The sequence below is a fragment of the Felis catus genome, chromosome C1, assembly GCF_018350175.1.
Source record: "Felis catus isolate Fca126 chromosome C1, F.catus_Fca126_mat1.0, whole genome shotgun sequence".
Lineage (NCBI taxonomy): Eukaryota > Metazoa > Chordata > Mammalia > Carnivora > Felidae > Felis > Felis catus.
In genome coordinates this window covers 100,581,998-100,653,401 of record NC_058375.1, presented here as the reverse complement: position 1 = coordinate 100,653,401, position 71,404 = coordinate 100,581,998, and the positions used below count along the sequence as shown (strand labels likewise).

At 49.2% G+C, this 71,404-nt stretch overlaps 1 protein-coding gene across 8 annotated transcripts; it reads right to left on the bottom strand.

Moving 5' to 3' along the window:
- Positions 1-41,097: 41,097 nt before the first annotated feature.
- TENT5C (terminal nucleotidyltransferase 5C) lies at positions 41,098-62,855 on the bottom strand. 8 transcript variants are annotated; one of them, XM_023259042.2, is made up of 4 exons: positions 62,595-62,802; positions 60,838-60,961; positions 51,817-51,880; positions 41,098-46,715 (listed from the first exon to the last, which is right to left on the bottom strand). In XM_023259042.2, the coding sequence occupies exon 4, from the start codon at positions 46,688-46,690 to the stop codon at positions 45,515-45,517; it is 1,176 nt and encodes a 391-aa protein (XP_023114810.1). In that variant the 5' UTR covers positions 46,691-46,715; positions 51,817-51,880; positions 60,838-60,961; positions 62,595-62,802; the 3' UTR covers positions 41,098-45,514. The 8 variants fall into 8 exon arrangements, 6 of the variants coding, with proteins under 6 accessions (XP_023114810.1, XP_044889282.1, XP_011283390.1 ...); XM_045033347.1 differs by lacking the exon at positions 62,595-62,802 and adding an exon at positions 61,911-62,373; XM_011285088.4 differs by lacking the exon at positions 51,817-51,880 and having other exon boundaries at positions 62,595-62,801.
- Positions 62,856-71,404: the final 8,549 nt, after the last annotated feature.

Genomic DNA, 71,404 nt, shown 5'->3' with positions numbered 1-71,404 from the left:
ACTTTGTTCATGCCACTCTCACAGGCCTGTGCGCATCGTGGTGCAATTTCCTGCTTACTTCGCCGAGTCTCCTGGTCAGCCCCACCACCTGCCACATTGTGGTGCCAGTGAATGTTCACCGAATGAGTGAATGAATGAATGGACAAATCTGAAAAGCAAATGCAGGCTTTGGCATTATTGCTATTTTTTGAACACATATCCACGTGAATCACATTGCAAAGAAAATCCTTTTTCAAGCTTCTGGTCATAGCCAGAAACCGAATATTATGCAACATTCAAGAGACGGTCAGAAATGACGCAAAGCATTGGATGCTCTTTGCCCCTAATGAGGTGAGTTTCTCCCCAAGCGTTTCCCCTATTAGACGGAAGTGCCCACTTCCCGGGGTATTCCAGACACTCCAGATGGATCCCAGAAGCATGGGCAGCTGAGACCCCGGGGCCCGCTGGGACCTTACCACCCCTACCTCTCCATTCTAGCTCACAGATGGGAAAACTGAAGCCCGGGAAATAGAAGTGCTTTGCTCTAGGCCCCTCGGAAACCTGGTCGGCAAGCCACAGCGGCAGCTCAGGTGCCTGCCGGTGCAGCCAGAACTCTCCCCCCACCCAGCCGGGCTCCTGACAGGGCACGAGGCAGGGAGCAGAGGCTCCAGGAGCCCCGGCTTGCCATGGAGCGTGGGTCTGGCTCCCAAATCAGGGGGGTTGTGCAGATGTCCAGTAGCAGGCCGAACTCAGATTAATTCCACAAACGTTTACTGAGCACCTATCATGTACCAGGCGCTGGGTTTTTAAGGTAAAATATGAGGGGTTCATAAATTCTGGTTTGAGCCAAGCCGCTTGGGATCGGACACCTCCTTTTGGGAGAGGGATCTGAGCAAGGCTTTCCTCCAGGCTGCACCGTATCTTGCCCGGTCCTCTTTCTGTCCTGGGGGCTTCCCACGCTGGTCTCCAGACCTCACACTTGTGGGGTCACTCTCCTCTCCCTGGGGCTGCCCCCACTGTCCCTCCTCCCCTCCTGCTGGGACAGCAGTGTCCAGGCCTTTCCCCCCGCCCAGCTCCCCAGGGATGGTGGAGGAGGACAGCTGTGGAGAAGGTAATAACCCTGTGACCCTGGGGACAGAGCCAGCCCCTGCCCCTCCCTGCTGCCTGGCAGCCGCCCAGGACTGTGACAGGAAGGTTCCCCCTTTACCCCAGCTGTTCTGTGGCCTTCGGGAGGCCGTGGGCCAGAGCCCAGAGGGAGCCAGGCACCCTATGCATCAGTGCGCTCCAGGCAAAGACAATTTCCTAGGGAAGGCTGGGAAACAGAGCCAAACGAGCCCTGTGTCCAGACAGAGAACAAAATAGAAAATGCCAGGAGGGGAACTGGACGCAGGGGCAGGGTGGGGCAAGAGGAAGTGTCTGGAAACCTCTTCTCTGCCTGGTGGCTCCGAGTCTCCACACGGCCAGAGGCTGGAAGGAAGGCCCAGCTGGGACGGATGTGACCATCCAGTCTCCCCCCTGTGTCTAGGTGGGGAATCCAAGGCCCAGAGAGGGGAGGGAACTGCCCAAAGCTGCACAGCAGTTAGAGACAGGGCAGGACTGGATCCCCCGAGCCCAGTCTCTGGGCTGCGTGTTGGGGCCTGCGGTCCCAAGTGTCTGGGGGTCACGATCTTCACCTCCCTTCAGTGCCCCCGTGGCTCACTTGGTCCCTCGTGGAAAAGCAGCATTTCCGATGACCTTCTAGGAGTTTAAACCCAATTGGTCCTGATCCAAAAATGTGTCCAAACCCAATGTTTGGCTTCTGTTAGGAGGTTTATAACATGCAATTCCACAAACACAGCAGCTACTGAACCCTAACCTCGGGTTCAGGCCCGCTTGACCTGGGAAGGACACAGGCAGGGATGTGATCAACGTCTGACAGCCCCAGGAGCGCACTCCAGGCAGGGAACCCCAAGATGCACCCCGAATACGGGGGGCACTGAGTGAACAGGCAGCTTGTGGACAGCGACAGTGCCGTGCTGAGGAAGGCTGCCTAATGAAGGCTGCCTGCACCAGCTCTCTTCCGATGTGGGGACTTACTCTGGACCCTGATTTCGAGCCCCTCCCTGTCCCAGTGTGGTAACAGCCAGCCGGCCTGCTCCGAGGGATTGCTGGCAATGAAAAGAACAAAGGAAGAGATAGAAAAACCTTTGGGTTTTCATTTCAGCTGCGCTATTCTTGAGCTGTGTGACCTTGGGCCAGTCCCTTTCTTTCTCTGGGCTTCCCTTTTCTCGTTTGTTAAATGAAAGTGTAGTCGAGATGAGCCCTCGGGTCCTCCCCGTCCCAAGACTCTGACTCATATGGACTCAAGGAAGATCTGCCCATGCCCACCCAGCCCAGGACTTTCTCCTCGTGGGGTTTCCTCACGTGAGCCTCTCACATGGTGCTGACCTCTGAGATCGTATTCACGGGAATCCTCGCCCAAATGTGGAGTTGAAGAATGACTACACTTTACAGAACAGGAAAGCCATTCTATAAGGGCAATCGGCTTTCTTTTTACCTTCTCTCATCACGTTCCCTGGGAACACGCAGCCCTCGGGGGCACCACGCTAACCAAATTAAACCAGCTTTCTCCGTGGGGTGAAAAATTAGTTTCTATTGCATCTCAATGGGCTCAGCCAAGAAACCACGTGGCTCTTGGATGCTGAGGACATCCTATATCTAATTCTGGTGCGCTTTCCCCCTCGTTCTTATCACTGAAGCTCTTTTTGGTACCCAAAGAATAAACCTGCACTTTGACCCTGCAGATATGTTCTTGAGTTTAAAAGAAGCTGGGGCGGCGGGGGTGGGGGGTGGGTTGCTCTTCTCTAGTTGTATACATGCTTTACTGCACTCATGTGCGTCTCACACTGTCCCTGGTCAGCTTTCCTTCTGCAGGGTGTAGCCTGCGTAACTGTCCATGGCAATCCTGGTCTTCAGGAGTGGCCCATCTTGTGCTTCCCTAAACAGAGGTCTAACTTCTCTTTTCTGCTGACTTCTCAGCCCTGACAGCTGAGATAGAAACCTTTAAGAGTTTAATTCCTTATATGAAGTCATTTGAGATGTCAGCATCCTCTCTTTCCAGCGTCTGAGGCAGAAGAGAAACGGCCTTGGCAAAGTGCAGCACTCAATCCACGCAGCTCTTTCTGGAAAGTCTGGCTGGCCTTATCTAGAGCTGAATGCACTCTCCCTTCTTTCCCTCTACCTCTATCCCGGGTACAAATTGCTCAGAGCCGAAAACCTCAGTGACGGGGACACCTGGGTGGCTCAGTCGGTTGAGCATCCAACTTTGGCTCAGGTCATGATCTCACGGTTCATGGGTTCGAGCCCCGTGTTGGGCTCTGCACTGACAGCTCAGAGCCTGGAGCCTGTTTCGGATTCTGTGTCTTCCTCTCTCTCTCTGCCCCTCCCCTGCTCGTGCTCTGTCTCTCTAAGTCTCTCAAAAATAAATAAACATTAAAAAAAAATTTTTTTTTAAAGAAAACCTCAGTGACAAACTCAAGGCGTACTGTCACTTCTGCCCTATTCTACAGCAAAGTGCACCACAAGGAGTAGGCAAACACTGTGCATTTGGGGAAGCACTTCAAAGTTACATGGAAAAGGCTTGGCCGTGGGGTGGGGCGTAAAGAATTGGGATCATTGATGAAATGAGCCTACCACACCCCACCTTCTTCCTCACTCTGTCCAGCCCTCAGATCCTCCTTCTGCGTCTTCTCTACTTGATCAGACCCCACCCCCAAATACGTGTAAAACTTTCCCATCTTAAGAAAAAAGTATTATGAAAGAAAGAATATAAAATATAGAGGTGTGTATAAAATAAGAAAAAGCATACAAAATACGGAACGATGTTGTCCATAACAATGAAACGGAAGCAATGCAAAATTCTTTTAACTTTTTAAAATGTTTTTACTTATTTCTGAGACAGAGAGAGACAGAGCATGAGTAGGGGAGGGGCAGAGAGAGAGGGAGACACAGAATCCGAAGCGGACGCCAGGTTCCGAGGTGTCAGCACAGAGCCCGACGCGGAGCTCGAACTCGCGGAGTGTGAGATCATGACCAGAGCCAAAGTCGGATGCTTAACCGACTAAGCCACCCAGGCGCCCCACACTTTAACAGAGGAAGAGTTTGGTGAAGGGCCACACAGGGTGGATGGAGGTGCATTATTCAGTCATTATAAATGATGGTTAGGAAGACTACTCAATAGCACGTGATAAAGCAAATTGAAAAACGACAATACAGACCACACACGCAAGCCTATTATAACCATGTTCACATAATAACCATAACATGCAAAACTGATAAAATCTGAATAAGGTCTGTCGGTTGTGCCAATGTCAATTTCCTGGTTTTGATATTTCGCCACATTTATGTAAGACATTACCGTCGGGGGACACTGGTTGAAGAAAACACGAGAGCTCTCTGTTCTATTTTTGTCAAACTCCTGGGAGTTTCTAATTATTTCAAAATTTAAAAAAGCATAAAAGCCCCCAATCGTAGAAAGAAAAAGCCTGAAAAAGTTAAAATAGCTGCAGTGTGTGACAGAAACACGGGTGATTTTCTTCATCTTATTTTTTAATGAATGTTTCCATTTTTTTTTTTAATTTTTTTTTTCAACGTTTATTTATTTTGGGGACAGAGAGAGACAGAGCATGAACGGGGGAGGGGCAGAGAGAGAGGGAGACACAGAATGGGAAACAGGCTCCAGGCTCTGAGCCATCAGCCCAGAGCCCGACGCGGGGCTCGAACTCACCGAGCACGAGATCGTGACCTGGCTGAAGTCGGACGCTTAACCGACTGCGCCACCCAGGCGCCCTGAATGTTTCCATTTTTTAAGGTCAATGTGTCATTATGGGAAGGAAACACCCACTGTATTTTTAGGAAGGAAACGTTCAATTCCTTCAGCTGCTCCCGCTGTGGCTCTAATACCTACCTCAGCCATCAGCCTGCCGGACAGTGCACTCCCTGAGGGCAGGGCTGTGTTTTGATCACCCTCGGGCACCTCTCCTCTCCCCTTCTGGTGCCCAGACTGGGCTTCATACTAACTGACTCATAAATGCAACAAATAGGTATTGAACCCAAACTCCACTGGGTACTGGGGTACCATGTGCCACTTTTTTCAAGACGCACGGAAGAACACCTACCTGCAAAGGGCTCGCAGTCTCCAGACAGGTGTGTGTTTAATGCAACACAGCAAAGCTCCACGTAGGGAAGGACAGAGGGTGGCAGGAACACAGAAAGGGAGGAGCCAGCTGTGCCCCCGATCACAGGGAGGGCTTCACCCAGGAGATAACGCTTGGGCTGGGCCAAGGGGTGAGGAGGAGGTGGTCAGGTGGCCAACTCAGAAGGGTATTTTCCAGATAAAGGATGACCTTGGACAAAGACGTGGAGAACAGCACAATGGTGCCTAGGGCATTCCGAACTCATCATTTGCATCCTGGGGATGTTTTCAAACTTTATTTATTTATGGGACGCCTGGGTGGCTCAGTTGGTTAAGCATCTGACAGTTTGGGCTCAGGTCATGATCTCACTGTTCATGGGTTTGAGCCTCACAGTGGGCTCTGTGCTGACAGCACAGACCCTGCTTGGGATGCTCTCTCTCCTCTCTGCCCCTCCTCTCTCTCTCTCTCTCAAAATAAATAAATAAACATCTAAAACATTTTTTAAAAAAATATTTATATCAAAGTATAGTTAACATGCAGGGTCACATTCATTTCATGTGTATAGCCTGTTGATTTGACAATTCTATACATGACTCAATGCTCACCATGGTAAGTGTTGTTAGCACCTGTCACCCTACAACTTTATGACAATATTATTGACTACATGCCCCTATTGCAGCACTCTTCATCTCGATGTTTTCACTAGAAAAAAAATTTTTTAATACTTTTTTTTTAAAAATGTTTATTCATTTTTGAGAGACAGAGACAGAGCATGAGTGGGGAATGGGTAGAGAGAAAGAGAGGGAGACACAGAATCCAAAGAAGGCTCCAGGCTCTGAGCCATCAGCACAGAGCCTGACGCGGGGCTCAAACCCGCAAACCGTGAGATCATGATCTGAGCCAAAGTCGGACGCTTAACTGACTGAGCCACCCAGGCGCCCCTTCACTAGAAATGTTTTTAATCAGAATTACATAAACACTAATGAATTTTTGTTAAGCAAATATGTCCCAGCATGAATTCTGTTGAACCAATTTTTCCTTTATCAATTTGTCTACACAATGCAATTAAATCCTTTCATTTTTTTTTTTTAGTTTTATTTATTTATTTTGAGAGAGAGAGAGAGAATGAGAGAGATTGAGCGTGAGTGGAGTGGAGAGGAGCAGAGAGAGAGGGAGAGGGAGAGAATCCCAAGCAGGACTCGAACTCACAAACCATGAGATCATGACCTGAGCTGAAATCAAAGGTCAGATGCTTAACCACCTGAGCCACCCAGGCGCCCCTTGTTTCATATTTTTCCTTATTTTTACATTCCCAGAATTGTTTTTGCCCATCTATTCTTTTTTTCTTTCCTTTGCTTTGCACAGCAAAGCTTTTATTCATTGGTCTCTTTCTTTTGTTCACCTCCTATTGTACTGTTCACCTCCTATTGTACTGATTAGAGCTTTTGCCATTAGGAGGTTATATGCCTTTATTCGTATCAACTTTGATTTCCCTAGGTCAAATTTTATATGAATTAATATGGTCTAGGATCTCTTACTGTTTTTCTGATTATTTGGTTAAAAAATAATTTTACCAAGTGTAAGTTTTGCTATTGTCACTTTTATTTTGTTTTGATTTTTCTTCCAGAAATAGTCACAATGAATCGAATACACTGCCAAACACTTGCTTTTGTTTTAGATTATCCATGAGAAAACTGAGTGAATTTCGAGGCAGAGAGATGGGTGGAGAGAGAAAAGGCAAAAGATGCAAGTCTCTGAGAGGCAGAGACAGGCTGCGGACTTTCTACCCTACTACCTGCTAAATACAAATACAGGGAAGTGTCTCTCTGTCTCTTTTTGCTTGGACAACAAAACGCCCCACCTTTAAAGGAAGATGAGAAAATGCATGCTTATTACAAAGTGTCACTCACAAAGTTCAGCACATAACCAAAAATTACTAGACATGTGAAGAGACAGAAAAAATGCAACCTGTTGTCAAGAGGAAAAGTGGTCAGTAGTTCTCGATGGAAAATTTTAAATAGAAGAAAAAGACATCAGTTGTATATTTAGAAAGACCACCCAGGTCGCCAGTGACCGAAGGTCCATCGAGAAAGGACTGGCCGAGGAGGAGACAATGAGTCCTCTTAGAAGACTCTCCCACTGGCTGTAAAGGAAGGTGACAAACATGTAGACGAAGGTCCTGCAGATCTGTGAGTTTTGTGGTTATGCTAAGATCACAAATGACAAGGCTGGAAAAAAATCTTAGTGCTCTGTCTACCTGTCTCATTATTTGTGGGGGAAGTCGGGACTCAGGGAAGATAAGTGATTTTTCTAAGATGAATCAGGATTAGAACCCAAACCTCATAACTTTCCCGTGTCACATGGCCTCCCTGTGACTATCTTGTGCTCAAAGAGGGTCTCTGAGTGACTAACTATGTGCGTTTTCACAGTGGGGAAGTCCTAGCCATAGTTTCTGAGATAACATCAAAGTGTCATTTCTTCTTTTCTCTCCCACAGAGGACGAGGAGGTTTCCAGTAAAGCTGTCAGATAGTCACACAAAGTCATCACAAACCAGACTTAATGCCCAGTCACCTAGGCGGTTGAGATTTGAAGCTACCGAGATTAGATATCTCGAAATATATGTGCTCATATTCACATTTGAATCTGTTTTGTTTTTGCCCAGAAGTAACACGATGCGGCCGTGACTGTGGCTTTGATCCATGGTCGTGCCCAGTTAATATTATCCAGGAGAAAAGAAAACTACATTCCCTGAGCTGAGTTTGCACTTGCAAAGGAATGAATCATGTCTTCGCCCTGATTCTGGGAACAAATTTGAGGCATCAACAGATCAACAGTGGTTCTGTGGGTTTATCCCCCACAATGGACAGCCACCCCCATCCCACCCAACCCATCGCTGGGCTACTCTTTTTTTTTTTTTTTTTTTTCCTACAGAAGGGACATGTTTGGGATGATGGCAGTGAAGACCAGGAGATGTGTTGTTACTAAACATTGAAGTGGAGATATCAAGAGTATAGCTGGATGTCCAAGTCTGGACTTGAAGAGCAGGTCTGTGAATAGTCGGAAGGGTTCGGGAAGGCATAAACCCTTTGAATGATACCCAGGCCGGGTGGTATCATCACCATCCGCGGAAGAGCAAGCTTGCACATCCATCTAGTAGGCTGTCTGTACCGTGTTCCACGGAGCTGCCTCCATCTGTTAAACACATCTCTTATCTTCCACTATTTGAGGCTGCCCTTGTCCAATCTCTCGGCAAGTGATTTCCAAGTACATGACATGCCTGACAATGAAATGGGCTCTTTCTTGTAGACGTATGTTCCTCCTTAGTCGCCAGAGCCTGGGCCCCACAACCAGGGGCTCTATCTACTTGGGTCTTTCTGCCCTTCCCAGAGGGCCTGCTGCTGGCTGGGACTTGGTGCTGGTGCTCAGGGCAGGGGTGCTAAGACAACCAGAGTAGCCCAGGTACAGGGTTGGCCGTGACCCCTAAGCCCCCTCCCTACGCTAACAATGGATAAAATTCTCCCATTGGTTACAGAGGGAAAGAGGTGAAGCATCCACCACAGACCAGGTAGGTAGCGTCGATTTTATGTGGTCGTCTTGTTTAATCTTTTTTTTTTTTTTTTTTTTTTACATTTATTTATTTTTGGGACAGAGAGAGACAGAGCATGAACGGGGGAGGGGCAGAGAGAGAGGGAGACACAGAATCGGAAACAGGCTCCAGGCTCTGAGCCATCAGCCCAGAGCCCGACGCGGGGCTCGAACTCCCGGACCGCGAGATCGTGACCTGGCTGAAGTCGGACGCTTAACCGACTGCGCCACCCAGGCGCCCCTCGTCTTGTTTAATCTTAACCACAGCCCTGTGAAGCAGGCAGCCTCACATCCGCTGCTTTTACTAATCAGAAAACCCAGGCTCCAGAGACCAAGTCTTTGCCCAGGGTCACACAGCGCGTGGATCATGTTCGGGTCCCTTTGACTTCAAAGGCCACACCCTTCCTGCCAGCCGCGCTGCCTCCAGAAGTACAAAGTGGGGACGCACACCTGGGGAAGCTTTGGGATCCTTGGGAACTTGTAACTGGGTGTATTCATGATATATACCTGGTATAACGGAGGGGAGTCTCGGGGGGGAAAAAATACCCATGTGAATGAGAAGTAGCTGCTATCAGCTGTGTATTTCCGAGCCATATGTTGTGGGATATTCAAATCTTTACAAACCAACCATGGCAGAGAATTGGAAACCACAACACAAGGCGAGGGTACATCCACATGAGTGTGCACTCCCCTCCGTTCAGGCATGGACGTGATCTCAGCGGGTGTGAGGATGGTCTCTTTCTCATACAAGGATGTGTATGTGTATGAAGAGATTGGAAAGTATGTTTCACCGGGTAAGGAGTTAGTTTCTTTCCTTTTCCAAAGCACGGAAGACAAAACAAGACAAAAAAGTTCCTGCTTTTATTTATGTGCTAGCCTTCAAAGATCTATGTGACTTGCAATATTAACTTTTCCTGCAACCTCAAACCATTTATTTAACCACTTAAGTCCACGAGTGGGCAATTCTGAGTTTTTAGGAACCAATCACAAGGAGGCATACATCATGACTTACTCAAATACTAACTAAACTCTTGCGACTCAGGTTCTCTGGAAATTCTTATCTAGGGGACCAGAGAAACCAGACGGGCCCAGTTGGCTCAGGGAGGGGTTGGGAGAGGCCACAAGTTGGTAGATTTCAAGCCAGAGGACCTTCTGCCTTCTCTATCTGCTTTTCATGGAACTGCCAGAATTTAGCACGAACCAAGGGCAACCAGCTTATTTTTAGAAGTGCTTCAAGTTTTCAGCAGTGCGCACAGGCACGAAGAGAAGGGTTCACTGGCCCGGTCGAACTTGCCAGCGCCCCCAGAGGGAACCAAGAGACTTGAAGTGTGGTGGGGAGAGGAAGGGCCACCTGTCGGGGCCGGCAGCCCGGGTAGAGGTTTCTGAGAAGGGCTGGACAGGAAGGCATCTGGCTGAGGATTTCCCCGTCCGACCCCTCAGCCACCTGCCCAGCAGGCTTCTGGCCTGTAGTGGGACCTGACTCCGCCAAGCAGGGAGGCATCTTGGCGGCCGTCCACCCGAGCAGAGACACGGGCTTCCACGGTGTCCCCAGGATAAGCACACACCACACATCCTTAGCACATGCCCCACTGCTCAGCCCACTGTAGGGACTCCCCAAACAGTGGTTGAATGAAGAAAGCATTTACCCTGCCCCCTCCTTCCTGCTCTGCCCAACAAGATTTCCCCAGAGAACTCGAAAGGCAGTTGTCATTTTGTACCCGTCGAGCCGTCGAGCCATGCGGATTCTGGATGCCACTCAAGAGGGAAGCAGTGCCAGGCGGATTAAATTGAATTCAGCAAACATTTGTTAGCACATACAGCACTGCGCGTGTGGGACCAGGTAGCCGGGAAACACGCCTTCGTTGCAGAGATCCCAAGTCGGTGGCGCGTCCACGGCAGTCATCAATAATTGATCACAGCTTCTTTCCTGTAGGGCCAGAGGTGGCCTAAGGGTCGTCTCGGCAAAGCCGTCCAGGCAGTCACTAAATGGGACCAGACCTGGCACTCAGAATGGAGCCTACCGCCATCCCGAGAGTGGGCCCGCGCCCGGCTGGGCTTCTGTATCAAGTTTGATAAGTAAAGCGTGAACAGAAAGCTTTTGACCTCTGGAAGCCTAGAACTGGGGAAGAAATAAACACCTGGAAGATGAGGGGCCCCTTCCTTCCTCCCAGATGGGTCGTCGGTTGCATGATTTTGAGAACAAGATGCTTTTCAGCTCACGAAACCAAGAAACCTCAGTCGCGCCCACAGAACCACAGTAAACACTGATGCTCCAATCTAGGGTCTCCCCCTACCATGACTCGGCCCCTTCAAGGTGAGCTTTCTTCCTCATCACACCAGGACTCTTGAGTCCCTTCTCTGGGGTCCCTGTCATTGTGGACTGCAGGTCGTTCCCTGGCCACCTTCGCCCCCACACCAGCGGACCCCAACCCGCCTCAACGCCCATCCTCTCCCATCTCATCCTGGAAATGGCCTAGATGCTATGACTTTCAGGAAAGCCGCCGGACGTGAGATTTTTGGGAACTGCACTGGGTTGCTCCGGAGATTCTGTTCCACCATTCTCACAGGTAAAACTCAGCTTCCCCAGAGATTGTACCAGAAGCCCTCAGGTCTCTTCGGTTCCTGGAGTGTGTGTTTCAAGGCTCTGGGGCCATGTGAACAGCCAGCAGCCCTGGGGGGACACTTGCTCAGAGCGTCCTTCCAAGGGATCTTGCATCACCAGCAGGGAGCCCGGACCCCAGGGACAAGGTGGGAGCCATGTGTCATTTTCATTCATGCTGTGACGTCTCCACTGTCCCAGACACTGTCATCTTTGTCATCATCCCCAAGCACACAGTCACCCCTTCCTGGGGCACGTGGCTTCCATTGCGCAGCAATGACAGTCCAGTTGGGGAAGGAGGTTATCCACAAGCAGTGATATACAATCCCACAGCTCCTGTGCTCACAGCTGAATCAATGTACTGGCACGGACACTCCTAAGCCTACACAAGTTCTGGGAAGCATATTAAAAAATAGCCAATAAAACTAGGATTTGAATCAAGTATCAGTTAAACGTACTTGTATAGTTGGCATTTCTTATATTTTCCTTAAAAAGCTACATTGAGTCTTTGGGGCCCAGGCAACGAGGAATTACTCGGTATGCGTTTTCACGTTTAAAAATTTTTTTTTAACGTTTATTTATTTTTGAGACAGAGGGAGACAGAGCATGAACGGGGGAGGGTCAGAGAGAGAGGGAGACACAGAATCTGAAGCAGGCTCCATCAGCACAGAGCCCGACGCGGGGCTCGAACCCACAAATTGCGAGATCGTGACCTGAGCCAAAGTCGGACGCTCAACCGACTGAGCCACCCAGGCGCCCCCCGTTTTCATGTTTTTTTTTTTCAAAAAAAAAAAGCAGTAAGTTATTTCACATGTGAAATAAAGAGTACATTACAAATGTCAAGTCCTAAGCATGTGCCTTTAAAATAACCTTCTATTCCCCAGAGTTTGCGATCTGGATTTTTAAGGGTGATGTCACAGACTCTGCTCAGAGGGAAAACTGAAGAAACAAATGGAAATTTTGCATGGTTTTGTCCACATCTGTGTCAATTCACCAACTAACACAAAACATCAGCTACACGCCCTCCTTCTCCTAGGACAGAGGGCCTGGGCCATTTGGATCATTGAACACAATCAGCGAGCAGCCAGGTTCCCCCGCCCGTGGGAAAATCAGATGTTTACATCATCTAGAAGAATCCCATCTCCCCAAGAGGGTCAATTCAGCCGTGCACGTATCTCCTACCAACGACCTTCAAAAGTCTGTTACTTGAGGTTCCTTTCCCTGCATTGATGACATCCTGCCTTGTCCCTGCCATCACATGGGCAATTCTCTGCCATATTTCAGGTCTCAGCTTCGAGATCGCTTCTTCTGGAAGTCTTCCCCAGCTCCCAGCTCAGTCGCGTCTGTCCCTGCTTTACACCCCTAGCCATCTCTCATCACGTCGGGAGCCAGGGGTTCAACTGAGCTTCATGTTCTGTGCGGGCAAAAAACTTGTCTGCCTGTCTCACCAAGACTTGGCCCACAAGACCCTGTCAACCACACGGCGCGGGTTCAAAAACATCCAGGGAATGAATGAATGAGCGAACGAACTAGGACTAGGCACTCGCCTCACTTTTCAGGCGTGAGGTTCTCCGAGGCCAGACCCACGGGGGCTCTTCTCAAACATGTCCTTCTCATGCAGACACATTTTCTTTCCCCTACAGAACAAAAGCCAAGGAACACCTGCTCAGGTACACAGCCCTGGCATTCTTCTGGAACAGGGATGGGCAAACTACCCCTCAAGAAATCGTTTCACTGAGCCACGCTCATCCGTTCGCACGTCTGTGGCTCCTTGCACATCGCAGAGGTGAGGAGCTATAACAGCACCGATCGGGCCCGCAAAGCCTTGAATATTCACGAGCTGGCCCTTTGCAGACAGTGTGCTGAGCCTGGCTTTAGAACATCAGAGCAGAAGAGGATCAGAGACACAGGTGGGGGAATGAACGGACAGCACAGGGGTGGGAATGTCAGAGGAGGTGTCTGGGCCCCCAGAGGAGCCTCTGAGCGCCCCCACTCCCACTCCCGGTGTTGAGAAGTGTGCAGGCTTCGGTGGTGGACAGCCTGGGATTCACCGCGTCATGGCTGAAGGCTGCACGATCTCAGCAGGTCGCCTCGCCACCCTGAGCTTCAGCTTCTACATCTTTCAAAGAGAAACCGCCTGTATCGCAAGGTTTTCGTGAGACTCAGAAGAAATGAGAAGGGGCAAGTGTCTGAGAGCTAATACAGGGCAGAGTTTGCAAGCAGACTTGTTCTAGATCCAGGTTCAAGTTCTGACCTGCCTTTTATAACTCTGGGGCCCCGGGAAGCACTCAGCCTCTGCGGACCTGTTTCCATGCCTCTTCCGTGAGTCGGGCAGTGCTTCCCAGCAAGGCATCGCTACAAAGATTAAATGGCACCAGCACAGACCCTGGCAGTCGGGAGGTTCCCTCCGCTGTCAGGGTCAAGTTGTCGAGCACAGGTCCTAATGCAGGGCATGTGTGCAGTGACTCTGATGTCCTTGCATCCTTCCTCTTGCACATGGTCAGGACCTCATCCTCAGAATTCACAAGCCTATCCTGCTGACAGCTTGGTGAATGACTCTAGACAGCTCAAGGGGCCTCTCTAGATCGCTAAAACCTGGCTTATAAAATGATGGGGTTGGTGAGTTCGAGCCCCGCGTCGGGCTCTGGCCTGATGGCTCAGAGCCTGGAGCCTGTTTCCGATTCTGTGTCTCCCTCTCTCTCTGCCCCTCCCCCATTCATGCTCTGTCTCTCTCTGTCCCAAAAAAAATAAACGTTGAAAAAAAAAAAAAAAATTTAAAATGATGGGGTTGGTCTGCTCATTTCTAAACTGTGCTGGTTTAGAGAACCTCCTAAAACGCTCAGCCTCCCTAGCTCTTCTCTTAGAGATTCTGGTTCCCGAGGCCTAGAATGGGACCCAGGTTGGAACCTGTCCTTTAAATGTGATTCTTGACTGAAAGGTTCCTTGGGAAATACTGGGGTCCATGCACTCTAAGGTCCTTGAGGCTGAAAAACTCCTGTATGTTCAAGTTCTACAACCCTGGTGTGTGTGTGTGTGTGTGTGTGTGTGTGTGAAAGAGAGAGAGAAAGGGGGAGATGTGTCTTCGGGCTGATGAAACTGTTAGCCAGGCATTACATTTCAGAAAGATTTTAGGTTGTCAACTTTCAAGAATTAGTCAGCACATGACGTTTCCACGCCCGGGCCGCCAGTATGCACATGTGACTGTTTGCCTCTGTCTTTCTGACTCACATCTGCTTTCCTCCAGAGACCTCTGGGCCTTCTGAGAACCAGCAAGGGACAAGAGCCTGTGGCTGGAGCACCCCTGCCAGCCATGCCCCAAAAATGCCCATTCAAGAGCTTCCAGAAAACTCACCACCCTCCCCGCCCCTCTCAGCACAGGCCAGGGCTCCAGAAGGCTAAGTTTGAGGGAGGTGCGCCTGAAGGCGGAGCCCCCAGAAGTAGGGCTGAGCCAGGGGCGAGAGGCACTGGTAGGGGTGGCAAGGAGAGTGGCTGTGCAGCCAAGGCCCAGTCCTGAACCTGCCACTTACAACTGCAGGCCTGGGGGCAACTCACTTTACACGTCCAAGTCTCAGTTTCTGCCCCCCCCCAAAAATGCTACACAGTGTTGTGAGGGTTAACTGAGATCATGGGTGAGCTCATTTTGTAAATGCTGAAGCTGCCCGGGTCACATGCCCCCTCCAACTCTGCACATCACCCTTTTCCAGTTCTCTTGAAAGTTGCACCTGTAATGCGCAACCCCAAGTTTCTAGTGACCAGGCCTCGGCTGTTGGGGTTTTTTTTTAGCTTCTTAGACTGTGGAGATGCAAATAGCTGTGCACCTGGAGAGTTGTTTAAATTATTCTCCCTTCCCGAGCCTTACTTTCTAGGTCCGGGGGAGAGCGTGGCATCCCCAGGGTGCAGGTTGGGCTGACACAGGCTTGGGCTGTGTGGAGACAGGGAGGCCCCGGAAGGTGAGAGAAGAGAATGCCCTGGAGACTCAGAGGGTGACACAGTGCCCCTGGGCTCAGGGATGCGGGGAAGGACTTCCCGGAACATTGTGTGTGTTCAGAGATTTCTGTGCATTTGTGTTTGTAATTGCAAATGTGCATTGTATGCATTGTGTGTGTGTGTGTGTGGGGGGCTGTGTATGCACTGAGCCTGAGCCTGGTCTACGTGACCATATAGAGCTCTTCTCCAGAAGTAGACTCACTACTGGTCTAACCATGATGTCAGACTCAGACTCGCAACTCACTGAATTGAAGCCCAAACACTAAAAGCGTAAGGCCATGGTTTTGGTTCTGACTGTCCCCCAGCTCCTGTCCAGCAGGTCACAGCTGGGGGCTGTCCATCAAGTTGGACAATCCACACCTCTGCCATGGCCCTCAGCCTCCTCCCACCCCACCTACCGCCCACACGATTGTCCAGTGAATCCGAGCAGACCCTAGAGTTAGAGTCAAAGATTGCCAGGCCGAAAGAGGTCTCGGAGGTACAGTCCTCCTTCCAGACTAAAGGCGAGGAAGCTCTGAAGCCCAGAGAGGTCAAGTGGCCAGTCCAACCAAGTTCGCGCAGCCAGTTGTTGATATCCATTTCTCGTTTATTCATGGACAAACATTCACTGAGTTCCTATTGGGTGCCTGGAACTGGACTGGACACTGGAGAAGAGAACCAGGGAGCGTAACTTAGGTCAGGGATCAGAGCCGGCTTTAGGAAGTGACATTTAAGCTACCACTTAGCTGAAGAGTGGGTGAGGTGGAGACCGCCAGCTGATGGATGCATGGGAAACTCCATGTGGATGAGCCTTGAGCTTGAATGGGGCTTTGAAGGAACTTTGAATGTTCAAGGCTGTGAAAGGCACTCACCGAGGATGGGGAGATAGACACAAACTCACACAAGGACTTCGGATGCTATCCCACATGAGGAGGAGACATTTCAGCTGGGGTGGGGGGTGAAACATTCTTAAAAGGCAATTTGTGGAGAATAGGCTGGCAGGAGCAGAAGCCTAGAGTCAGGTTCTGAGATGTTCTCCACCGCTTTGTCACTTGCACCACGTCATTTAAAGGTCATCATACAACCTTATGAGGTGGCCAATTTTATTCCCGTTTTTGTCCCTGTTCCCCTGGGGTTGTGGCCCGGGAGGAAACAAGGCTCAGAGAGGCTGAAGCTTGCCTAGATGCCACTCACTTGGTGAGCCATAGAGGTAGCTCGCTAAGTTCCCACTCTTGCCTACTAATTTTCCCTGACCTTTCTTGGAAAAAAAAATCAGCCACCCTTGGTGGTCATTGCCTCCCACTTATTCTTCAGCCCCCCTGCAATAGGGCTTTGTCCCCCTCTGTCCCCGCACCTGCCTCTGCAGTGACAGTGATGTGCTATGTCCATTCCCCAGTCCGTGCCAACCTCTGATGCTGCCCACCAGCCCTACCTTGACTGCAGGGACGTCACACTCTCCTGGTTCCCCGCCTGCATCTCTGGCTGCTTCTTCTCACACTTGCCCGCTGTATCCTCCTTTGCTAGCTCTCTGTGGGTGGATCCTCCTCGAGGAATCTGTCTCAGGCCAATTCTTGCTCACTTGGGTGCTTTGAATACACAGCAGAGGCTCGAGTTATGCCCCCTCACCGACTGCCAATTGTCTATCCCTAGCCCTCACCCCAGTCTTGGGCACCGAAACTAGCCTGGCAATTACCAGCATCATCTCCTCGAAAGCAGCATGACCAGAGTCCCTAAGCCTTCTACCATGATTCTTCTGGTAATGACACTGCTATCTACCCAATGTCCTGCTACAGAAACTTATTTTTTCCACCTCTGACACCATTATTCCTACATCCAATGAGTCATTAAGTCCTCCAATATTAGCTTCAAAATCCTAATCCAGTCTTTCTTTCCCATCCCTGTGTTCACAACTCTGATCTCTGTCTTCATCAACCTCTTTGGCAAGGTATACAGGGCACCAAGGGTGAAACAAGGGTGAAGGGGCCTATGCCCTTCATCATGGCTTATAACAGCAAGCTTCAACCCAGCTCATAGGCATCCAGCCTCTTCCAGAAATAGGATGTCATCCCAGTGCAAGAGTGGATAAGAGAAGGCCAGCCTTCCTTCCTTGGCCAGCTACGGTGTGTGGGTATGGTGCAAGTCTAACCTGGGGAGGGCTCCCTGACCTCTCTCGCACTCAATATGGCACTTCCCTCTGCCTAGGGAACCACCAGTGCCTGCTCATCCCCCACCATGTATACACACAATTCACTACTGCTTAGTGGGTAGACAGATTCTAAGATGGTTTCCAATGGCCCTTGCCCCCTGGTATTCACACCCTTGTTTATCCCTCTTTCTTTAGTGTGGACAGGACCTATGACTTGCTTATAACCGACAGAATACTGCAAAAGGTGATGGCATGTCACTTCTGTGATTGGATCACATAAACACACAACTTCGATCTTGCTAGAAGACTCATTCTATTGCCTTCTTGGCTTGCATGCTTCCATGAAGCAAGTGGTGATTATGGAGGGCTTCATGTCCAAGAAACTGAGGGTGTTCCCTGGGTGACAGGCAGTAGGGAACTGAGGCACGCAGTCCAACCATCTGCAAGGAACAGAATTCTATCAGCAACAACATATGTGAACTTGGAAGTGGATTCTTCCCCAGTCAAGCCTCAGATAAGACCCCAGCCCTGGCCAACACCTTGACTACAGCCTTGTAAGAGACCCTGAAGCAGAGCACCCAACTAAGCCATGCTCTCATCCCTGCCTCAGAAACTGTGAAATACTGTGTATTGTCTCAAGGTGCTAAGTTTGCACTAATTTAATACATGGCAATAGGAAACGAATACATTCACAGTGTCTTTTCTTATTTGAACAAAAGAAGGTGAGTTCTTTCTGCTGTAAGCAGGCATGTATGACAAATAGAGGTGCCCCAAACCCACTGGATTAGCCTATCTTATTTGCCTGTCCTGTACGTCTTCTCCCACACCAACTTTTCTATTATTCCCTGAACCTATATTTTCTTTGTTTAGAGTATTTGCCCCTTTTCTTTTTCCTTTAAAAAAATTTTTTTAACATTTATTCATTTTTGAAAGACAGAGAGAGACAGAGCACAAACGGGGGAGGACTAGAGAGAGAGGGAGACACAGAATCCAAAGCAGGCTCCAGGCTCTGAGCTTTCAGCACAGAGCCCGATGCGGGGCTCGAAATCACAGACCACGAGATCATGACCTGAGCCGAAGTCAGATGCTTAGCCAACTGAGCCACCCAGGTGCCCCATTGCCCCCTTTTCTTGACCTGCAAACTCCCTTTTATCATCCTGGACTGGCTGAGATGATACCTCCTCCAGGAATCCCTCTGAAATTAGCCCCTGAGGTTGGATTCACAGCTCACTGTGTGTTCCTTTACCCTGCACCACCTACAATGTCCTGTGGCCACCTGCACTCAGGTCTCACCACTCAGTGCCCCAGATCTCATCTTATTTTCCATCTTATACCCAGGGCCTATTAGGTCATGGGGATACAATAAATGTGTGCTGAATGCATGAATAGTTGAGCCTAGCACAACTCCTCCACCAGGAACACCACAGCCAGTGAGGGAACTCTGTAACCATCTTTAATGGAAGACAAGGCCTTGCTGTCACCACACTGGCCTACTTTAAGGGTGTTAACATATGCTATTATGATATTTATGTAAGTGGGGAGAACTGCCTTTACAGGAGAGTAGATATGTTGTGCTTAGAACCAGGATGGTTTTGGATACTCAAGCTAACCTCTAGTAGAACAAAGGGTGGGGACAGGGAGTAGTGGAGAGAGCAAGGAGCCACCAAGATAGTGGGAACTGGGGACCAGCAGTGACACCAACCATGAGAAATCCCCAATACGAGGAAGGCCAAGAACAGAATGCCTGATACTCACTTTGAAGTTGTTGGCATTGCTGTCAGAGTTGCTAGATTTAGAAAAAAATGGGGACGTACAATGAAAAAATTATTGTTTATCTAAAATTCAAATTTAACTGGGTGTCTTGGGCATTATTGGGGTTTGTATCTGCTGTGACAAAAATCCCTCCTCCTATACATTCTCAGTCAAGTCTACAGTTAACACTGTGCCTCATATGATTTTGGGGGGGTTTATGGAATTATATAAGAGGAAGAGTTTGGGCTCTGGAGCCACTGGGGCAAAGAATAGGAATAGCACAGAGATAAAATGAATAAATTCAGTGGAATCAGCAGTTGAGAGTCAGAGGTGACCACAAAGGGTAATCTTGGGAAAATCTTAGGAAAGGCTTAGAACTTTTGAAAGGTGGAGTGAGGGCTTGAAGCAAGCTTATCCTTTCAAATGCAAGGAGGGAGCAACCAGATGACATGTGGTTGACACTTAGAACACCTGTAGAGCTCTGAATAGAGTCCGAGAAACTGTGTTCTCTCCTCATCCATCCCTCACCTTTACTGGGAGAATTTTGGATGCAGGATCCACAACAAAGCGGCAAAGTTCTTCACCTGAGGGTCAGGGAGACGCAGAAGTGTGGTGGAGGGAGAGGCACCCTGATAGCTTTAGAGAGGAGTTGCCAAAGATTGGCTTTGGCAACATACACAGTGGGAGAGGGGCTGGGTTTTCACCAAGTTCATCAGGAATCCTGATGTGAAGAATGTGTGGGGAAGGGTTACTACTCAGCACCATGCTCCCAGCTGTGAGATAGATCTTGGGGGGCAGCGTGACCCCCAGAACCCTGGCTGGGCTGCCCCAGCAGTGTCCAGTGGGGCCTGGCTGGCTGCCCATTTCAGTAGGGACTGCTAACCCCCAGAACAGCCCTCTCTGCACCCCAGCACTGCAGTTTTGAGGCCTTGTAGCTCTTCTAGGGCTAAAGCCCATTGGGAACCAGCCTGTGTGGTTCCACACGAATCTACTCTACCCACAGTGGGCATCCCATTTTTCTCTAAACACACCAGCAATATTCATACCTCGTGCCTTTGTACATGGTATTAAGACAACATAGTGTTAAGACAAGACCACATATATTTTAATCCTCCTCCCTTTGAAAGGTGAGCCTGATTCCCCTCCCCCTGAGTGTGGGCTGGACTTTGCGACCCCCTTCCAACAGGTGGAATAATGTAGAGGTGACAATGTGTGACTTCAGGGACGAGGTCCTAAAAGGCACCGAGGCTCCCTGCTTGTTCTCTCTCATCACTTACTCTGCAAAGCCAGCTGACATGTCACCGAGACACTCAAGACTCTCCCTACATGTGAGGAAGTGAGGCCTCCGGCCAACAGCCATCAAGGGACAAAGGCCTCTGCCAGCTGCCACGTGGGAGAGTCCCCAACCCTGACGAAACCTCCAGGTGCCTGCAGACCCAGACAGCATCTTGACAGCAGACTCAGGGGAGCCCTCGGGCCACATCCACCCAACTAAGCTGTTCCTAAATTCCTGGCCCGCGGAAGTGTGGGACAGCAAATGTTGTTTCAAGCGGCTAGGTTTCAGGGTACTGTGTTAGGTAGCAGTAGGTAACTGCACACACACTCTTGCCTAGACCCAAGTAACCCTCCTTCTCTGCCCGGCAAACCTTTCATCATCCTTCCAAATGCCATGCCAATGCCACTCTCTCTGCATCACCATCTGCTGGGCTCGGGGTCCAGTCAACTGAATTAATCCCGTACAGTAATCCTGTACTGGATTATTGCTTGCTGTCTCTCTCTCCTTGGAATCGGAGCCCCTTGAGGGATTATTCATCATGCCCGGCACAATGATAACGCTCAGTTAATACTTCCTTAGCCACTTGATTTAATCAATCAACGCAGAGCGAGGCTACGTAACATGGTGTCCTCCTCGTCTTTTTTAATTTTTTAAAAATGGATGAGAACATTTTATCAGAGAAATTGTGTTGATTTGTGAGACTGCCTGGTAATGGACTGTGTTGCTAACATCTTTCTGTGGCTCAAGTGCTCCAGAGCCACACATGTTTAGTGGTTACCATACCGGAAAGTGCCAAGACAGAAATTTTCATTATTGCTGTAAGTGCTGTCGGACAGAACTGATTTAGAAAACTTTTGAGATATATTAACAATGGTAGAGGTCAGGAGGGTCTAGGCTGACGCAGTGGCAATGAGATGAAGGGCCAGGATCTCTCTGAGACACTTACTGTCATGCAGAGCGATGAGGGGGGATGCATTCAGGATACCTTCTAGGTTTCTCCCTACGGTAAAATGGGTGGGTGATGGATGGAAGCATTGTAGGCACAGAAGAAGGAGCAGGATTTGGGAAAAGGGGGTAGAATCAGATTTGGACCCAGAGAGTAAGAGATAAGGCTGGGACAGGCCAGTGATGTCTGGGAGGCTGCGGGGTCTCAGAATGTGATGGGGGAGTCTGTGTGAAGACAAGAGCACCAAGGGAGGGGCAGGAGCTATGGTAGGCCCTGGAGCCACGCGCCAGGGTGAGGGTGCTTGGGGAAAGCAGGCAGCATGAGATGGTCAGGGGCAACATCAGGGCCTGGGGAGCACTGGCATTTAGGGCAGGGTTTTCAAACCGTGGGTGGGTCATGAACTAGAAGAGATCTCCTCCAGCATCCAAAATAGTATCAAAAATATTAACATGCCGTGCATACAATTTAGGTAAAGATCTTTCCCTTGAAACTTTTGTTATGACGATGTCTATATATCTATCATTATCTATCTATCTATCTATCTATCATCTATCATCTATCTGTACCTATATATATTTATGCACTTGATTGTAAGCTAAAACATATTTCTGGGTTGTGGTCCAATTAGTTGGAATGTCACAGGTTTTGTAAAATGAACACCACAGACTGCAACATGGGACACGGGAACTGGGACGGTGTCCTTTTTCTCATCCCCACCTGAAATCCCGGCATACGGTAGACACTCAGTAAAGACCTATTGCACGAAGGAATGTTGCTAGAGGGTAAGAGGAGAGACAAATAACCCAGTGTCAGATGTCAGGGATTTGGCAATATTGAGAGCATGTGTGGCCTTATCTCTGCAATTTCTGTGCATTGGCGGAGCAGAAGCCAGCCTGCTGGAGTAAACGGTAGTTGAGGAAGCAGAGATGAGGCAAACGACCTTGGAAATGGAAAGGCATTTGTTTTGTTCGTTTTGTATTGAAGACATGAAAGTTCAATATGTGCCCAGAAAAGACTGTATGGGAAAAGCATGCTCTAGAAACTGTTGTTGGACGACAAAACCACTAGCCATATGTGACTATTTAAATTAAAATCAAGTAAATTCAAAATGCAACTCCTTGGGGCGCCTGGGTGGCTCAGTCAGTTAAGTGTCTGACTTCGTCTCAGGTCACAATCTCACGGGTTTGTGAGTTCGAGTCCCACATCAGGCTCTATGCTAATAGCTCAGAGCCTGGAGCCTGCTTCGGATTCTCTCTCTCTCTCTCTCTCTCTCTCTCTCTCTCTCTCTTTCTGCCCCTCCCCCACTCGTGCTCTGTCTCTCTCTCAAAAATAAACAGCAAAAAAAAAAAAAAAATTTTTTTAATGCCCTTAATCTCAGGAGACTAAGTAGCTAAGTGGTTGGTGTGCTAAATGGCTAATCAAGTGTTAAATGGCTACCATGTTGCACAGAGCTGAATAGAACATGTTCATCGTCGCAGAAAGGTCTACTGGACAGTGTCACTCTCGAAAAAAAGTCTTAATTCATCATGTCTATGCTGGCTTCAATAAAACAAGTCCAGGTTAAACCGGTGCACAGCGCTCCCAACCTCCTTCTACCCCAAACATTCTCCAAACCCAGCAGGAAACCTTTGGGAGATTATGTTACAACCTGTACATGATGGACTCACATTTGATCTCAGCGGGTGAGAGTTAACCCCGGGAGAGGTCAGTGGGGACATCAGGGAGGGTGCTGGACCTCAGGAGGTGGTCTAGGGACTGTGTGGGCATTCTATGCATTCATGATGCTTTCTCACCAAATACAGCAAAGGTTTGTGACAACTAGAACAGCTCGTGCTTGCCCAGAACTGAGGGCACAGAGAAAGGGGCTGACCAATGGTAGGTGTGGGGACAGTGCTGGACAGGAAAGGTGGAGCGTCCAAGGTAGGGCAGACAGAAGGTAGTGGGTAAAATAGGGCTATTACATCAAAATCCCAGTTCTACAAAATTCAAGTGACTGGTAGAGAACCAATAAATGATGGGTATAATTTCTATGTGTAAGTTTCATGGTATCTGTTTGGCGCCTTAATAACAAAAAGCAATGTGGTAGAAGACTGAGATGTTATTATCTATCAGAGCCAGCCACTTAGCCTCTGCTACTAAGGCTCTCACCAACTTGCCGAAATGAGAAAGTCCCTTCTGGAATTTTAAAAATATAATGTTCAATTTAATGGAAAAATCTCTCTCTTTTTTGAAATCGCTTGCTCTCCAAGATGCATTCATTTCTCTGTTCAATGAAAAGGGAGCTATTCCTCACAGAAACGTATTTCCTTCTCTTCTCTTCCATCCACATTAGCGATTTGTGAGCCCTGTGTTAAACTTATCATCTCTTCTGCGATAAGACAGGAATTTGGAGCAGGCTCTGGAACCATTTCTGAACCACAGTTTCTGATGAGGCAACCAAAGCTCAAAAAAGTTAATAGACTCACTCCAGGACCTGAACATGACATATTCAAAATCCCCTGCAAATAAAAATATTCCACTCAATGACAGGTGAACCTTAAAACATCCTGTTAAATGAAAGAAGGATGGTCTAAAAGAATGGAATTATGGCAAAATAAGATAAAAACAGAGAGGGAAGCAAACCATACGAGACTCTTAAATACAGAAAACAAACTGAGGGCTGCTGGAGGGGCGGTGGGTGGGGGGATGGGCTAAATGGGTGATGGGCATTGAGGGCAGTTGCTGGGATGAGCACTGGGTGTCACATGTAAGCGATGAATCGTTGGGTTCTACTCGTGAAGCCAAGACTGTACTGTATGTTAACAGTAATAATAAATTAAAATTAAATAAATTAAATAAATAAATATTAATATAAATTGTATAAATATAATAAATATATATTTATATATAATATATAATAAATATAATAATATTTATTAACATTATAAATAAATAAATAATGAATATGATAAATATAATATAAATTAATATAAATATTAAATAAATAAATAAATATTAAATAAAATAAATTAAAATTAAAATTAAAATAAAAAAAGAAATTTTGAATTCATTTCTAACAAGTTCAAAACAGGCAAAACTAAACTACAGCCCTTAGAGGTCCACACACAGGTGATAACACTACAAGGAAAGCTGAGGGCGGGGAGGAGGGGGGGAAGATTCACAAAGGTCGGGAGAGCAGCACCCTTGGGGAGGAAGGAGGTAACACAATGCAGGGCTCTGGAGGGACTTCTAAGGGATCAACAAGGTTTTGTTGGTTACACCGGGCGGTAGTTACACAAACATATAAAAGCGAAGTGCAAATCTTCTCCTCATTGGTTCAAAAATGACTGTTTAAAGAGCTCACTCATCTGGCCTCACTAGTACAGAATCCATGGGAGTTCACCTGATTTTTCCGAGAATTGAACTTTTAGACTGTGGGGTGAGAGGTGCTCTGCCCCCCGAAGTGAGTGGGGTGCACGGGATGTTGGGGGGGGGGCTCTGCTGCCTCTGGAGGTGCCCCACTTCACCTTCCTCTGAGCTTCTAAGGGTTTCGAGGTGTGGTCCTTGGGGCCCTGTGGAAGTGGGTCGAGGGCTTGCTGAGGGGGTGCTAAGTGACTGAGTGCGACTCCAGGCCCCTGTGGTGGCCACAACGTCACTGCTCTGCCTCCAGACACCGTTCGCAGTGGACGTCCACAGGAGAGCTCGTTTAAAGAATGGCTTCTGATGCTAAAAGAAAAAGGAAGTAAATTCCTGGAGCATCAATTCTCCCTTAAGCAATATAGAAACACAGAAATACTAAAATTAATATTTTCTTTAAATGTTTACTTATTTGGGGGGGAGGGACAGAGAGAGAGGGAGACGCAGAATGTTTTTCTTTTTTTAAATATAATTTATTGTGAAATTGGCTAACATACAATGTGTCAAGTGTGCTCTTGGTTTTTGGGGTAGATTCCCGTGGTTCATCGCATACATACAACACCCAGTGCTCCTCCCAACAAGTGGGGAGACACAGAATCCGAAGCAGGCTCCAGGCTTTGAGCTGTCAGCACACAGCCTGACACAGGGCTTGAACCCATGAGCCGTGAGATCATGACCCAAGCCAAAGTCGGAGGCTTAACTGACTGAGCCACCCAGGTGCCCCATAAAATTACTGGTGTTTTGGGGCGCCTGGGTGGCGCAGTCGGTTAAGCGTCCGACTTCAGCCAGGTCACGATCTCGCGGTCCGTGAGTTCGAGCCCCGCGTCGGGCTCTGGGCTGATGGCTCAGAGCCTGGAGCCTGTTTCTGATTCTGTGTCTCCCTCTCTCTCTGCCCCTCCCCCGTTCATGCTCTGTCTCTCTGTGTCCCAAAAATAAATAAACGTTGAAAAAAAAAATTACTGGTGTTTTGTTTTGTTTTGTTTTAATTCTCTCTTCCAGACTGTTCACTAAGACAATTTCCATCAGGCCTCCCTCCAGACCCTCGGCCCTGAGATCCTGAGTTCTTCCCCCTGACTTCCCATCTCACTCCTTCCAACTACATCCTTCCTGACTGCTGCAAAAAGGCTGCTTGCTTTGGGGGCCCGAGGGCCAATTCCAGCCATCCTGGGTCACCTGGTAGTCTTTTCTGGGGGAGGTGTGGCTTCTAGAAGGCAGCTTCCCCAGGCTATACTGGACAGAATGTACAGCTGGGCCGCAGGAGAAAGGAGTCCGGGAACAGTTGTAGCCACCTAAGTCTGGAATCCCCAGGGCTAAGGCATGTACTGTTCGGTCGGCTGTCCCTGTTCTAGATTTGTCAGCTGCTGGGCTTCTCGGAGCCTCCGGCTCAGGACCTCTGGCCTCCTCTCTGACCTGCTGGCTTCCAGAGCTGCTGACATAGGAGTCCTTCACTGTGCAGGCTGCCCGATCCCTGCTAGAGCGAGCCGGACACAGTGAGAACCGGTCACATGACTGCCCAGAGCCCAACAACAGAGAGCTGAGGCCCGGGGAGCCAGGACAGAAGGGGCTGTGCTCAGAAGGGCAGCCCAGTAGGGTGGGAACGTGGGAGCTTACGGGACACACCAGCACCAGCCCAGCCGCTCCCCATTCGGAGAATAAACTCCCTCCAGAGAAACTTGCCCGTTGTGGCTCGCACACTAAATTCAAAGTCATAGACAGGATGTATTATATAACCAAAGGCAACTGTTCCTCTTGGCGTCACTCCAGAATTTCATTATTAAAAACAGCTAAGACCATTTACTGAGTTATTACTACATTCCAGACATTCTGCTAAGCACTTTATGTACATATCTGGGTCAATCTAAGTCAATCCTACCTGCCGCTGAAGTATTTTTACCAACTGTTGAGAAAACGAGCACACGGGGAGGTTTGGTGGCTGTCAGCATTACCCGGTCGACACAGGTGAACCCAGGTCTGGATGGCTTCATCCAGTCCACAGAAGTAGCCGCAGCAATCACGCTTGCTTCTTGCATGGGGCAAGCCCACCATGACCGCCGCCTGTGCATCTCAGTATCCTCCTCCGCCGTGCCATACTTTCCCCCCAGTGACATGACTTCCAGCGTCCCGCTCTCCCCATAAACATCCGTCTCCCCAGCCTTCATTTTCTAGGGGCTACCTCCATAGCTTGATGTGAACAAGCATAGCTCATTTCTGTGCAGCCTCCCACGAATACAAATGCTGCCAATGCGGGGTCCCCAGTGAGCCCCCAAGGAACCCAACTTTGGGGGACCCCAGGTCAGTTCTCAGACTTGTAGCACTTCCATAGGTGTGTCTACACTGATGGCTACAGTCCAACACTTGATGATCTTAGTAATATCGCCAAGTTACCAAGAACTGATAAAATTACACCCGGTAATCTGTGTGTCTTAGACAAATATTTAATCTCCCTCTGTGTGTTTTCTTACCCACAAAATGGTGATAATGCTTGTATATACATCACAGCATTGTGAAGATTAAATTAATACATGCAAAGCACTTAAAATTGTGCCAAACTCATTTAGTGTTATTATTATCATTATTGGTGTCGTCAGTGTATCACTCTTACTGAGGCAGGAAAGTATGCAATGACTATTTAAAAAATGTTTATTTATTCTGAGAAAAGAGAGAGAGAGAGAGAGAGAGAGAGAGAGAGAGCAGGTCAGGGGCAGAGAGAGAGAGTGAGAATCCCAAGCAGGCTCAGTGCTGTCAGCACAGAGCCTGAACAGGACTCAATACCACGAACCCTAGGATCGGAACCTAAGCCTAAATCAAGAGTCAGGTGCTTAACTCACTGAGCCACCCAGTCACCCCTGCAATGACTTTTAGAGATAATTCTGTCAAGAAGGTAAAAGTTTTAAAGACTAGAGTTAGTCTTTGGATATTGGCCCAGTGACTCCCACTGCCTGAGATGAGGGACAGCCTAGAGACAGCACCATAAGGCCACCAGAGATAAGAGATAAAGGACTGGGGAGTCATTCAGTTAGCTTGATTGCTCTCAAACTGCCAAAATAGATTCCCTAAGTAGTAATACACCTTCTTCCAGTGTCTGAAAGAGATTGAATGACAGTTAGATGAAGCTTTTTAATCAGAAAAACTGCACTGATATTGTGACCTCTTTTTCCAATAATTTCATTGTGCCCTGCCTCCTCCCCTTTGCTACACTTTCCAAAGACAGATCTGGCCTTCCGACCTTTGGGAGAGATCAGGCGTGGCCTCCCCTGCCGATTCACTGACTCTATCGTTCGAGGTCCCATTCTAGGGGCAGGGGTGGGGAGATGACATGGCCTGCTGGCTGGCTCCATCAAAGCTGGACCCAACCACAGACAGAAGAGTTGTGCATGATAGTATTTGTATCCGACCACACTGCTGTGGAATCTACCTATTCTGAACACGGCAGGAATAAAGGTTTTTTTAAATTAATAATTGGTTTGATTCAGAAGACATCTTTGGACTTCCACTTCCAGGCAAGAGGAAATAAAAAGGACCATCTTTGCCCTCTTGGCTGAAAAATGTAAAACCGGACAAAATATGTGAAAGACACTGGACATCAGGCAATGAAAGGTAGTATGATTCCTAAGAGATGCGAAACAAAGGAATCGAGCCCTCTGGCTGTCTCAGCCCACTGGCAGGAGAGTTTCCACGCTGCCAGTCAGGAAGGAGGAGGCCAAAGGGAGCTGAGTTTTGGAGATGGGGCCAGGAATCTGGGGGAATGCCAGGCAGAGCACCAGAAAGGAGAGAGCTGCATAGGGAGGGAGCTCCAGAGACCTGCAGAGGGTCCCCCTCTGTCTTCAGCTGAATACTGAGCAGTGCATACATGTGGGGAAACTACTCTGGGCTGGGGAAGAACCACCCAAAAGGATTGGAGGGAAGAGCTCCCTTGCTCCACAGAGCCAGGAATTGTTCCTAGTCCACCAGCCAGCGTGTAAAACCTTGTCATTCGGGGGGCATTGGATGGAGAACTGACGTCAGTGATAGAATTGGCAGACAAGAATATTTGAAAAGTTATGATACTCTCAGAATTGCTAAAGCCCAAAGCACTGACAACACCAAATGCTATTGAAGACGTGAAGCAATGGGAACTCTCACTCATTGCTGGTGACAATGCCCTGTGGCACAGCCACTCTGGGAGACAGCCTGGCCGTTGACTACAAAACGAAGCCTACTCGTACAATGTGATCCAATAACACGTTTGTTAAAACCCACAGAATGTATACTACAAAGAGTGAGCCTTAATGAGAACAATGGACTTCAGTTAATAATAACAATGCATCAATACTGGCTCATCAAATGTTAACAAGTGTTCCACACTAATGGAAGATGGCAATTCATAATTGGGAAATGGTGTGGGGGTGGGCAAAGAAGGGAGAGGGGGTGAACAGGAACTCGGTACCTTCTGCATAATTTTTCTATAAACCTAAAACCTAATACTGCTGTAAAAAAAAAAAAGTCTTGTAATAAAAAAAAAAGCTAGATAAAGAACAAAACTCTAGGGGTGTATGGGTGGCTCAGTCAGTTAAGCGTCCGACTTCGGCTCAGGTCATGATCTCACGGTTTGTGAGTTTGGGCACCGCACTGGGCTCTGTGCTGACAGCTCAGAGCCTGGAGCCTGCTTCAGATTGTGTCTCCCTCTCTCTCTGCCCCCACCCCCCCCCTCTCAAAAATGAATAAACATTTTTAAAAAAGAACAAAACTCTATTATAACTCTATTCCAATTCTCAAAAAGACAGAGGAAAGATTGACTACATTAAGTAAAGAAGCAGAAGATACGATAAGAACTGAACTTCTAGAAATGACAACTACAATGTGAGAAACAAAAAATAACCTGGATGGGGATGGGTAGGCGAGGGGAGGTTTACGCTCTGCAGAAGGTGGGTTGGAAAGGCTCCGGATTGGGGGATATCAGCAATAGCTAAGGGGATAGTTGAGACGCGATTCTGAAAGTGCAGATTAACTGAAAGTCCACACATCTTGCTGTGAGCCAAGCTCGCGCCTCCAGATCTCAGCATGGCTGAAAGATTCATCTTGGGAAAACTGGCCCACCCTGGAGAACAATACCTCCAGATATCCACAGCGGGCATGACAGACTGAGCATCTGTCTATTCCCCTTCCAGAGACAGCTAGGAGACCATAAGGAAGCCTTGTGCGTCGGGTAGAGCTTCTCCTTCCGGTCTAAGTGACTCACTCATTCCAATATGAGAATGGACAGCCGAAGGTCATCTGCCTTCTGAAAACAGCCTCAAAAGCGAAAGATGGGATAAGACACATAAACACAGAAAAGGAACTTGGAGAAAGGAGGGTACAAGGACCATGAGAAAATATCAGCAAAACTTCCTAGTGCTATTCTTAGAGTGACAGAAGACATCACATCTGTGACATAGCAGTAGGAAGCTCTTTAACATTCTGAGGTTGGTTACACTTGAGGTGGGGCTGAGGGGGTACCAAGAGTTTGGGGTTGGCTTGGGCGAGGCAGAGAAGAAAGCTGAATTGGAAGGATGGAGTGAGAATATTCTAGGAGATAAAATGCAGTGACTGATGAAAATAAACAAATGTGCCACATGCCCATGAGTCTACGGAATGAACTCTAGAACGTTCTTTGTGATGACACTCACGTTTGTAAAGGGCTCTGTAACCGTTCTGTGCCCGCACGTTCAGGCCCACACCCTCTTGCCGTGTGTTGTCTGGACCACTGCTGCAGCCTCCCTGTGGGTTTCCCCCCATTTCCCATCTCAGCTCTGTGCCTCCATCCACCACACAGTGGCCACAGCAATCTTTCTCAAACCTGATTGTGTCACTCACCTGCTCAGCAGCTTTCAATGGCTTTCCATTGCCTCCCCATTCCCCGAGTGCGTGAAGCTGAATGGACCCATCCTGCAAGGCCCAGCTTCAGGGCACCTCTGTTGAGGGGCTTTTCTCAGTCATTCCCTTCTGTTGAGACCCTAGTATTGTCTCCTCTGGAAATTGCCCCTCCATTTCAGGATGTGACACTTGTGTGTTTTTACACGGTGTTTCCAAGAGTCCATGAGCCCCTCACAGGCAGGGACTGCTTCTCACCCATCTGAATCCTCAATGCCCAGCACAGTACCTGGCATGTGGTAAGCACTCCTCACTCAGTCACTGGATAGAATTGACCTCTTCCTCCCTCATGAGAAGGTTGGGCTCAGAGAAAAGCCCCAGGTACACTCATTACCAGCATGAGTAAGGGTCCTACATCATGTCAGCCCTTCTCGGACTCCTTCGCGGCTTTTCACAAAGGTCCTTGTGGCTTTAGGCTCAGTGTGGAACTGTGGGCTAAGGCCCCTAAAGACGGGCTAGTCCAATGTCTGCATTTTGCAGATGAGGAAACTGAGGCCTAGTGAGGGCCGGTGTCTTGCCCGAAGCTCCGTGAGCTCACACACCAGAACAGGACGTGGTCTCCTGGCCTCTAGGCCAAGGTCCCACCAGCTCTCACCCCATGTGTAAGGTGACTGGTGAGAAACTGGTGGCTGTTTTCCAGCTAAAGTGAGTGCCTCACCCCACCTTCCCTTCTCACCACTGTGGACGTGTTAGTGGAGGCCCCCAGGGACAGGGCAAATAGGAGGCAGACTTGGAAGGGGATTTGAGAATAGGCGAACTTGACCAGAGCGGGGCGTCCATCTGAGGAGAGGGGGGTGTGCAGACCACCGGGAACCTGCTACCACTGTGATCTGTCCTGGGCTCGTGAATGCCACAGCCAGTAGCGTCCAGCAACGATGCAGGTGTGTGTCACCTCAACAGACGGGTCCTCGCTGGGAACTCTCTCAGCAGATATGAAAACTGAAACAGGAGATCCTGGAAAAAGCGAAGCAGGGCATCTGTCCCTGGATTCTGTGACCCCAACCCGGGAAGGGTCAAGAGGTCAAGGAGGTGGCCTTGAGGGAGTAGTGACAGCAACCGTGGGCCCCGCCAGTGAAGGCTGAGATGCGAGGCAGCTTCTAGAAGCCAGAGCAGGGCGCTGGCCAGCTGTCTAGGGGACCATCGGGAGCCAGTCCTCTGTCCACTGTTGTAGTTTAGAATTCTTTCTATATGTATTTTCCTTTTGTTCTCCCTTAACATTTAGTAAAATGTCCTTTTGGGGCATCCAGCTTGTCTTGACTGGCTTCGGGGCACCAGGGACATTTGGTGGTGTCTCTGCAGGAAAGAGTGGCTTCCTGAGCGGAAGTAGCAGTGTCCTGGGGACAGAGGCTCCCGAGGGGCCGGAAGAGCTGCTAGACCACCTACCCTTCCCACCAGAGGATTCTCCTTCCACAGTTAAACCTCCAAGACGGGGGATTTCATCACGGGAAGTGAAAATCTCTTACCACCACCCGCGGAGTGGAGTTCTTGGGCTCAGTTGTGTTCTAGAAACCACAAATCCTCTTAATTTCTATTCCTATTCGGCACACGGTTCCTCGCCAGGCACATGAGTTTTCAAGATCTGAAGTAAAAATGCTATGTGTTAACAATAGTCAGCTAAAACCACAAAAACAAAACTGTCTTTCCACGCCCTGGCCTAATAGTCTAAGGAAATGACAGGCAGATTGGTCTCTCTTATTGAATCTGTGTGGGCAGGCCTTTAAAAACCTCCAAACTAATTCTAAGTGTGGGCCTCTAGCTTGTTGGTCTGATGTTTCTGGTTGCCTTGTTTTCTTGTTGAGAACTGTGACAGGGGACCCCATCTTCAAGGCTTTTCTGTCCCTGGGGAGCTCATCTTCTGAGCCTAGGATCCTGTTGTCCCTGATCCTGTGGTATATCTCCTCCTTAACCCTTATGCAGTGGTATCCAAACTCCAGAGCACACGGGAAAAATCTGAGAACAGTTCCCTGGCCCTTTCGCAGACCTACTGAATCAGAATCTTGGGATGGCATCCTGGGAGTCTGAATGTTTGACTAGCACCCCAGGTGACCTTAACCAGGCAAGCTGAGTACCCAAATGATGACCGCTACTTTACTGAAGAATTGTCCTCGTTTTTTTTTTTTTTATTTTTTTTTTCAACGTTTTTTATTTATTTTTGGGACAGAGAGAGACAGAGCATGAACGGGGGAGGGGCAGAGAGAGAGGGAGACACAGAATCGGAAACAGGCTCCAGGCTCCGAGACATCAGCCCGGAGCCTGACGCGGGGCTCGAACTCACGGACCGCGAGATCGTGACCTGGCTGAAGTCGGACGCTTAACCGACTGCGCCACCCAGGCGCCCCAGAATTGTCCTCGTTAAACACACACACACACACACACACACACACACACACACACACACACACAGGCTATCATTTATTAACCATCTCCTTAGTGCTAGGATCTTTTCACTAACTTTATCTGCTGCAGTCCTTATACTAACTGCAGCAGGTTACCATCCCCATTTTTATAGTCGAGGAAACAGAGAGGTTAAGCAAGTTACCAAAGGTCACAGACTTGGGAAATGACCATGCAAAGTCCGTCTGGCTCCGCAGCCCTCACTCGGGTCTCATTCTCACTGCCAGCTCCCTCCTGAATGGAAAAGTCAGACACCCAGGAGGAACCAAGCACACAGGGAGTGCACCCAGGTTCCCAGCCTTTTCTGGGAACACAGGAGAAATTGTGACCCTGAGAGGGAGAGGCGCTTCCCCAGCTGGCTGAGAGGTACAGTGGAAGGTGGGGCGAGAGGACCATCTGGGGCCCCACTGGCCGTGACGCCCACGTGGCTAGAACCTCCAGGCCCAACTTCACAGTTGGGGTGACAGCAGGTCATGCTAGCAGGTGCAATAGGCGACCACAACCAGAGACCGGGACGGGAAGGGGTGGAGGGAGCTGGCATGAGGCTGATAATACACAGGTAACAAGACTGGCAGTCTGCAGCCCCACCTGTTTGAAAGACACGGTTGGGGGAGGGGCAGAAAAAGAGGACGAGGGTTACGCTGCAAAGCAGCCTTCGTCTACAACAAGGGCCAGCAAACTACAGCCAGTGGGTCAAATCTCTCCTGTTGCCTGTTTTCATAAAGCCAACACACAAGAGTGGATTGTGCACTTAAAATGGCTGGGGAAAAATTGGGGCGCCTGGGTGGCTCAGTCAGTTGAGCGTCCGACTTCAGCTCAGGTCATGATCTCGTGGTCTGTGAGTTCGAGCCCCGCGTCGGGCTCTGTGCTGACAGCTCGGAGCCTGCTTCGGATTCTGTGTCTCCCTCTCTCTCTGCTCCTCCCCTGCTCGTGCTCTGTCTCTCTCTCAAAAATAAATAAACATTAAAAAAGTTTTTTTAAACGGGGAAAAAATCAACCTAATAATATTGCATGCTACATCGAAAGTATATGAAATGCAAGTTTCAGTGTTTATAAAGTTTCATTGGAACACGGTATTAAGTCTTGCTGTTTCTGTGATAACAGCAGAGTTAAATAGTTGTGACTGGGACTGTATAGCCTGCAAAGGCTGAATTACGACCTATTTGACCCTTTACAGAAAGATTGCTGACAGTTGAGCTAGAAAAACCGTCATAATGCCCTCAATAAGTAATTTCTCTAGTTGGTTTCCACCACAGTGAGATCAGAAACCTGCCCAAGCTGATCTCAAATGGCTGTGCAGCATCCCTCCACCTCTTTCCCCACAGGTCCTGGCTGCTGACTTTGCCAGAAGTCACCGAATGCTCTTCGGGTGGGGGAGGCCTCTAGCAGAGAAAACTCAGCTGTGCTAGAGAATGTGAGCATGCGAAATCCCAGCTTCTGCCAGCCCTGTTTCTGCCAGTTCCCCAGAGCTGCTTGGTCCTGGGTCTGGGGGAGCAGGCCCCTGGTGCGGGATGGGGGTGGGCTAGCCCTCAGGGCTCAGGCAGCGGAGGAACATCTGAAACAGCAGCTTTGGAGAGAGAGGAAACGCCCCCTCCATGCAAAGTCCTCTTTGTTTATCATCACCATTATTAGAAATGTGCACATCCCAGCAAAACCGGCGGGTCACACATTTACAAAAGAGCCTGCCACACGGGAGCAAGAGGGTTCTGGGCCTTTTCAGCATATGTAGGTTCTAATTCCTAGTACAGGGAAGTTGTTCAGTGAAAGAACAAAATGACTTCATTGTATAGTGAGTTCACTGCAGTTCTCCAGAACAGCGTCTTTTGAAAACTCCCTGTCCAACCCCAGCCCAGCGGTGAGGGAAGTGCTTCTGGAGTTCTGGGGAACTCCGTGAGCCGGAAACACCTCGGGAGAGAGGCTAGCTGGTTGTCTAGTGGGAATTATGATGATACTGCAACCCATGGGCCAATGGGCAATGGGGCGGCCTGCCAGCACAGAGCACTGTCCGGTGCCCCAGGCTCCCAGCCCAGTAGCTGGGCATGGTCCACACCGTCTTGGCTGCAGGTGTAAAAATGGTTCAGCCCGGGCTGATAGACCACTCTGTGGCTGTGTGGGCTGCGGAATGTCACTGGACCTTTCTGAGACATGGGGGTGTGTGTGTCCCTTCGAAACAGCAGACCTGTATCCCGTGGATAAATGCCTACTCGTGCAATTGCTGGGTCGTAGGGTAGTTCTATTTTTAGTTTTTTGAGGAACCTCCATACTGTTTTCCGGAGTGGCTGCACCAGCCTGCATTCCCAAGTGCTGTATTTTTTTTTTAATATTTATTTATTTTGAGAGAGAGAGAGAAAGAGAGAGAGAGAGAGAGAGAGAGAGAGAGAGAGAACAAGTGGGGGAGGGGCAGAGAGAAAGGGAGAGAGGATTCCAAGCAGGCTCTGAGCTGTCAGTGCAGAGCCCCACACGAGGCTCAGGCTCATGAACCGAGAGATCATGACCTGAGCCCAAATTAAGAGTCAGACGCTTAACTGACTGAGCCAACCAGGTAGGTGCCCCTTTTATGTTGGTGCTTTATTTTTTTTTTTAATTTTTTTTTCAACGTTTTTTATTTATTTTTGGGACAGAGAGAGACAGAGCATGAACGGGGGAGGGGCAGAGAGAGAGAGGGAGACACAGAATCGGAAACAGGCTCCAGGCTCCGAGCCATCAGCCCGGAGCCTGACGCGGGGCTCAAACTCACGGACCACGAGATCGTGACCTGGCTGAAGTCGGACGCTTAACCGACTGCGCCACCCAGGCGCCCCTGTTGGTGCTTTAAACACCACTTAGTTTCTCTCAGTTCCCCAGGCAAACTGTAAACTCCTGGAGGGCAGAGGATGTCTCGAGGAATTGATATGGTCTCTGAGCACTGCTGCTGGGCTTGGGGCTTTATGTCAAGGGCCTCGTTTCAATAATTCTCAGCAATGCAAAGTCAGCATCGCCATCGCCTGTGTCTCTCTATGAGGACAGCCGGACTTGTGGCGGTTTATGGGAGCACTGGGCAGCATGAGGCATGCGCTGGGTCCAGACCTCTGGGTGCAAAGCCCCTGGTCTTCTGTCCCCCAGCCCTTCTGCCTCTCTGGGGTTCCTCACCTCACTTCCCTGGCACCCTGCTGGGTACAGAACTGGCTTCGGGCAAGAGGCTGGAAGCAAAACCCACGGGCTGTGGGGCTGAGGACGGTGACAGTGAGCCCCTGGTTTGACATTCCCCCAAATAGGGGCTGTGTCTGGTTCAGTGGCGGCCAAAATCCAAAAGGCAAAGAAAGAATCATTTTCCTTTCAGTAGTATCTGAAGTAGGATGGAAAATAAGGCTGCCGAAAAGCCGCTTCTGCTCCTGGTGCCAGAGAGAGAGAGGGGGGCTCTGCTCCCCTCCCGTCCCTGTGCTGATCACGTGACAGCCAAGGAAACTGATCCTTCACCAGCGGAGGGACAGGAGGCACGAGGACAATCAGATACACGGGGCCGACCTAATGGGAGGGAAGGACCACAGAGGGCCATTTTACAAGGGAGCCTGGAAGGGCAGAGGGGAGAGCGAGGCAGAGAAACAAGGGGCTAGCCTGGCCCTTCCTAGCCGCCCAATGCTGCTTCGTCCAGCCTCTGGCTAACCTGAGCCAATGTCAAGATTCTTTTTTTCTTTTTTTTTTTTTTTTTTTTTGAAAACGTCTTTGCCCAGCTGTAGTGTTTACTTAAGGATAAGATGACCCAACTTCCACTATATTTAGCGCATGAAAATCTACAGGTGTTTGACTCCAGGAACGCTTCAGGTTTTGCTATTAGTTTTCAGAGTCCCTTCCCTGCTCGGTTTTCATTGTCCCAGAGCTCTGGGTGAGCTGGTTTCCTGACGTCTGCGCAATCCTCCCGTACTCCCCGACCCTCGTGCCTCCAGTTTGCAAGTAGTTTAATACCCCTCTACTGGGTAACTCCTTGTTTAAGAGGAAAAGAGATGTTTCCATTTCAATTCTAACTTGAAAATCTTCTGCCAAGCCACAATCCAATATAGGCACCCTATTTTAGCTTAGTCAGTTGGCTTAATTTTCCTTTTCCACTAATCCGTCTTTTTTGGCCCCCATTTAATATGCTGCTTGCCAACCACGGACCCTGCAGGGGAGTCATGCCCCTCAAAAGCTCCTGTTGGAAAGCACACTTGCCCCTGTCTCTTCCATGTGCTGTCCTGAAAAATACAGGTTGAAAGCAGAATAGCATGTCGTAGAAGGACTAAAAGCTTGCGCCCCGAAGTCAGACACCCCGTGGCCCGGCCCTGGCTCTGCCAGCCGTGTGACGTGTTGCTTTCCCCTGTAAACGTAACTGTCGCATCTCGGGGCACAGGACTCAGCGCTCTGTGATATTCCCTAAACGTGTTAGCGAGCCTGCAGCACGTCACTCGCCAACCTGAGTCACAAAGCGAGGCCTGCGGGCGACTCAACGCGACTTCGGCCCTTGAGAGGGGACCGGTGTCATGGTGCACACCTGCACGGCGACGCGTGGCTTACGGAGTGCCAGCAGGGTTTATGGCGGTGGGAAGAGTGGGGCCTTGGAGTCAGGTGTTCGTGCACAGGCTGTGCCCATCTCAGGGTAAGTAACCCCGGGCAACTCCGCGGTGTTTGGAGCTTCCACCCTCTTGTCTAAAGCGGAGATGCTGCTACCCACCCCCCAGGGTCCCCAGGTCCACAAGCTGACATTTTTGTAACGTGTACTTGCTAAACCCTAACTAAAGCCAAATGTGAGCGACTGTCACTCAGTTTTCCATGGCTTTACTTGCCAACACACCCCCCGGAGCAAAGGCTCCCACGCTACCCAGGTTGAGTGGACTTGGAGGCTTCAGGAGAATCAGAACCAAGTCGCTGCTGAGCTGTCACCATCTATCCCTCACACGCACCCCAGCCTCGGACTCCTCCTTCCCAGCGGGAGCGTCTGAAAGAAGGCGGGTGACTCACTTCTCCTGCCTTCCCCTAGGACCACTTCTGTTTTATCTTTATTATAATTTTTAGATGTTTATGTATTTCAAGAGAGCACAAGCAGGGGGAGGGACAGAGAGAGAGAGGGAGAGAGAGAATCCCAAGCAGGCTCCATGCTGTCAGCGCAGAGCCTGACGTGGGGCTCGAACTCACGAACTGTGAGATCATGACTGGAATCAAGAGTCGGACGCTTAACTGACTGAGCCGCGCCCACTAGGACCACTTTTAAGAAACTTCCTACAGTAAAAAGCAGCCCGAGGGTTGACTTGCGTTGATGAAAAAGCCCTGGGGTCAGTAGACCTGTGGTGCAGTCACGGCCACAACAGGTGGCAGATAGCTCTGAGCTAGGTGAGGGATTACCTGCCTAGGCATGAAACCAAGCCTCCTGTTGTGCCCGCCTTCCCTGTCTTTTGGCAGCAATCACAGAAATGTGCTCGAGAGGGATGCCAGTCAAGCAGCCAAGAGAAGTGTGGCCCATCTGCTAGGCCAGCACATTCTTCTGGATAGCATTTACCCCCGGACCAGGGACACAGCCCCTGTGGTGCAGAAGCAAGCATGGGGCCTGGAGGCAAGAAGCCAGCGCTGGGCCCGGCTCTGCTGTATCGTCAGGGCAGGAGCGTGCCCACCTCTCCCTCCACCCTCAGTTTTGGGGCAGGGCTGGGTGGTGGACCAGGCCCTCACCATGGGGCCATCTAGCTTCTGACCGGGCCCCAGACCAGGCTCCACCCCTCCCTTGCCTCTCAATTCTCCCTGCCTTCAGGTGCACAGCGAACCGAAGGCCTCGGGAAAGAAGGAAGTCGCAGGCCCGGGTAAGGGAGGAGAGGGCGTGTCGCACCAAAGCTTTGGCCTTTGCTTCTCCCAAAGGTTGTTTGGTTCTCGAAGTGCTTCCTAGCATCTTCCAACAGATAGTAATCCCAAATTACAGCCAGGTGTGTTATTAGCCCACCCAACTCACTACTAGCAGTGGAGAAAAAACTCCCCACTCGTTGAAAAAATCCTTCCAGAATCCTGGGTGTTCGAGGTAGCAAGGGAAGCAGTACTCCAGCACCGAGCTATTAACATTTGGAGGCCACACGAGAGAAGTTCTACTAAAGCCCCAGAAGGGAAGATCTGTGGGGGCGCGAGGGGGGGGGGGGTGGGCAGGTAGGAAGGACACGGCAGAGGGGAAGGTTGCGGCCGTAAGTATTGACCTTGCTCAGGAGGTCCAGAGCCTGCGATCAATAGTGTTGCAGCGTCCAGGACATGACGGCTTATTCCGGGGAACTGACCACCACCGCTTCCCACACAAGGTGCTCTGTGTGTAAATATTGGTCTGGACAATGCCTTGGACTGCCGTGTTTTCTGGCACTAGAAGGAGGCATTACAACACATCCAGGTTAATATCCAGGACTCAGCCGTGTCGCTGCTAGTGGCCCAAGTCCAAGTCCTCCAGGGATGAAGACACCGGGTTCAACATTTGAGGCACCAGACCTCTGGCCAGCTGTGTGGGCGGCTGTCGGGGGGTGGGGTGGGGGGTGTGTGGGGGGGGAATGAAACACACAGGTGTTGACCACATCTGCGGAGGCGGGGTGGAGCCTCGCGGATGTGCTAACAGAAACAGCAGGTGGGGGAAGCCGGAGGTGTGACCGCCCAGGGGGGCCCTGGAGAGGCCCACTGCATGGCAGGGCTGCATGGGCAGAGCTGTGTGCCCGGAGTCTGAAAGAAGGCCCCCTAGTAGAGGAGGTGAGGGGCTGGGAAGGCAGGCTGGGGCCGTACACGACTCCTCATGTTTTTAAGCCTGACATTGGCCCTTGCAGGGTAGGGTCTTAAGCGGGCTTGAACGTAGGGGAGGGGCACAGGCACACCTGTTTTAGAAAGAGCCCTTGGGTGAGTGAAGAAACACAGAAGGGAGACAAGCGACAAGACATATGAAATGGCCCAGGCAAAGGCTCAAGGCACTTCTGCCACAAAGGCAGAAGTCGAGGGACATTTCAGAAGGAACACACGGCGTGGAGGAGGAGGGAAAGGATCCCGGAGTTGGCTCTTCGGCAAAGCTAAGATGGAAAAGTACTGCTCTCCATGCTTGTGATGGTGTGGGGAGAAGAGACCAAGTCCCTCCAACCTTCCTGAGCAGTTCTAGATCCAGCGTGTAGCCTGTGCGAGCAGGTGGAGAGGCCACACTGATGGTGTGGGCTGGTAGTGGGGTTTCAGGGGAGAAAGACCACCGAGCATGTACTCCAGACAAGTGACGGGGAAGGACCTCACACCGCTCGGACCCCAGAGAATGCTGATCCTCAGACCGAGAGGTTTGATGAGGAGGGGTGCATGAAGAGAGTTGAAGACAAGGTTGGGGATGGATGTTACACAAAGATGGATGTTTTCCGAGGACAGTTACAGAGAAGACCATGGGAGTTACACTCAGCACAGAAGAGAGGTCATGGCAGGGGCAGGGCTGGGGGTGCACGGGTTGTGAACTGGCTCAGAAGATTCAGGAAGCTGGTTAGCAGGCAAGGTCTACAGTACATCCTCCAAACACCTACCACTTGAACACCACTGTTCACTTCTGTACTTTAAAAAAAAAAAAAAAAAACAAACAAAACCTGAAGAAACCATGGTGGCCATTGTATATAGTATAGCTGAAGTCATCTTGGTTCCCTTATTTGGTTTGGGGTCAAGGTCAAGCTCAAGAGAACCTAGCCTTTAACACTGAATCAAACAAGATGCCAGTAAAGGCAGATTCCAGGACCGAATCGCCGAACGTAGGCATTAGCGGAGAAGCTAGGGTAACGGAGCTCAGATTACTCAGGCACCTTGGAGGAGAGCCCCAGGATTAAGGGACTGACTTATGGCCCCAAGGTGAGCACATACCTCTTCCGGAGAGAAAGCCTCATCTTTCAGAGAAGTATCTAAGGCTGAGAATGTTCATAACTGCCCCACCCCCTGCCATCACACAACACGTTTCCTGAAATCTTTAGTAGGTTCACTCACCGTGGAGGAGACACAAAGAAATGAGCACGACAAGGTTTTGGGGTTTTTTAAATATATCTTTATTTCTCAAACTCAAAGCTTTAATTCATTAACTTCTAATACAGTTTGCATTGACAAGTGATTTCACCTTCATCACATAAGGAGGTCAGTGACCGTCACACCGAAGAGGAAACCTCACGCATCTTAGGCATCACTGAAGAATGAACATTTCGAAGGCTTTGCAAATGCAGAATAACAAAAAGCTTCCAATTCAGTCTAATGAGTATCTTACTTTTCATCTATATCAATTTGGAAATTACTAGCTAAAAACTCTTAATTTTCCTGAAGCAGCTATTTTTTTTATCCATCAAAAAAAAAAAAAAAAAAAAAGACCAGATGTCTTCAGTTTTAAAACGCCCACCTATCCATCTTATTTAATGACTTCCTCTTTAATGGATGGTCTTCTCACCTCCCTATACAAACACACATGACAGTTTTGTACCAACTCGCACCAGCCCAGGCAAACCTCCAAGCATTTTCTTTAGCTTACGCTTAAACTATTTTTGAAAAAGTGATAGGTAAACAAGATTTAGGACTCACAAAAACAAAACAAAAACAAAAAAACCCCACACACAAAAAAAAAAAAACACACAAAACATTTTCTTTCCTGGTCCTCACCTTGGGGAGTCTCCACAAATAACCCGGCAAAGTTGCCAGGTTTAAAATACATCCTCCCTACGTACCTCCCTTGGTCCTCTGAATGGAATTGGCTGAACTGGAATAGGTTCCAAAACCAGCTGTGACATTCTGGTCTCTGCCAGATTAAGGATCCGAATCTACCCCTGGCAAATGGAAGTTCTTGACCTCGGAGAAGCCAACCGAAGGGTTCTCCCTGGTATACAGCCCCAGTCGGACACCCAGGAAATAATGGCCCCGGTGAGCGACAGGCTCTCTCCCCACACAGGGATAGCTATCAACACATCTGAGCCCAGAATCTAGCTGCGTCGTAAAACAAGGCACCAGTACCAGGAAGTTAACTAGAAAGGAGGTGTTCCTACAGTTAGGAAGCTGCTCTTCAGCGGCACCATTTCTCAAAGTCACCAAAGCACTGCGAGTTAAAACCCTCACCTACCATGCAGGTAAGCAGCTAGTGCTCGCACGGACGTGGAAGGACATCAGGGCATCAGCGATGGGACTGTTAATGTGTCACCCCAAAAAGCGGGTTCACACACAGCTCACAGTGACTCAAGTCCCCGAGGGGAAAAAAAAAAAATCAAACTGGGTGGGGTGGGGGCGCTTGACCGCCAAACCACATCTGTGAGCACACAGCAGGGACCCAGCGTCTTTCCTACCCGACTCCCCCCCCCTCCACCCCCCTGCCCCACACGCTGCCAGGTGCTCCCGAGTGTGGGCCAGGATACAGCCCACATGCGGTTAGCAGGGACCCCGATTTGAAGGTGTCAGTGACGGGGAGTTTAGTTTCAGAGTTGAAGTCGAGTGAGGAATCGCGTCTTCTTGCCAAAGTAAAATCTGAGGGTGAGACTGAAGCGCCAGGCCAGGAATTCAGACTGGGCCTTTCTGCCAACACGAGGGGAAACGGTACTGTTTTAATCTCGCTGCTGCTCAAGCGGATTCCAAGCAGCAGGCCAGGAAAACAAGCTGCGTACTTGCAGAAAGCATCAGAGAGCTCGGTGGAGTCCTGAAGCAAAAAGGGCTTGCTTAGATTTATATTAGAATTTGTACTTGAACTTTAGTGCCCTTAGCCACTGCCAAGTTTCATGTTACTCAACACACAAAAGAGAGGAACCACTGGCCTCAGTACCAGCTCAGGGTACCTGGTGCTTGTGTGAGCAGTGTGAAAGGCAGGTTTCGGCTGGACTTTCCAAACACCTGAGATTCAAGGTTACCTGGTCTATTCTGAGGCTGGCAAAGCTTGTAGAACAGGTAGAGACACCACCGGACCAGGGCGGGGTTTTAAAAGTGCAGCTTTGGTCAGTGCGGCTTTTTACCCCGATGGTTCTAGAACGTGTGTCTCCTTTCAAACTTCAAGACAGCTGGGCTGACCAAAAACTTCAGGTAAGCAGACTGTACCAAAGATAGTCATCGTGCAATGGTAGTAAAGAACTGGGGCAGGGGGTGGGGGGCGCAAACCTGGAAATTTCTAGCAATGTCTGTGCTTCCCTCCCTCCTCAGAGGAGGACTAGTACCGGATAGCAAAAAAATAGAAGCAGAAAGAACTCCAAGGGCAAACTGGAAATTTAATTACTTGATGTGGTTCTCTGATCCTATCTTCATCTGGAGCCTCGTCACCCTGATCGTCAAGCCTTCTAGTAGAGCAGCACTGACTTCTGTCAGCAAGTGCTTACGTTCATGGCTCCATCACATCTCAAAGCTCTGGTTAAACATGTCTGTCACTTTTGTGCAAAGATGTTGCCATCCAACCACAATGGCAGCCTTTCAATGTCACGGAGGAACATGTAGTTTTCAAAGTTGGGATTCAGTCCTCATTGCCCCCCTTTTAACCCTGAAGCATGCTGGGCCCCCCTCAGTGTAGAACCGGCCTGGACGCAAAGCCAGTGAATTCAAACGTGACTGCGATTCACAGGGCAACAGGAGCTGGTTGCAGAAGCTGGTTGCCCACAGAAGTGGCTTCTATTCACCTAGCGTAGGACAACATGGATACCAGCTAAGCCTCGGGGTTCAGTCATGACCAATCTGCTTTAAGAGGACCAAGATCTCAGATTCCAAAAAAAACAAAAAAACAAAAACAAACAAACAAAAAAACACCCTGAAAATACCATCTTCAGAAAAAGGTAAATCACTCGGTTTCTGCTAAGCCGTAAGGTAACTTCACTGCCTAAAGCAAGGAAAAAAGGAAAGCAATCACTCAGGGCTGGGGAATTCTACGGCCACGGAAGAAAGGAAAAATCAGGAGTGTGGATTTGATGAAGTCACTCTATAAACCAAGCTGGCTGGTGCTACTGAGTTCCTTTGCCCTTAGTGCCCTAGAGTGATGCTTTCTAAGAGATCCCACAGAAGCTTCAAAACTCACAATCTACTGGGAGGGCAGCAGCCCAGAACGCCCCCATTCACTGAGCTTGCTTTAGACTGGAGATTAACACTGTTTTCCTTCTAAAGTGCAGACGAGAAACAAGTACGGTCAAATCTACCAGAATAAGGAAGACGTTCTTCATGTACTCCATTCTTCCCAGAACACACCAGAATTAATCACGCCGCGCACACAAGGCCCGAGTGAGCGCGAAGCCTCTACCTCGCGCACGCCACAGGGGCGGCAGGTTCAATTCCAAAGCAGTTTTCAGCCAAAGAACTCTGCCCACCACAGCAGGTCGTCCCACAGATCATTCAGCCCTGTTGAAATTCCTGAATTCATTTGCTGTCCAAAAAAGTCCGGGGAGGGAAATCGCTATTTTTTGAGGAAAGAACAAAAACAAACAAAAAGTAATCAGCCAAGGTACTCGAGAAAAACAGCTGGTCATACTCGGAATGTGACCAAAATGGGTTTCCAATTAAAACATGGGAAGACCCTCGCGTCAGTTACTGCAAGGACTCTGGACAATCCTTCGTCTTAGGAAGAGCAAAACTAAAGTGATAAACTGCTGGGGGCGGGCGGGGGGCGGGGGGGGGGGAGGTGTCATTCAATAAGAATTCCTTAAAGAAAAAAAAAGAACATTCATGTTTCCTATTTACAATCAGCCCCTCCCCACCCCCACCACAATTCTGCTTTTAACATTATGTTCCACATTTTATTTTGTTTTCAAGTTACATTTCAAGCAAAGGTCTTTTTTTTTCCCCCCCTCAGCAATATCTCACAAATCCTCGTGAGAGCACAACATCTAAACCATAAACCACTTTCAACCAGATCTCAATTCTCCAGCTACCGGCTTTGGTTTATTGATGAGAAGAAATCCTCAGCTCTGCTAACAGGGAATAAACATACGCAATTCAGTCTCCCGAACAGAAAAATGCAGTCACGAGACCACTCTCATGTCCACCATTTTCTGCCTGGCTAAAATTGGTACAAGAAAATAGACTATCACCACAACTTTCACCTAACAGCTGAGAACCCCAAGTGAGGGCCAACAGAGCCAACCGTAGGCCCGGGTGAGAAACACCGCCCAGGAACTTTCCCAGATTCCATTGGCGCACAGAGCTCCAAATGTCCCCGCGCGGATGTTGGGGACGTGACATGTTAGTGTCTCTCTCGGAAAGACGTGGATGGGTCCTACTTCCTATAGCGTTTTCCAAAGTGGCACTGGAATGATGGGGTCCCTTCAGGGTTGGCTCATGATATACTGTAGACCCATTCCAATGGGTGCACAAAGGACAAAATAAGCAGAATCAGAGCTGAGTTCCCCTTTAAAAGCCAAACACCTACATCTAGAAGGAGGCTCCCCTAGCTGAGAGCCCTTGCCCTATTGGGGTCCCCGCTGTGGAAACCCTCAGGTCTCAGGGTTAGTTACAGGGTAGCCAGGTAGGGTACGGCTGGCTGTAGGTAACTGGGGGGTGGGCAACGTAGTAGTTGTTGAAGTTGCCGTCGCTGACGTACGGAGCTGGCTGGTAGTAGCAGGTGACGTTGGTGGCGTTGGGGATGATGTTTTGTTCCGCCAGCACGCGCAAGGCCAGGAGGGAGATGAGGTTCAGGGTCTGCCTCCGCTCGTGCCCCATGAGGCACACGGTGCTCTCGTTCACCACCCTGCGAAGGATCATGAGGTAGTCGTACTTGCTCCTCTCTTCCTCGGCAAAGTGGTTTTGAAGGTAGGTCTCCAGCTTCCTTTGCTGTTCGAGGATGTCCGGGAAGTCGATGAAAAACCTGGAGCACATGTAACGCTCTAGAGTTTTGATCTCCTCCTGGTCTGTGGGCCTGAAGTCCCGCACCAGGAGGTTGCTGTACTTGAGCAGCCCCCCGCCCCGGATCTCTTCGGGGTTCTTGGTGGCGATCAGTCTGTTCTGCAGGTGGTCGAAGGCTTCCTCAAAGTCCCCGTACACGCTCTCCCCGATCACCGTGGGGTGGAGGTGCTCAGAGATGGGGCTAGTGGAGCAGTCGTAGAAAAAGAGCAACGAATCCAAGATGATCTGAAAAGAGTCCACGCTAAACTCGAACTGGCGCCGGATGGAGTCGACGAATTTCAGCTCCACGTTCCTCCCGTTCTTGTTGGAGAGGGAAATCAGGCTCCAGCGGTCCGTGTCCGTGCAGACCTTCACCAGTTTCTGGACGTACGCCTCCTTCAGGGTGACCGGGCTGATCTTGAGCTTGTTCACACCCTCCGGCAGGAAGTTCAGGAGGGAGCACAGCACCACATCTCTGACCAGCTGAAACTCCGCCTCTGTGGGAAGAGCCACATGAAAGATGAGGTCCAGGTCTTTGCAACCCAGGCCGTTGTCTTTGACCAAGACGTGGCCAGCCGCAGAGCCGTTCAGCCGGACGTCCTGCACTTTGATGCCCGCCTCCTCCAGCCGGCTGCGCACGGTCTGGACGATGTCCTTCAGAGTTATCTCCAAGGTCGGAAAGTTGCCTCGTCCGTGGATGGGTACGACCTCGGTCAGGACCTCATGCAGACGGCTGACCTGATCCCAGCTGAGCACGCTGGAGGACAGGCAGTCCCTGGTATTGCTGTTCTCCTCTGCCATCTCGGGGGGTGTTCTTGCAGGGAAACTGCAAAGTGAGGGGGTGAGAAGCAGAGTTAGGAGTCACTCTTACGCGGCCCAGCACCTCGAGGGACTCAGAGAAGGGGCTGGTTCATCTCTGAACGCCGTCCCGCGTGACAGCGACAATCAGCACCCACTGCTGGGTGTTGCTGATATTCTGGAGAAGTATGTGGGAGTGGTGCCTGTGCGGAGGGAGGACAGAACACACCTAACCCTACCCTCTCCCAAATCTGAGGACCTCAGAACTCTGTCTGATGTGGGGCTGGCTGGTGTGTCTGCGAGAGGGTGGTGTGTGCGAAAGCAAGTGGACAAACTCGTTAAACAAAGTGACCTAAACACAGCATGACTCAGTAGAGGGCCTACAAGATTTGCTACTCTTCCTTTTTTTTTTTTTTTTTTTTTTTAATAGAATTACCTCTCCTGCTTTTGCATGACTGACTACATCTTGAACTGGCTGCTAAATAAGCTATAACCCCCAAACCTCGAACACAAGACCCCTCAGAGAAAGACCTCCTGCACTCCGTGAGGAGGTGAAGATTCCCCTCTGGGCTGCCTGCACACCAAGGAAAGGAAGTCGGATCAGTCCTGCCGGAACCACGGACACAGACACCTCATGAGCAAGAATCCCATGTCCTTTTCACTTCTGGGAGTGGCCTGCCCTAGAGTTAAGCACCTCGGTTATCCAGGGTAGGACACCAAGGAGCTGCCTGAATGACAAAATTCTTGGCGACAAAGGCTGGGGTCAGCGTGGTGAAGGAACAGCTCTGCCACCTAAGAGGCCCTCTGCGCGAGGTGGGAAAACTTCCTCGGGGCAGTGTGATCTGACTGGATGTTGAAATCGAGTACCTCAGAGCTACCCAAGGAGAACGAAGTTAGCTCTCAGTCCTAGGAGAAAAACATCCTGCGTCACGCATCACTTGTTAGAACCGCAGTTACCAAAGTAATCTCCGACTAAGTGATACGTTTCAGAAAATGAAACACAACAGATCTCTGGAAATCCTGATATGTAAAAACAAATACTGCCGTATTAGAAAGTCAAGGTGCTTGGGGATCCACATGGGTCAAATGTTAGCTAGACAGACGTAAGAGCAGAAACAAAATGTCAAGGTGCTATCCTTGGACTTCAGTGCGGAGTCTTCAGCGCAGAGCCTTCCTGCCCCCTTCACCTTCCTGACTTGCGAGGCACACATAAAACCCATCCCAACAACTGCTGCGGTTTTATGGTTTGGAAACCGCTGTCTTTGCATGCACACCCACCAGGCACGATCCTGAGGTTCCAACGTGGATTTTTAGCCTCGCGCTGGTGCCAGGAATCCTCGCCTTAATCGCTCAGGTCAGTGGGATGGTTGTCACTCACCATTGGGGGGGCACCACTGGACACACCAAGACCGGCTTTCCAGGAGCTGGCCACGAAGGTGGGTGCAAACACAACATAGCAATATAGGGCCATATGCGCTAGAAACAAAATGGAACGTACAGGTAGAAGAAAGGAGTGTCCCTTGATTGGGGAGGACAAGAAGGCCACAGAAGGGTTCCCTGATGGGGAGGGGGCCTAAGTTGACAGAAAGGTAACATGGGCTCCGGGCTGGGGATTTAGGGGCGGAAGGTGGCATGCAGCCAAGACCTAGCAAGTTGTCCAGTCTGGCCATCATGCACCACTCAAGCCACAGCACAGGCTCCCTTCACTACGTAGGTTAAGGGGCCGAATCTGCTTGGCTCATAACAGGAGGGGCGGTCATGTGATCCAAGCAGGCTCTAGGAAGCCCAACCTAGGGATGAGCACTCTTGTGCTTGCCACAGGAGAATACTTGCCAGTGGGCAGGCAAAAGTTTCCCTTCAAACCTGTCTGGACAGCGTTAAAAAGCCCTCGACTACCTAGATCATTCTACCAAAGCACTCCTAGGTTAAGGATAACAAAAATTTGTGATGAAATACTGAATGTTTATTGTGGCTAGCACTTGGCTTCAAGTCAGATTTGGGGCGTCTTTTTAATGTGCTCTCTGTACGTTTGGTTCTTTGTGGCCCCTCAGTGATCAGCATCGGTGACCAGTACGCTGTGCCTAACAACATACGGTGCTGCCCAGTTCAGTCCAAATGGCCATGGAAAGGTCTGGCGCTAGCTTTGTTTTGAGACACCGCTAAGCCACCTGTGATTCGGTGACACAGATTTCCGTTGGCTGTGCTGACCTACCTATGAAAACACACTTTGCTCTACCTTGTGCATTACCTGTTATTGTGCTTCTGAGTCTCGTGTTTACAAGGTAGGAGAAGTCACAGTGACAGAGGAGTCACAGTTGAATCAGTACTTGGAAGACAAGGAACAATTTATTGTGATACCTCTAGGAAGAACCTCAATGTTGCAGAGGAAAATAACTATAGGAATGACTTTTGACTCATACTTTTTTTTTTTTTTTCTTTAAAGGAGTTGTGGGGGAAAAATTTTTTCTAAATTAAAGGCAGGACTATTGCCACCTTTAGAACAGTGGTCCTACAGGAGGAACATCTAAATCCAGCGAGAATCTGATGGAAGCCATCATTCCTCCTCCAGGAAGGGACTGGGGAGGGAAGGGGATGACATATACAGGAGACTTTTCATGTATTTTTAAATCTCTAAACTTGGTTCAAAGTTAGAATCTGTTTTAGATTGAAAATTTGTAAGGTTCATATGGGAGGAGGGGCATGAATGGCCAGAAAAGTTATGAGAAACAAGAATGATGTACATATTAGCCCCATAAGAGATATTATGAAGCCACAGTAATTGAAACAACGTGGTATTGGTACAAAAAGACAAACTGATGGAACAGAATTTTTAAAATCTAGAAATAAAATCCAACACATAAAGGGATTTGGCATATGATACAGGAGAGAGAAAACGTAGAGAGAAATAGTAGAGAGCAAAAGTCTAGACATGTGATAGTTATCTAGATTAAAAAAAGAAAATAAAGTGGCTCCTCGTCTTGTGCCAAACTCAGATCTGGATGGATGAATTAGACTTAAGCACAAGAGGACGAAACTTTACGGGTTCTAGGGAAACATGGAATTTACACACACGTACATAGAGTAGGCAGTCCTTTCTAAGTCACGTAAAATCTCAAAGTCACAGAAGTCTGATACACACAAAAAAACACCTACATGGTAAAAGCACCACAAAGACGTCACACGAGCAGGCTAGGAAAATATTTGCATGATGAGGCAAAGTGCTCGTTTCATCAATGAAGGATGAGCTCCTACAAATCAGGAAGACTGGCACCCCAATGGAAGAAGGGGCGAAGGGCACGAACTCAGATGCCTGACACAGTCACCCTCACGTTAAGGGATTGGCATGCTAAAACTTCAGTGTATCATCCTTCCCCATCAGGTTAGCAGAGACCAAGCAGCAGATACCTTTGGGCACCCTGCCCATGAGTTCTCTCTGAAGAACAGTGTGGATGTCCTGTTTTAAGTGGACGTATTCTCCATACCAATTCTACTTCTAGGTCCTTTTGATCTTATCCTGTGGGTATACTTGCGAGGGTGAACAAGGATGCTGGAGAATTATTTATGAAGGTACAGAGTCCTCAGCAGAAGGTTAAATGACTTAGTGCATGTATACGATAGCATACACTTAGATGGCAGTTGTCCAAAGAACGGCTCAATCTGTATGAATGTGAAATTCTAGTTGAGACTTATTCAGAGAAAACCAACGCTGTGTGTGTAAAAGCACAAGCCCATGCGCGTACAATCATACAGACCTCTGGAAGGAAACACAAGTAGTTCAACCTGCCTCTGGACTGGGAGATGGGACGAAGAAAACTTACTTTATCCTTTTTGAATTTAGAACCTTCCCATGTATTAGTTGAGAACTGTTAAAATCTCATGAGCCATTTCCTAAAATCTTTCCCCCATGAGCCTGCTCACTCCCCTGCTGCCTGATTCCTTCCATCCCTTTCCTATCACTTCCCGCGTCTCTATGTCCACGTGCCCCAATCAAATACACATAGAAACTTCCCCTCTGAGCCTTAAATGTTGATCTCTAGGTGCGAGCTGGGGAGGAGGGACTGGTTTTCTCCTAGAATGGCTTTTAGTCAAGTTTCTCTTTCCCTACTGTTCAAAAGAAGATGTCCATTGTTTGTCAAAAATCCTCCAGACTTCCAAAATAATGGATAAGCCACCTCACCTAGTGCCATTCCAGGTTTGTAATCCAAAGTGTTCTTCATAGTTTTGTAAGAATTGCGATTTCACATTTCAGACATAGTATAGCGACCCTGATGATGCTGTTACGTTGACTGCTGGCTACCACGGGAAGACCCCTACTACATGCAATCAACACTTCTCCAGGCCTCTAAGAGGTCGTGGTTGGCATCTTCTATGCCAGCTTCTTGTGACACACGTGTGAACAGCGGAGTTAACTTTCAGAAAAAAGTAGCCCCTATAGAAGCATGTTGTGGAACTGGCGAGTGACAAATCCATGGTATAGCTCTTAATTCTTCCAGTGTTCATGACTCAGAAACAGAGGAGCTCAAGCGAGCAAAGGCTCAAATTTGGGCTGGATTCATATTTGGTACTTAGCTCATTAGAAGAGCCCCAAATCATAAGTTATTGGTGATTATTACAAAGGAACTCTTTGTTTTCTCTCAACCATCCAAGCAATTTCAAATATCGAAAGTATATTTTTTAGTTACTCCAACGAACACTGGTATTACTAGAATAAATCCTCCAACTTTCAGGCCCTGAGGGCTTAGATAACGCACCAGAGCTTAGTGCGACAGTTTGAGTTTTAATTAACCACTTGAAATCAACCCTGATATTGTGAAACACACATTCCCAATTCATGAAAGGCCCAGGTTCAAGGCCAATTCTGTTCCGCAGAATTTAGCAGAATAATGACTAGGAAAAAAAAAATCAGTGTGAAGGCTGGTAAATTCAAACTAAAGTGTACGATTCTCCTCTTACTGCCTGAGAAGCAGATTTATTGTATTTTTGCACAGTAGAAACTGGGCAAGGTGGGAACCAGGATTTCTCACTGATTTGGAAATTCAGGCATCTTTTTACAGGTGAGGATGGCCACTTGCCTCCTCAGTTCAAAGTACTTAATCTTCTGGAAAGTGGGACTCGTGATGACCACCTACCTCAGGTGCCCTGAATTCCCTTCTCTTCTCTCATCTGGCTGCAGTGGGCAGGAGGAACATAACACTAGAAGAAAGCACGTTTGCAGAAATGACAGCAAAAGGTGAGAGGAAATGACCGACTAAGCCCAAAGAAGATTATACCAAGTTCCCTAAGGACAAGTTCATGTCTAATTTACCCATGTTTCCCATGGCCTGGGACAGAGGCCCTCAAAGGGAGGTTGATCTGAAAACTTATGATTAGGCCTTAACTGAAAAGAAAACAGGAGAGAGAGAGAGAGAGAGAGAGAGAGAGAGAGAGGAGAGAGAGGAGAGAGAGAGAGAGAGAGAGAGAGAGAGAGAGAGAGAGAGAGAAAGCTAGCTATTTCTAGTCCTGCTTTATAGCTTATCTGGATCCCAGAAACAAGAGCGATGGAGACTGAAAGCATGGGGAGGACTCAAGAGCACACGCAGGACAGATGGGCAGACAGGTTGGAGAAGAGCATGTGTAACACTTCTGGGTCTTATGGTCAAGGGCTTACAAATCATCACTGAGTCCTATTTATGCCTGGTGTTAGGCACAGACACCGTCCGGAGAGTTCTCGGTACATGTGGAGATGTACATCTACAAAGTTAAGGACAGTGTGTAGTTAAGTCTTGGTCTACGATACTTAACACGAAAGCTCTAGAAGGTATGGTCCCAAAGGTTTCATGGAAATGCTGAGGTGTGAACGGAGGCTCTCGGCTATGGCAGACCTCCCATCCACTTCAGAGAGAGCTGAGCAACGCCCTCTTCCTCTGACCCTGCTGGGGTGTAAGGATACGAAGGGACCTCAAACACATTTCAACATTCCTTTGATGACAACATTTCCTTTCACTGTTACTGGATGTTACCTCCAAAGCCTGGACCTTCCTAGTAATGCTTTCCAGCTCCAGGTCAGAGACCCAACCATGGGCAATGGACCAAGCCTGGTGACAGACTACCGGCGGTGTGTGTGCAGAACAAAGACACCTGCTGTCCCCAGCTCCTGGCTGAGAGGGGACCCGCGCACCCGCGGCAGGCCTCTTCCCCCTCCAATGTCCAACAGAGGACACGAAGGAAAAAGAAACTGCATCACTGCATATAAAAACCTGGAGCTTAAGCGGAAGTGAAAAAGGGTGCAAGACACAACATCATATTCTGTCTTACCAATTCTTTCAGCAACCTGAGTGAATGAGAACCACAACTCTGGTCCTCTTTTCCCTTATAAAACAAAGGTGCAGATGTGCACGCAAAACCAAGGGTGCTCAGTATAACCACTTCACACCCACTCCCAGTTAACCCTCACAAGCACTCCGAGGAAGCCACCAATGTCCCTTGCGTGCAAATTAAGGAACAAGGATTAGAAAAGATTCAGTGAATGGACTCCAGATCCTCAACTCCAGAGCTAAGGTTCGAACTCCTGGAACCGGCAACGGCTCCCACCAAGCTCGCCCGGCTGCTGGCAGGGTGGGAGGCGGGGACAGGGCAGCAGGCTCATGCTACAAGCCCACAGATGCACTGGGATGACCAGTTCTTGCTCCCCTACAGCGATCGCTTCTAAAAGAGACACCGTATTGATCCTATCCAAAAAAGGACCGTGACACCTTATGTCCACCACATACGCTGAAAAGAGCAAAGCTTGCATCAATCACCCTTTATTGCCTGCTTTAGAGCAGACTGCAGTTGAGCAAAGGACAGGAGTCAGTGTTCATCTTCAAGGACGCCAAGGTGGTTTAGAAGTGCCCTTCAGAGAGGCACCAGAGAAGGTGATTCATTGGCCACAGTGTGGGGAATCGGATTTCTCAACGAGGACACGCATCAGCTGTTTCATAATAGAAACATCTTACCAGTCCTACACACTCAGAAACCACTTACCACTTCCTCAGAAGCTCCTAGCCGGGACTAGCAGGTGCACAGCCCTCCAGGGCCTCTTCATGTAGAGAGGGCCACAGCCTGGAGACACCAAATGTGACCAGATGGCGAGCCAGGTGCCCTAACATGAACCACCAAACCCTATCTGATCCAGCTTTATCTGGATCAAATCATCTGACACGTACACCGAGGCTACAAGGGAGATACTATTATCCCTACTTTGCAGGTGAGGGGACTGGGGAACAAAGAGGTTACACAAAGTGTGAACTGTCCACGGATGCCCTGCCGGGAAGTGGCACAAAAGCCACTGAGAGGTTTCCTAGGAGGTGGATGGTTTGGGCGCACGTCTTGGGACTGGGGTAGGGCCCCGAAGATAAGCTAGTTGCTCAGGGAGTTGTAGAAAGTAGACGGCAGCAAGAAGAAGGCAAGAGGGGAAAGGTACAAAGGTCTTTTTATAGGATGGTGGGAAGGAAGCTGGCTAGATGTGCTGAGGCCCCTGAGTGAGGCAGGCCAGATGGCAGGTACCGGAAGCAGAGGCAGAAACACTCAGAGCGTGAGTTACCTAACAGCTGTCAGTACAGAGACCCTCTCCCTCAAGATCACCCTGGATTCGGGGAGGCATGCAGCCTGGCTGGAGCCACCAGAATTGAAGGTAATTATGGATAGAAACGGTAATCATGGCGCTCAGGTTTGTTTCAAAGGAGCAATCGCTGTTAGGTGAAGGCCTCGTTCCGCACGTTGAGGGGGCTCCCCGATGCCAGCCAGGCCACGAGGCTGTGGCTCGCAGAGGGCTCAGGGACAGCTGCAGGATGCGCTCTGCTGGCTAGAAGGTCAGCAGTGTCGATCTACTGATAAAGCCACAGAACAGGACACTCTGAAGACAAGAGGGCCATTTTCTCAGATCCCAGGAACTGACAACCCAACTGGAGCTGCAGAGAGAAGGTAGGTAAGTTTGCAAGAAGTGACGGGAACCCCTCGGGCTACCTGGGGAAGGAGAGCTGGAACAGAACTGAACACAAAACAGCCTGGAACAGACTAACGAACACACACGTGCTGAAACTGAGCCTGCACACCTGTTACTTTTCCCAACCGCACAGAGTTTGGCCCTTGAGGTTCCTATGCCCTCGAGAGAAAAGCTGAGCACTCTGCATGACCGTGGACTTGATAAACACAGCAGATCAGCGGGCAGAAAGGGAAAAAACCAGGGCCAAAGTAGATTCTTTTTTCTGAAGAGAAATCCTCCCTTAATCCTTGAATGTCTCGTGAAGGCCAGGAGTTACCAAGGCCCAGGGGGCAGCCCGAGGAAGCCCCTGTCTGCCAGCCGCCAGCCCCTCACCACCAGGGAGGGGGCCATGTTCTGACCCCTCTGCCCCAAACACAATGTTACAGACAACCGAGAGGCACATCGGTGCTTAATGTAAACGTACACGAAGTAAGACTTCACATTAGTAGGCTGCCCAAAGCAGGAGAACCATATAATGCCTTGTTTATTAAAAGGACAATAAAATATATTGTGTTAGCTTTTTCTAAGAAGTTATTTTTTCAGTTGCCCACTCAAAACAACCACAAACAAACAACCGCCCTGTGCCACAGAACTGTGCCCAGAGAAGACGTTTCTAAGTCAGTGACACAGCCCATCGTGCAGATGGTCTGTTCTCACTCTTAGCTTGGTCACATTCAGCCGGGCGTCTCAATCTATTTTCTCAGGGTTATCAGCACCCTCTCAGCCATTCAACACCGTCGTGTACTACAGCCAAAAAATTTGGCGTGATTCCCATGGCAACAAGGGTGCTGCCTGAGCTGAAGGAAATGGGGTGTCCTGGACGGGAGCAGAAGCGGGCCACAGACCCCAGTGACCCCAGCCTTGCTCCGAGCTTTGAGTTTGGGGGTTGGGGGAGGCCCTCACAAGTTCCTCCCATCTCTGCCAGCATACGGTCCTAGTGAGTATCAGAGATCGGGCTCTGTCCACAGACACCCGCCCTCAGAAGACTCCACGCGGAAGGCACTAGCCCGTCTTTCAAAATAGGATGCGTAAGCAAGTGTGGCTGGAGAGATAACGCTGGGAGAACTCATGCTGTGGCTGCAAAACAGAGCAAGATGGAATCAAAACATGGGCCCAGACGGTTGGGACACCACAGTTGGGAGTGCTTGAAGGAATACCCCGAAGGCATCACAGATGTAAACATTCACAAGGACAGAACACAGACATCTTTACGTGGAAGCTGAGCATAGAAGTCATGATTTTTCCGAGGTGTCAGCAATATTACGCCCTACGCACATCACTCGAACTGGAAATAATCCCTGTTCAGCTTGGCGCCCCACTTCCTCCTACCAATTGCCTCTTTCTAAATCAGAGAGGCTACTGGTCTGACTCATTTAAAGAGATCTCCAGAGCTGGCCCCACCATTTTAGAGACTGACTATACTGAGAAAATAGAAGGACTCCTAGGAGGCTGTTTACCACGAGAATGAGCAAGTTTACATACAGTCCACAGGGTCCAAGGGCTGCTGGCCTCTGGGGTCTATCAAGGGTTGCACCCCACCTGACTCTCCAGCTTAGAACTTTGAACAGTTGTCAGGTTTCCAGAAGGAGGGCCTCAGTTTGCTGTCCCGTCACTAGCAGCATCCCTGAGCCTTATCAGGAAAGGGACAAGCTCGAGTGTAGCACTTATCATACTTTAGACACATACACACACCCCATTCACATATGTCTGAGTGTGAGCTGGCTTCCATGCCTGTGAGGATACTAATTATGCACAATCCATCCAGGTTTCGGTCTTGCACAGACCCGTCCCTGTAGCAGACACCTGACCTCCAGGTCTGAGCACAGCAGCAGCCTGAGTGTAACATCACCAGGCTCAAGGGTCCTTCTGACCTTAAAAATGTGTGAAGAATGGAAATTTAGGTGGATGGGCAGCGTGGGGGGGGGGGGGAGGGATGCATTAAAGTGAAGGAGAAGACCATGGGGTGGTACCTATTCCTGTACCAACTGCACCTGAGGCAGCCAAGCCACCTTGAATTTGGTATCCCTACATGTGTGGAGCTTTGCACGCCATGAACACGGCCCACTAGGATGGTTAAGCTAGCATTTACCGAGTCATGTGTTGGTGTCATTTGGCAACTCATAGACACCCCTTGCTTGAAAGTTACTTCCTCTTGCATTTTCAAATTTTGGTCATTGATAAATCTTAATTGTTGATAAACGGGTGGAGTCCTGGCCCCCTGCCAGTGTCAGATGTCCTCTGCAGTTCTTTGAAATTCTATTTCCTTGTAATTATTCTCTAAGAAACCACCAAAAAATGGAAGAATGAGCACTGGGCTAGAAATCAAATATCCTGTGTTTTAGTCTCAGGACTGACTCCCAGGGTAAATGGGTAGCAGCAAGTTGGCCACGATGACTGCATTTCCCTTCGTTCTTCCCAGTATCTGAGGGCTTACAATGTTCCAATCGCCGTTCCAGGAGTTTACGATCAGTTCATTGGTAAGCAAGAGACAAAGACCCCTGCCCTTGTGGTGCTCACAGCCTAGCTCACACTCTTCTTCCATAACTTGCTGTTGCTACCTCTTGGCTCCCACTCATGCAGAATCTGAATTTGAGAGGGAGACACTGGACAGCTGGTGTGGACCCATGCTGCTCAATACCGTATCCACAAGCCTCATGTGGCCCTTGAGCACTTGAAATGCGACAAGTCCACTTTGAGACATGCTGGGAATCTAAAATACACCCTGGATTTCAAGGACTCAGTATGAGGAAAAAAAAAGAGTAAAATCTCATTTATATTCTTTATGTTGATTACATATGGAGATGTCACCATCTGTCATGACATCTCCATGGCATTACAAGATCACAAATAATATTGTGGCTTGGACCCATCTTAAGGACATGGGGGGGCCTCTTTAACCCATGATGGGTAAAATTATTAAAACTCTTTTCACCTATTTTAGCTTTTTGAGGACTTCTAAAAACTTAACTGTGGCTCTCCTATTTCTACTGGACGGCACTGGTCTACCACCCTCATACAACGAAGAAACGGAGGCCTGAAGCAGGAAAGGCGCAGCCAGGACCCAAGCTTGAGCACTGTCACAAGTCAATGCAGCCTCAGAGGCCGGGGGGAGGGAAGACTAAAGAGCACGAGAGGCCTGGGCACCGGAGACCGCAGCAGCGCTCGCTCCCAGCCTGGGGACAAGTGGCCACCAGTGCCTGGACACGTGGCAGGTGCTCACTTAGTGTCCACTTCGTGTCTCCCCCTGCATCTGCACTCTTCCCACCGCAGCCGCCTTACAGTTACTCCACGTGAAGGCCACAACTGGCCGAGACCACGCACGGTCAGCCGGCTGCGATGCCCACCTCCCCAGCCACCACGAGCACCGGTCAGGGATGTGTTTGGGGGTGGGGTGTAGACAGCCAGGCAAGGTGGAGGATTACCCTTTCTCCCACTCTCGCAAGGGCTAAGCCAGGGGAGAGAGACGTATGGCAACGTGAGGGGGTGGGAGCGGTTCGAGATTCATGGAGAGTTTTCTTCTCAAAATGGGTCCTCCGAGAGTGAATAGGGAGACAGTTATGGACTTTGTGTGTTCATCCGGTGAAGCACAGAAGAGGCGAGTAATGAGATATGAGGACCCTCAGGCGGGGTAACATCAGAGCCTCTCAGAAGGGTCTAAAGCTGGCTAAAAATGTAGTTTGGTGAGACTGAGTTGTTCAAGCAGCTGAGTATGAATTCTGTGAGGCAAGGGAGGGCAGTTAGGAAGACTCATCCAAGGGAAGTGGAGAATAGACAGAAGGTCAGAAGGGTACAGGTCCTGAAAAGGAACTCAGCATCCAGAGGGATGGGCAGTTCCTGGGAGTCCTTCAGGTGGTGTTTGAGGGGCATGGGATGTGCGACTGGCCAGAGAGGCTCACTACTGCTCTCACGGAGTCGCTGTCTACAGGGCCCCGAACCAGGTCAGGGACGGCAGTGGGAAACAAAAAGTTAAAAAGATAAAAGGTCAGCAGAACTAGCAGCCTAGTGAACTGGAGAGAGAAAGGCTGAGCGAGCCATGTGAGGCTGGGGTTGGGGTGGATGGGTAGGAGGGAAGTGTCGGGAGAGAGCAGGTCCGGAGCTCAGCTTAAGGGATTTCAGCTGCTGGCCAATTGGTAGTCCCTGCCCTTCAGCTCCAAGCCCGGCCAACTGAGGCCACCATTCAGAAAAAGGCCCAGACGCCACCGGGCACTTTAGGCTGGAAGCATCCAACCCAAAAAGCTTCCGGCACCTTAACCCACCAAAAGGATATCTACCTAAAGTGCACTCCCCTCTCTGAGAGCAATGGCAGCTGAATGCTAGCAGAGCACTGTATCCAATTAACAGGAGCACTGTCTGTGCACCAGGCCCGGCTCTAGGTGCTGGGGATTCAGCAGTGAGCACAGACCCCCGCCTTCCTGGGGCTCACAAGCCAGCGGCAAAGACAATCGAGCAAAAACCAAGTGCCCAGACCTTCTGAAGCCAACCCAGCCCTCCTGCATTCTCCAGAGCACCTCCCCAGGCCTTTTCACCTATCGCTGCCTTGGCCCCTGCAGCACCTGGCATACACTGCGGCCTGGGGAGCGTTTAACTACTTACTGGCTCAATCACTGTTATCCAAGAAATAAACACTTGATGCAGTTCGGGGACCGAGACTCCGCAAGGCTCCACGACTAAAACATAGGCTACACGGAGTTACTAAAATCAGCAAGTGTATCTTCATATTAGCTTTTTCCTGTTATTCCAAAAAGTTCTGCAAACAGTTCTAGGAGAGGCTACAGGGGCCAGCTGTACAAAATCCACTGATTCTAAACCATTCCTGAGGCTTTTTCTTACATAGCTGGGTTATACAAAGATGCTTCCTCTAAACCATTTAGATTCCAAATAAGAGCTTCCTTATCATACATGCAGTAAAAGGATAAAAAGGCTTGAGACCAGAAGTCTTAGAAGCATCACAGGAGATCAGCACTACCGCTGTATCTGTTTTCTTCAAACACATGAACATTTCTTTAGACACAGAGGTGGCTGCTTCATCATAATATAGCTTATGCCAACTTGGTAGGCTACAGTCAAAACACCAAGATGGCAGAACACATTTTTCTATACTGTCTTGTGTATTTCAGTGACATCACAAAAAAGCAACGAACCTTATCTAACCAAAGTAATGTTTTATCCCAAGTAACACCTTGGACTCCATATTACTTCCCTTGAACCCCTAAACACACACACACACACACACACACACACACACACACACACACACACCTGCTGTGAGACCAAGAAACCCAACACAACAAGTTTAACTTAACTCATCAAACTAGTCTTGGGCTTCCACAACATCTCCTGGTAACACAATAAAGGTTTACCACATCCATTCGGAGCCCTTGGCTGGTCATTCTTTGGTGACTGGCCCCCTGCGCCAGCATCTCCAAGACGAAGGCAAGGTACCACTTACTTGAGCAGTTTTAAAAAATCATGTTGTTTTCTAACTTTGTATCAAATGTGTCTGATTGCAGGCACTGGAAGAACAAGGGCACCCCAGTCCACGCTAAGTTATCTTCATTGCCAGGCGGTTCTCTGGGCTTTCAGAAGTACGAGGACTTCTCTGTTCTTTGATGGGTAGTGCGAGATGTGCACAATTTGCCCTGGCCTTGAACCCTGAGGGATGGAGGCCAAGTGGGGCCTATTGGGAAAAGCAGGGGTGAGGGGTGCTGTAACTCAGGAGGGGATTTCGTGAGCTACTTGTACTCACAGTACAGCTGAGGAAACCAAGGAGGGAGAACCACGGGTGCTCAACTAAATCACACTCATTCTGACAAACGGGCAAGATCCAAGCCGTTCCCCTCAGAGGTACCCCAACTTAATCTCTGGATACAAGGTAGGTATTGTGGAAGAAACTCAACATAGAGTGCTGCTGTCGGCTCTGTGTATACCCTGTTCTGAAACTAGGGACCTTTGTTTTGGGTAACGATTGAGAGGCCTCCTGGCGGAGAAAAAAACTTTGTTTTTTTGTTTGTTTGTTTTTAATGTTCATGCTATGTTATGGGGCTCTCCCTACAGCTACCTGAACGACTGTATACAATCTACCAAAACCTTCTTTCTAAAAACTCCTTATTGAGATGAGAATAAACAAACTCTAAAGATATGCGTATACCTTAAGACACAAGGTTTCAGTTATCTCAAGTAAAAGCTTGACTCCAGAGATATTAAGGTTTCCATCTTCACAAACAAGAATGTCAAAGGACAGAACCCCTGCTGGTACAGCTCAGACCGCCTCCCTGAAAGCGAAGAGAAAAGTCAGCATTCTCCAGTCCACACCGCACCCCCTTCAATGGCAGGGTCTCACGTGTGGGTCTCACTCCCTCAAAAATACCTTTGGGGATTTAAGACCCAGCACAATTCTTGGTAAGCGCTCCTACCTCACCCCACCCCCACCCGCAGCGCCCCAGGCTGCCTGGCTTGCTTCCTTGCCGCTTCTTTGCCAAGTTACTCCCGTGGAAAGGTTAGTGTAGCCAACAATGGCCACTCTCATCACCCCACCCCCTTGGAGGGCAGCTGGGCCAAGCCAGGAGTCTACTTTAGAAGGATTTAATAATCTTCTTTTTTTTCCTGAGGAGGTTCAGGTTCCTAACCCACCTACCAAATAGCCCGAATATCAACCGTCACAATACAAATGATTACAACAGTCTGCATAAACGCTGACTGCAGTAGTGCACTTCAAAGCACTCCATTGCTTGCATGCTATAACTCCATAAAAAAAAAATTTAAAAAAAGTTTAAAAAGGCAGCAGGTCGCCACCTAAGACAAGGGCTTTGCCAGCGGTGCAGAAACCTTCCTCCAGACAAAAAAAAGGGGGGGGGGGAGGGGACACAGCTGATCCCTCCTCCGGGGTCCAGCCTTATCGGTTGGTTCTCGAGGATGGGTGAGCCGGCGAGTCCTCCAGGGAAACTTCCCAGGCTCTTCTCCGGGAAGTTCTCCCTCCCTGCGAGGTAGCGCAGTTTTGTTTTCTCTCCCACCTGCGTTCTGTGTTTAGGCGTACAGCCTCCCAACCCACAGCGGTCGAGTTCACAACCCTCCTCTGACTCTCCTCCCACCTCTGCGATCTGGGGCAGCCTCCCGCGGCGGCCGCACCGCTGGCCAGCCGAGTCAACTCACTGTCAGGCTTTCAGTCTACACGGGTAAGCAAGTTTCATTCCTAAAAGGGGAGGGACTAGGCAGGGCACAGACCCCGTATTCCCGAGAAGTTTCCAGGAGAAGCGCAGCGCAGAAGTCACTCGCTTGGACCACTTTGCGGCTCACGGTGTCCGCAGCCTAGTGTGAGTCCACGGAAAGTTAGGGATCTCTGCCCTGGTCTCAAACCCCGGGGCTTGGCGCCGAGCCGGGGCAGCGCCCCTCCCCTCGCCGGCCGGAGACGAGCCCCTGACCGCTGCGTCTCCAACTGCGCCTCCCAAAACCGCCGCGTTCGAATTCGCGCTCGGCCGGCCGGCGGCGGCGGCGTGCGTGCCCGCGGGAGCGCAGGCGGGGCGGGGGCGGCGGGGGCGCCGTCGGGCCGGGACGGAGCTGCAGGGCCCCATCGCCCACTCTTCGGCCGCCCCGCCCGCGGGACGCGCGGAGCAGGAACTCGCCGAAGTTTGCCAAGCCCCGGCCGAAGTCTCTGGAAAGTTGTAGCTCCCTCTCGGGGCGTCTCGACTGGTCCTCACGGGGCGGGGGGGCGGGGGAGGTGTGTTGTCGCAGGAGCCGGAGGGGCCCGGCACCTGTCTGCAGCTCCCCTCCGGCTCCCGCGCCCCCACCAGGCTCTGGGAAGACTTGAGAGCTCCGCTCGGCGGGGACAGACCCCCCCGAAGGCGGAGCGCGCGGTTCTCTGGGGCCGCCCCTTCCTCGCACCTTCAGGGGAGGGGGCCGGGGACTCACCTGGGCGGCGGAAGAAGAGACGACAGAGGTAGGTCCTTGGCGAGGGCAGCCCCCAGCAGGAGCGGCGCGGTCACTACAGCCCCCAAGCAGCGGCACCGAGTGAGCGGTCTTGCCGCCGCCCCCTCCGTTCTTATACGGCCTGGCCACGCCCCCGCGGGCTACCCCCGCCCCTGAGCCTGCCCTCCCGGGGGAGCGAGGGGCGGGGAGGGGCGGAGCCGAGCCCACGGGGTCCTTCCGCCTGGGCGCTGACGGCGAGGGCAGGGCGAAAGCTGCCCTCTGATTGGCTCCTCGGGTGAATGGTTGCCGGGAGACCAGTAAATCTTCGGCGGCGGGAAGGGGCGGGGTGCTGAAGGAGGTAGCACTGCGCAGGCGCAACACAGGGCGCCCGGGTTGACGCCCCCTTAACTTCGGAGTTACGGAGACTCTCTTTCTACTTTCCACCATGCTCTTTGCTGCTGCTGCTACCATAGAACTCTTCCTCCCAGGCTTTTCCCATCTCCGTCCTGCTCCCACTCCCTCTCAGGCCTCTTTCAGGCCTCCTTTTCTCTTGCTTTTCTGAGGATTTTCGCGTTGGTTCTCTCTCTCTCCAGGAGTGGGGAGTGAAACTCCTACGCCTACCTCTGGCGTGTGTTTTGAAGTGGAAAAAAAAACATAGCGTTTCTGGACCGGGGGAGCAGCTTCCCTTTGCCCCGAGCAAATTGCCTGGAGGCCATCAGGGAAAGGGCCGGCGCCATTGGTTCTCTGGCTTAGTTACCACCTGTGCGCGGTTAGTGGGCCTGCGGGCCTCGAGGAATTCGTCGCCAAGCCTGGCAACCGCGACAGCTTGGGCCCTGCTCGAAATGCCTTGTATGTTATATAACATTGCAAGCGGGGCTTGGACACCATCCACTCGTTCCATAGCCAGCGGTGTAGAGTCCAGCTTCTAAATTCAGAGCAGTCTGGGTTGGGATCTGCGCTCACCACCTCTATCTGTAAGGCTTTTGGCAACAAAGTTAACCAACCCTCCATTAATCTGTTTCTTCACCTGTATGACGGGACTAACAGCTTTCTGAGTTTAAGTATTAAAGAAGAACATAGAAACCTGTTAGTGGCAGCTTCTGTTGTAAAGCGTGTGGTAGATGTTGTTTATATCAAACAGCAGCTCATGTTGTTTGTCAATAAACATTTATTGAGCTTGTACTCGACTTCTGAGTGGTGGAGAAAAAGATTACTTCCCAGATGCAGTATTTCCCTATCCCTCCCCTTCCATCCCTACCTGAAATATCAACGTCTCCCAATATCTCAAGAGCATTCGAATGGGGGGAGGGGAGGTCTCCTGCAATGTTAATACGATAGAGTATCAGTATGCATGCTTTTAGGGACAGTCACAGTGACTCCATTGTTGGACATGAAATCCGGATATATGGTCTGATTTTTTTTTTTTTCACTTTTCGAGGTATAAAAATTCAGTATAGTGCACAAAGCTGGTGTGTACACAATGATGAATTTCTACATATGTGTTCTCTCATGGGGCTACCAACCAGATCAAGATGTAGAATATCTCCAGCTTTCTAGTGACCCTTCCCATTCAGTGTCCCACGAGAGGTAACACTATTGTAACCTCTATCACCATAGATTAGTTTTCCAGTGTTTGAACTTGATGTGGATGAATTACATGTATGCGCATTTTTGTGTCTGGCTTCTTTCACTCAGCAGTGTGTCTGTAATATTCATCCATTTAAAAACTTTTTTTAATGTTTGTTTACTTTTGAGAGAAAGAGAGACAGAGCACGAGTGGGGGAAGGGCAGAGAGAGAGAGAGGGAGACACAGAATCCGAAGCAGGCTCCAGGCTCTGAGCTGTCAGCACAGAGCCTGAAGTGAGGCTCGAATGCACGAACTGCAAGATCATGACCTGAGCTGAAGTCAGATGCTTAACCGGCTGAGCCCCCCAGGCGCCCCGTGTAATAGTCATCCATTTTGTTGCATGTGACTATGATTCGTTCTTTTCCATTGCTGTATGTTACTTACTTATATAAATATTCAGTAATTTATATACTCATTCTCCTGGTGGATGTTTGGGTTGCATCACGTTTTTGTCTATCATGAATGAAGTTGCTACAAACTATCACGTTTTTCTAGTTTCCTTGAGATATAGTTGACAAAGAAGAATTGTATATATTTAAAGTGAATTACATGATGTTTTGATATACATATACATTGTGATATGGTTACCATAACCAACCTAATTAACACAGCCAGCACTTTACCTAGTTACTGTGTGTGTGTGTGTGTGTGTGTGTGTAGTGAGAGTGCTTAAAATCAACTCTCTTTGCAAATTTCAAGCACATAATATAGTATTATTAATTATAGTCACCATGCTGTACCTTGGGTCCTCGGAACTTATCCATCCAGCATAACTGAAACTTTGTACCGTCGGGCCTACATATACATGCCTTTTATGTTGGATTTATATTCAGGATTGGAATTGCAAGATCACAGAATATATACATGTTAAGCTTTAAATATACTGCCAAATAGTTTCCTGAAGTGATATAATAATTTGCATCCCAACCAGTGATAAGACACTGCCAGTTGCCCTCCACATCTTTGCCAGTGTTGGTATCGTCAGTCTCTTCAATTCAAAAAAGCGGGTGTGTATTTCATTGTGATTTAAATTTACATTTACCTGATGATTACTGATGTTGAGCAACTTTTTATGTGCTTACTGGCCATGTGATACCCTTTCAGTGAAGTGTCTGTCCAAGTCTTTTGCCTATTTGTAAAGAGTTGTCTATCTTAGTGATCTGTAAGAGTTCTTTACATATTCTGGGTGAGTCCTTTACCCAATATATGCGTTACACATATCTTCTCTCAGTCTGTGACTTTCTTTTCTTTCTCTGAATGTTATCTTTTGACAAACAGAAATCCTTCAGATTAAAGAAGTCTACTTCATCTTATTTTCTTATGACTAGAGCTTTCTATGTCCTGTTTAACAAACCTTTATGTGGTATAAGGCCATAAGTATCATCACCTTTATTTTCTTCTAGGAACTGGATTACTTCAACCTTCACATTTAGGTCTATGATTCATCTCAAATTAATTTTTTGTGCAGTTTGGGATCAAGATGTATTGTCCTTTTTGGCTACCCAGTTAGATCAGCACCAATGGCAAGTAGTTTTGTTGAATGAATGAATGGATGGATGAATGAATGAATGAATATTGGTTGAATGAAAAATTCGGAGAACAAAGCAGCCAGTTGCTTAAAAATCCAAAATGTCCAGAAAAACCCAAGCACATGATCGCAATAAACTCAGTGCAAAATTCTATATTACATTGACTCTTGGACTGTTTCTATTTTTTCAGTACCTTGTGGATACCATTAACACAAGTAGCCTCAAGGTAAAACACAGTTCAGAAATTCTTACTTAGAATTTGATCTGGCATGGTTTGGTTTTGCCTTTGTTTAAGTAAAATCTTGTTCAGCTTCCTGACCGTTAGGTAACTTTGACCATTAGGGAGGAGGGGAGAACCAAGAGCCAGAAAAGAAATTAATTATTCATGTAGATGTATATATGTTTCCTTGGGCCCCTTTTTATTCTTGGGGCATCACTTGCCTTTCCTAGAATTTTGTTTCTGATTGTGTTTGTTTGTTTGTCTATGTTGTTTTATAAAATACACATTGTCCTTTCTACCTCATAAAACTGTGGCATCCTAGAGCCGGAAGGACTCTCGGGACGTCATTGTCCGTTGGACACAGAACCAGATATTGAAACTGTCTTTTCAAGATTATTGGAGCCTCCTTGCCAAATTCCAGCTCCTGCTGGAACACATCCAATCAAAATAGTTTAACGACCTTTGCATTTTGAGCGGTTCACTTATCTGTACCCGGGAAAACTGAGGAAAGAAAAACCAGAGAGAGGAAGTAGTCTTTAAAATGCAGGTGTTTCTCACTTGCGGCCATGACCCTGAAAATGTTTTATGTCTCAATAGAATCTTATTTTAAATACTTAGGGAAGCAAAGAAACTCCGTTATCAATTATTTTTGTAGGGCAAAAACCTCACTTCTGTTTGGTGCCCAGATATCCTCATTTATTAGTTTCTTGAGTCTTAAGTTTTTGTATTGCCTTATCTCAAGGTGGACCACCATGATAAACACTTACCAAAATACCGTCCTCTAAATATCTTATCTTTCTTATGATGATTTTTAAGTGAGGTTTCAATTGTGTACACTGACGTATAGAGAAGCACACAAATCGCAAAAGCACGACTCAATACATTTGTACAAACTGACCAACCCTGTGTCACCAGCATGTAGATCAAGAAGCGGAGGAGCACCACAGCACTGTGGCCCTGTTTCAAAACCACCACGGTGGCACTGTCTGCATCCTAGTGAGTGTCTGGTGGGGCCAAGGCGTGACTTGGCCTTCCACCTCCCACCTAGAACTCTTGCCAGTAAATCTCTCTCTCTTCTCAGGCTCCTTCAGGCCAATAATTTTTCTTGGGTGTTGCAGAAAGAGAACTTGGCTTGGAGTAAGAAGGTGTGCATTTTATTTAGAGCAAAGCACAGGAGGAATGGACCTACGACTAGTCAGATGTGTTGGGGCAGGAAGGAGGGAACCGGCTGCATCTTTGGGCAGTGTTCTAATGGCAGGCCCAAGCATATCATGGCCTTGGAGGCCCTGGGGCGCCAAGGCAGCACGAAAAGAGTAAGATAGGGACCCAGAAAGGGGGAGAGGGTGATGGCGGCACTTCCGGAGAAAGGAAGACGCCAAATATGAGTAGTACCAGCTCATCTCTCTGAGCTAGGGTCTCTAGATACCCTTCCTGCCCACCTTCCTGACGGTGTTCACTGAGCAAAGGATATAGGAGTTAGTCAGATGGCTCATATCCCTGACCGATGGCTCAACCTCTCTGAGTCTTAGCTTCTAAATCCAAAAATGGGAAGGGTAATTAACCTCTCTGCTATGTGGAGGTATGCCCCAATCAGATGAGGGAGTGAATGCATGTGAAAGCAGCTGTGCCCTCTTTTTTAAACCTTTTTTTTTTTTTTTTTTTGAGAGAGAGAGAGAGAACGCACATGTGAGGGAGAGGGACAGAGGGGGAGAGAGATAGAGTACACACACGTGAGGGAGAGGGACAGAGGGGGAGAGAGAGAGAAAAAGAGAGAGAATCCCAAGCAGGCTCCATGTTCAGAGCCCAACACGGGGCTTGATCCCACAACCCTGAGATCATGACCCGAACCAAAATCAAGAGTCAGACGCTCAACTGACTGAGCCACCCAGGAGCCCCAAAAGCAGTTGCCCCTTTACAATATTTCTCTCTTTGTCAACTGTGGGCCCTTTCTCTTTTTTTTACTATCAGGATGGCTTGGCAAGCAAGTCTGATGGGGGGGGTGGTAAATTCTCAACACTTTGTTGTGGCTACCTTCACTTCTGGAGCCACAGATTTCTTATGCCCCTTCAGGGAAAAGGGATTCCATGAAAGTGTAAATTGTTAGCTGATCATTTCATATCTCCTGACCAACCATGTCCACTCTGAACCTGACTTGCATTTAGATCCTGAATGTCTCTCTCGCCACCTGTTGTAATGCCTGAAACTCCTGGCACTGAAGTCCATGCCTATTGGGAAAGAGACTCCGATCATTCCCACATCGTTTGCCAGAAGAAGACGCTGCCCACCTGCTAGGAATGGCCAACTCACCTGCCAGCTGTGGTTCTCAGTGTTCAAACATTGGTCTCCCAGTGCTCACGGCAGCCTGGATTTGGAGTTGCAAGCATTCAAAAATGACTCTGGAAGACATAAGCAAAATGAAATTTACTGGGAAGATACTGGGGAGCCCATAGTGTCTGTAGGCTGGCTGGAGAGTTTGGCCAATGAGCTCTGCTAGCAGGAACAAGGCTCAAAGATCATACCGCAGAACTGGTCCAGGGAAGATGCCATGACGTCCTGACAGACATGTCTCATGCGGCCACTACTGCCTTTGCAAACTGGACCACCACTGTGGCCGCCACCCATTGGCAACTGGAATCTTTGTGTCTCTGTTTCTTCCTACCACTAGCTTCTGATTCAAAATCTGGGTGGGAGCACCCGATAGGCAGAGCCCAGATGGTGTGCCCCAGCCCTGGTTGCAAAGATGGCTCAGAAACAGATTATGTGATATTTTCAGCTTTAACTCTAGACAGTCGGCTCTACCGCTTAACCCAGGGGATTCTCCAAATAGAGGCAAGCTGTTCAGACGCTAGATGGCCAGAACACGTACCTTTTCCTTTCAGCCTTTACAGCCATCTCTTATGAGCGTTGCTTGAGTGAATCAGCACCCTTTGATCCATCTAGCTCGGGGACACAGACAAGTCTACAAATTGGAGGACCAGGAAATGGATTCTTGAGAAGCTTCAAGGATGGAGGCCATCCAGTTCACGCTACCCTGCCAATATTCTCTGGTCCTGGCCAAGTGACGCTTTTCCTCTTCAGAATTCTTAGAATAGGCCCTGAGTGGATGTTTGGTGTGAGAGTGAAAAGAAAAGAAAAAAAAAAAAAAGAAAGAGGTCTTGGGTAACGCCCGCCCCCACCCCCACCCCACTCCCCACCAAGTCTCGGTTTGCATTCCTGGCTCTGCGTTGTATTAGCCACCACTCTAAGCCTGAGTTTACCTGTCTGTAAAAATAAATAAATAAATAAATAAATAAATAAAAGGACTTACCTGCAACGCCTACGGCTCCAGCACTGACATGAAGGAGGTAACGAGCGCACGGTGGGCCTGCCCAGCACATCATGGGGTTGGCTGCATATAATGACAGTGTCCCAGAGCTGGCGCTTGTGTAACAGGCGGATTTACCGAGAGGGGACGACTGTTTGCTCAGCAGCCTAGAAGTCTATAATTAGACTGTCACAACATCAGCAAAAGTACAGGATCAATGTAATCAGAGAAGAAATGGAAAAGAACACAGCATCAGTCAAAGCCTCCAGTGGGTCCCCGTGGTTTCCGGAGCACTAATCGCCCAGGCAGATTCAATGTCCCGCTTGTGGGTTTCCTCCTGGTGATGACCAGGTTGGTTTGGGCCTCCGCTGACTCCCCCTGTGAGCCACCCGCCCTCCCCCTCCTCCCTTCCTCTGCTCACTGAGTCTTCTGGATGAGAGTCCAAAGGACTTGTACCCAAAACTTAGTGGCCAAGGCTCTTCCATTCCTCACAATGTGTATGCGTGCTGGAGTAGAGGAGAGCCAGCTTCTTTAAGATGAGATTCCTGGGACCCATCTTGACCCTGTTGGGGCCCTATTCCAATGCCTTGGAATCTGCATTTAGCGTGTGAGGAGATGATGCTGTGCACGCTGAAGCTTGAAGGCCACCGGGCTGAGCTATCCTCCTGCGCCCTTGCTTCTACTACACATCCGGCATGGCCATAGCAGTCAGGACGGCAGCAAGATCCAGGCAGCCAAGGTCAAAGGGCCACCTCAAAGCCAAGGAATGAGAATGGGCCTCTTATTTTCTTTTTAATCACATTAAGAATTCCAAGCTGCAGACATGTTTATCTCATTAATCCCCATGACACCTGATCTAGGGGTAATGGCCAGTGTCTTTAGTTTCCCTCAGCCAAAGTGGATCGGGGCCCAGATCTACCCCCAAAGGACGTGGATCCGATGGCTTGAATCCTCTTAGAAACAACTGGATTGCAAAAGCCTGTGATCCTTTATTTCTTACATGGGTTTTTAACATAAATAATTCATATTGCATTGTCTAAAAATCGGAAAATGTAGAGAAGCAGAAGGAAGAGATACATCACTGCTAAGCACACAACAACATTCCCGTTAACACTTCCTTCCATCCGAGTGTGTGTGCACGTGTGTGCGCTAACACACACATAGGCAGCTATGATGTGTGTGATGGGAGCCGTAGCCTCTAGGTGAACGGTGACCTGGAGCTGGAGGAAAAAACACGTGGCTTCTCATTCCCTGTGCTCTCTGATCTCCTTGCCTGTGTCCCCCTGTGGCCAAGCTCAAGCAGAAGGCAGGTAGGTGCAGTCCCCAGAGGTCAGCCTCCCTGAGACACAGAGTGGGGAGTTGGAAGGGAGCAGAGAGGGTCTAGATGGGCGAATGGAGGCTGCCCAATGTGCTTTCCTATGTGCATTGATGAGTGCAATGGATGGTTTTCAATTTCTAGAGTTCCAGATCTAGAAAACGCAGTGTTCTGTGTTAATTCTCTCCTTGACCACAGCGAAGGGGTGAGCTGTTATTTTGTGGTGTTGCCCTCAACACACTGAGTTGGGAGCCCTGGCTACGAGCTCTGACTTCTCTGCTCCTTTGAGGCAGAGCCAGACCTTCAGTTATTCGGTCAATGTGGCCTCCTTCCTGATGTAAGACACAGTGCCGGGCACCAGGGAGGAATCCAGAGGACTAGCCTCCGGGAGCTCACAGCCTCACGGGGGCTGAGGAGCACACACCAGTATCCATAGACCAGGCAGAGAGGCAAGCCCCATGAGGAAGACACAAAGATCTACATTTATAATAGTGACTTAGAAGCTCAAATTTTAGACCAATAGTGATTGCTGTTTATTAATAATAGATAGTATTTACTATATACTGGTGCTGTTCTAAGTTCCTTATGGCATTTATATTATTTAATCTTCCAGCAGCCCCATGAGGTAAATTGTATTATGATCCTCCTTTTGTAGCTGAAGAAACTGAGGCATGAGAATAAGCTTGAATGTGAACCCAGACAGTCTGATTCGAAGGCGCGTTTTCTCAAAATCTACGTTCGACTACAATGAGTCTGGGATCAAAACTACTTGACTAATAGGGAGCACCTATTAGTGCTGGCTATTAGTGGCTGGCTCA

Excerpts from the sequence above, each read along its gene's own strand:
- TENT5C (XM_023259042.2), bottom strand. The coding sequence starts at position 46,690 with ATGGCAGAGGAGAACAGCAATACCAGGGACTGCCTGTCCTCCAGCGTG.